At 44.8% G+C, this 72,089-nt stretch overlaps 1 protein-coding gene across 1 annotated transcript; it reads right to left on the reverse strand.

Annotated features, from left to right (window-relative positions):
* Positions 1–1,352: 1,352 nt before the first annotated feature.
* Positions 1,353–41,485, reverse strand: TNFAIP8L3 (TNF alpha induced protein 8 like 3). Its single transcript, XM_067746965.1, has 2 exons — positions 41,146–41,485; positions 1,353–2,536 (listed from the first exon to the last, which is right to left on the reverse strand). Exons 1-2 carry the CDS (start codon positions 41,195–41,197, stop codon positions 1,974–1,976), a joined length of 615 nt encoding a protein of 204 aa, XP_067603066.1. The 5' UTR covers positions 41,198–41,485; the 3' UTR covers positions 1,353–1,973.
* Between the last annotated feature and the right edge of the window lie 30,604 nt (positions 41,486–72,089).

Raw genomic sequence — 72,089 nt, forward strand, 5'->3', positions numbered from 1 at the left:
AACCTGCAGTCCTCTTTGGCTGGGGATCCTGCCTTCTTCCCTGCTGTGTCTCAGATGGACAGGAGACAGTTCCACCCATTCCTTTGGCAGGGCTGAGTTCTCTGGGTAGGTCCACCTACTTAGTGAAAAAAGAACCTGCTTCTAGAACCATCCATCATACTAGAAAGCGGTCCTTCATCAGACAAGTACACCAACACAGGCATCGAGGAGGACTCTGTATGTGAAAATTCGGCTACAGCTGGGCTGCTTGCTGCCTGGTGGCAGGTGGGCAGGGAGGAGCCTGTCGCCTGTACCTTCCACGGGCACTGCCTAAATGACCAGTGACCTCCCCAGCCCAGATGTGCACAGGGCATCACTGTTCTGTCCTCGGGACTGTGAGAAGGGGCTGGGCCATGTTTGTCAAACATGGAGACAGGGGCTGACGTAACTATTCCCTATTCCCCGCTGGACATCCTTCCTGTGAAGTAATTTTGAATACTGGTAGCTGAAGAACTTAACAGGATACTTTATACTGATGTTGACATGGGAGCCAGTTGGGGCTGAATGGCCACAGCAGGTTCAGTGACCACCTTTTCACACCCTCGCACCAACCATCTCTGCTAGAGAGAGGCCATGGGGTGGGATGAACCATGGGGCTGAGCTAATATAGTATTTTTGCATTATCATCAGATACAGGAGAAGCATAACAGGACAGGAGGTGATGATGGAAGGGCAAATCTCTTAAGGTGGTGTCCTCCAGACAACGTTATAAGGCATTAAATATTTTGTGTGAAAGCAAGGATTTGAGACATTCAGAGAAGGCGGTCACAGTGTCTATGAACTAGCTCCCCACTAACCAGGGGAACAGGCTCCACACTATACGTTCTACCCCAGGGGCTACTTTCCCTTAGGGTCTGAGTGCAAAGCTCTTACTCTTCATTGTCGTCTTCCTTTCAATCCCATTATTCCTAACACTGTATCTAACTCCAAGGAATTTGATTTTTGAATCACAACTCCAAAACTTCTTATTTGAAGGGTAATTTCAATTTATTAACAAACCAGAGAAAACAGCACAGAATGACTGTGAAAGACCAAGAAAGATGGGTAGGGCTTCATTCTGCCCAACTCTCCTGTGCATGCCAGCATAAACCTTCCCTGTGCCTCCCGGATGGTGCCCCTCAGATGGGGAGAGGCCAGTCCTGCAGGGGCAGGGGGAGCATAGTTCTTCTCTGCTTCTGCATGATGGGTGGGAAACTCTCTCTCCACTCTCCCCCTCCCCACCCCAGAAAGTTTCCCTCTGCAGGACCATAAACCTGCACATCTAAGACCTAAAAAACATAGCTCTTGAAAAATACTTTTCCAATTTGCAGCTATACTTTTTCACACCTTTGGATTCATTTTTATTTTGTTTGAAACAGCACATCTAGAGACAAATTGCAAACCCAGCCCATTAGAAACTATTGTTCTTTTCTCTGCTGCTTGATAGTCTAGATCCAGGTTGATCCCTGCCACATGCCAAAGAGAAACTAGTTAGACCTTTTATTAGTTTTTAAAAGCATGAACATAATCTCATTTGATCCTCACAGCAGCCCTGGGAGGTAGGCAGGTGGGCATGATGGTTCCAGGATCCAGAGGACAAAATTGTAACTGATGGAGCTGGGAACCAAACCCATGTCCTCTGACCCCTGGTCCAGGGCTCCTTCCATTCCACAAGATGAACTGGGCCCACCTAGATGAGTAGGGCAGCTTTTCTGCTTAGAATAGATGAGATGTCCTTTGGGCTTGCAAACAAAGGAGATTTTAAGTACAGACCTCAGCAGAGAGCTTAGGTGATAAACACACCTGAGCTCAATCTAGCATCAACATCAGAGGGATGAACAGGACAGAACACGGGCATCTTTGACAAGGGTTTCTTCTTGTTTTCCTGATTCTCACCTGGAACACGCTGGGTGCTGTAACATGAATGCAGCCAAGTCCAGGAGGAGGGAAGGCATTCAGAGGACTTTCTCGTCTAGCAATTTATTGATTCCTTCACAAATCCTCTTGAGGTTGGGCCTACAGTCTCCATCCAGGCTATAAAGGGTGGAGAGGAACTCCATATCAGCAAAGTGGTTGAAGACATGGTTGATGCGCCCGTGGCTCCGGGGTGTCAGGTGTCTCTGTACCAGTTCATGCACCAGGTCCTGGCACTCATGTAGGAGCTTGGAGAGCACATTTCTATCGAAGGTGTATTCTACCTCATAGAAGCTGACGATTGTCATGGCCGTCTGGTTCAGTTTCTTCCTGAGCTTCTCCACGATAACAACCTCCTCCTGGCTGAACTGGTTGTTCCGGTAGAGGATCCCAATTTTGATTGCCACCTTGATTAAGTCTTTCATGATCTTGTGGGCTTCCTTCTTGTTGTGTGTGTGCTCTTTGGTGACTTTATAGAGCTCATCAAAGATCTCGCTGCTGGTGTCATCAATCAGCATGTTGGCCACAGTTTTACTGGCTATTTTGCTCAGAATCTTCTTCTGGGCTTGAAGGGCAAGGTTCTTTGAACTAAAAACATCAGGACCTATGGTAAGAAAAGAAATAAAAGTTATAGAAATACTGGAACTGTTTATTATGTTTCTACAAGTGAAACATACTAACTTGAACTTACGTTCTTACAGCAAAAATTCATGCCTTCATACCCCACGACTCTTTTATGGAACCCCACCCCCAGCCCGGTTACTCGACTGTGCTTGCCACATGACATGCTTGTTTACCCTCTTGAACCTTTTAAATTGTGCTCTTTCCTCTCTAGACGTGGTCTCCTCATGTCCGGGCCAAATCTCATGCTTTTGACTTACTTCATGCAAAAAGCCTCCTTGACTCTATTTGCTCACGAAGAACTCCCTACAATGATTACTGCCCAGGAAACTATTCAGTTTTGCAAATTTACAGAAGGAAATTATTGCTTAATGATAAGAACGTAGCACCAATGCCAACCCCATTCTTAGGACAGACCTGGGTGGTTGATCATGGTAGTATTTTTTCTTTTCTTTTTTTTTTTTTTTTTTTTTTTGCGGTACGTGGGCCTCTCACTGTTGTGGCCTCTCCCGTTGTGGAGCACAGGCTCTGGACGCGCAGGCTCAGCGGCCGTGGCTCACGGGTCCAGCTGCTCCGCAGCATGTGGGATCTTCCTGGACCAGGGCACGAACCCGTGTCCCATGCATCGGCAGGCGGACTCTCAACCACTGTGCCACCAGGGAAGCCCCATGGTAGTGTTTTTTGACTGAGTCTCAGAATTCATATTTCATTGAGTCTAAGATGTATTTTTTTTCATGTTTGATGTCTTGGAAATTGGGATGTGTCTTATAGTCACTGTTGCGAGGTGGTAGTTGTGCTGTGGTTGCATTACCTGTGTGTGCATCAGTTTACACAATAGGAGACAGATTTGGAATAAGTCATGAGTACTCTTGTAAGAAATGTTGCTCACCAATGTTCTCGATGGCACACAGAACCACATTTTGTGGGAAACACAGACATCAACAGTTCCAAGCAAAGATGCTTCAGCTGAGTACAGAACTACCCTGAATGTGAGGAAGCTTAGAAAAACCAAAGCCACTTTATTTCCCCGTTACTTTCCACTTTATGAACGAATGAGAACAATATATGTTAAAAGAAATAACACTATGTACAAGTAAGTCTAAAAGGGATCTTTCAATAAGTATAAAATTAAAATTCTAAGCAATAAGAAAGCAACCATTTGCAGTTTAATTGGCAGCATTTTCTTCTTTCTTAAGAGCATAAAAGGCATCTTATAATCGATGGTGTCTTAGATTGGATCGAACACTCCATGAAGTCACCAGTTAGCTGGAACTGATATTTGACAGTCAGCAGTACGTGTGTGCATCGTTCTTATCTTCCCAAGGACATTCAAGTCGCTGGAGGACAGAGACAACATCTCCTACAGCACTTAGCTCAGTTCTGGGCACAGGGATGGAATGGTGTTTGTTAAGTTAAATGCCAGAATAATACTGCAGAAGAATAAATTTTCCTTTGAGAACTGACGGCTCTAGGATCTCTAGAGTTTTTGTCCAGTGCTCTGTGGCAACATGGAAGTGACAGGCAGCATGGACAGACAGGTGGCCACACATACTAGCTTTTGCAATCCTGTCTGGCCCCTCCCCAACTCATATCCCACCCCCTCTGCCCACCTCAGACCCATCCCCTCAGTGGAATGCTATTAATCCCTGGTGCTTAGGTCTTGCAGACACGGACTCAGTTAACACTTAAACACAATTCAGACATACACCGCAGCACTTCCTCCACCTGCATATCCCCTATGGACTGACTCCCTCCCTCCCAGCCCAGCCTTGCTCCCTCGGCCCTGGGTCTTTCCAGGACAGCTACTTCTGCTAACGGACCTCTTCCAGATGTAAGCTGCAGGGTCATGGCCTTGAGTGGGGTCACTAAAGTGGGATCAGCAGAACTAAAGCAGCAGGCACCACGGGTCTCCCACAGCCCCAGGAAGCTCTCTCCTAAAAGTCTGAGACCATAGACTCTTTAAGCAACTTTGGAGCAAGTGACCCTGATACAGCCAGGATTTTCCCTTCAGCTTCAGTGTGAAGGGAATAAACAGTAATTCTTGACTTTTCCTTATGGTGAGATTTATGCCCTTCCAGAGTTTGAGACAAATAATATTTTTGCCCGGTCTGATCACCTACCATGGTCACCCAGACCTTTGTGTAAATAACCTTTGTTCCAAAAACATCAAATTCCTCCTCCCCAAACAAATATTTACCAGCATTAAGGATGTTTAAAAGATTGTGCTGTATGCTTTGAAATCAGTTCCACAGGAGAAACTTAAAGACTTTGAGCTTTGGCCCTGTCACCAAAATAAGTATATGCCTCCTTAGGTGATTATTTTGATGGGAACAATGGAATCTAGATGGATCTGTTCTGGAATATCAAAAATTGAGTCATTTCTTTGTAGACACAACTCCTAAAAACTGCTTGAGAAGAAGGTATTTGAAGAGGTTCTCTGGAAATGCAGCACACACGCATTTACACAGAAGCAACAGATCAACTGTGTGTCCACTGGAATGTAAGCTCTGTGGGAGCAGGGATTTGTGACCAAGCCCCACTGGACGTCCCAAGCCCAGGGCATTGGTGGCCCACGGCAGCTGTTGTTGAATGAGGAAGCACTGGCTCTGTGCCAGGCACTTCATGGCTTTAACCCTAAGAGCTGGGTGAAGCTGGTGTTTTTAACCAAGGCTTCCCTGCTAGCCGGATTCCAAACCCTGCTCTTTCACCACCAGCATTCCCAGAAGTTTTCTCCAGAGCAGTGGTCATCACACCTTTTGCTGTTACAGCCCCATAAGAATTTTGAAAAGCTAGTACCTCCTTGCACATTTTTTAACTTGACAGCAAGTATTTTTCACCTTATGGTTAAATAGTTAGAATTTCTAAGTAGATTAAATGTCTAGATATTATAAATATTGATACTTTAAAATCAATGTGTTAAATTATTCTTTTAAAAGTGTCCAATGTACATACCACATACCGCAGTGATACAACATCCATTATTGTCCGTTTTAAAATGACAGGAGCAAGCTCTCCTTTAAAAATTAGAGCTGTTGCCATAAATAAGACAAAAAGACAACCCTCAGAATGGGAGAAAATATTTGCAAACGAAGCAACTGACAAAGGATTAATCTCCAAAATTTACAGCAGCTCATGCAGCTCAATGTCAAAAAAACAAACAACCCAATCCAATAATGGGCAGAAAACCTAAATAGACATTTCTCCAAAGAAGATATACAGATTGCCAGCAAACACATGAAAGGATGCTCAACATCACTAATCATTAGAAAAATGCAAATCAAAACTACAATGAGGTATCACCTCACACCGGTCAGAAAGGCCATCATCAAAAAATCTACAAACAATAAATGCTGGAGAGGGTGTGGAGAAAAGGAACCCTCTTGCACTGTTGGTGGGAATGTAAATTGATACAGCCACTATGGAGAACAGTATGGAGGTTCCTTAAAAAACTACAAATAGAACTACCATACGACCCAGCAATCCCACTATTGGGCATACACCCTGAAAAAACCATAATTCAAGAAGAGTCATGTACCACAAGGTTCACTGCAGCTCTATTTACAATAGCCAGGACATGGAAGCAACCTAAGTGTCCATCATCAGATGAATGGATAAAGAAGATGTGGCACATATATACAATGGAATATTACTCAGCCATAAAAGGAAACAAAATTGAGTTATTTGTGGTGAGGTGGATGGACCTAGAGACTCATACAGAGTGAAATTAAGTCAGAAAGAGAAAAACAAATACCATATGCTAACACATATATATGTCATCTAAAAAAAAAGGTTCTGAAGAACCTAGGGGCAGGACAGGAATAAAGACGCAGACGTAGAGAACGGACTTGAGGACATGGGAACGGGTAACGGTAAGCTGGGACGAAGTGAGAGAGTGGTATGGACATATATACACTACCAAATGTAAATAGATAGCTAGTGGGAAGCAGCCACATAGCACAGGGAGATCAGCTCGGCGCTTTGTGTCCATCTAGAGGGGTGGGATAGGGAGGGTGGGAGGGAGATGCAAGAGGGAGGGGATATGGGGATATATGTATATGTATAGCTGATTCACTTTGTTATAAAGCAGAAACTAACACACCATTGTAAAGCAATTATACTCCAATAAAGATGTTAAAAAAAAATTAGAGTTGCTACATTATTCTTTTTTCTCCTTGAAATTGTATCTCTATTCTATGACATTCAGAAACTTTAACTTGATATCTGTTTTTATGCTTGAAAATGTTTTATTTGATCAATCCGTCATAATTCTCTATAACCAAAGGATCCATACATATTGAAATTTAAATTAAAAGACAATTCCAGTGATCAAAATCTCCAGTCCTTAAAAAAATTCCTTCTGGAGTGAGTTATCATTCTGATTATTTTGGGTACAAGTATTAAACTTTTGATAAATACTAAACATAAAAAATAAAGTTTTAATGGAAATGCACCTCCAAATGAGATGGGTAGGGGCAGGTTATGGTGCTTTGATTAAGACAGGCATCACCAACACCAAAGCTTCACATCATCCCTTTGTTTGACCAGGTTTTCCAACCCAGGAAAATGTATTTGTTGCAATAAGATTCCTTATGGGTGGGAACCCCATGACTGAAACAGTGGAAAGAAGGAAAGTTCACCACCCTGTGACCTCAGATTTTTGCTCTGACAGATGAATTTAGAAGAGTATTGCGGCTTCCTTGGTGGCGCAGTGGTTAAGAATCCGCCTGCCAACACAGGGGACACAGCTTCAAGTCCTTGTCTGGGAAGATCCCACATGCCACGGAGCAACTAAGCCCGTGTGCCACAACTACTGAAGCCTGCACGCCTAGAGCGTGTGCCCCACAACAAGAGAAGCCACCGCAATGAGAAGCCCTCGCACCGCAACGAAGAGTAGCCCCTGCTCGCCGCAACTAGAGAAAGCCCACACGCAGCAACGAAGACCCAACGCAGCCAAAAAAAAAAAATTAAATACATTTATATAAGAAAAGAGTATTGAAGTGAGAAAGAGGAATTGGATTTATAAATCAGTTCCCCCAAAACTCTCCTCATCTGCTCATCGCATGGAAAGTCTCTGGTCTCTCCGTGGTGCGCACACCAGTTTGAGTCCTGCTCTTTTGTAAGAGCAGCAGCATTCCATGAGATGTTAAGTGGTGTTCTTTGGGGGATGGGGGTGGGGGAGGGGAGTAAAGAGGTTTTTTTTTTTTTTTAAAGGTTATACTCCATTTATAATTATAAAATATTGGCTATATTCCCCATGTTGTACAATATATCCTTGTAGCTTATTCTTTGCATAATAGTTTGTACCTCTGAATTCTCTACCCCTATCTTGCCCCTCTCTTCCCTCTCCCCACTGGTAACCATTAGTCTGTTTTCTGTATCTGTGAGTCTGCTTCTTTTTTGTTATATTCACTAGTTTGTTGCTGTATGTTTTAGATTCCACATGAGTGATGTCATACAGTATTTGCCTTTCCCTGACCGACTCATTTCACTTCTCATAGTACTCTCTGAATAAAGTTTCTTGATCAAATAAGTTTGGAAAACACTGGGTTAAGCAACATTAAACAGAATCTTGTAAGACTTTAAAAATATTTCTTTAATTGATTAGGGTGTTTTATCAACTGTCAGAGAGGCGTGGGTATGGTAGGCAGAATCATGGCCCCCAAAGATGTCCACATCCTAGTCCTGGAACCTGTGCGTGTGTTACCTCATCTGGTAAAAGAGACTTTGCAGACATGACTAAAGTTAAGGATTTGGGGATGGAGAAATCACCCTGGATTAGCCAGTGAGCCTGATGCAATCACAGGGGTCTTTATCAGTGAAAGAGGGAGAGAGAGTCAGAAAAGGAGATGTGGTGATGGGAGGAGAGGATCGAAGGGATGTAAAATGGCTGGCTTCAAAGATGGAGGAGGGAACCACCAGCCAAGGAACGTAGGCAGCCTCTAGAAGCTGAAAAAGGCAAGGGAACAGATTACCCCTAGAGCCTTCAGAAAAAATGCAGCCCTGCTGACACAATGAGTTTCAGACCTGTATAACTCATTTAGGATGTCTGACCTCCAAAGCTGTGAGATGATAAATTTATGTTGTTTTAAATCACTGAGTTTGTGGTAATTTGTTACAGTAGCTCTAGGAAACTACTTCAGGTGAGTAGAGTGTGGTAAAGCATTTCTCAGTTTTATCTGGTCAGGAAACTCTGGTTTATTCGTTGTTGTTTTTTTGTTTTTTGGCGCACTGCAAGGCGTGCGGGATCTTAGTTCCCCGACCAGGGATTGAACCTGTGCCCCCTGCAGTGGGAGCACTGGACCGTCAGGGAAGTCCCAGAAAACTGTGTTTTTTGAGTAGAGTTACCAACTGCCCTGATTTGCCAGGATTGAGGGGTTTCCTGCATGGTAGACTTTCAGGGCTAAAACTGGAAAAGTCCAGGCAACTTGGGACAAGTTGGTCACCCTATTCCTGAGCCACTAGTGATACATATTATCATTGACCTAAAAAATGAAGAACAGGGAAGTAACAAAGGAAAAATTCCAGAGGGAGGAAGACGATACATACCTAATATTGAAGATCCTATCATCTCAGCAGGGTAAGCTGTATACTCTTGTTGCCACACTTATTTTTTGCGGTACGTGGGCCTCTCACCGTTGTGGCTTCTCCTGTTGCAGAGCACAGGCTCCGGACGCGCAGGCTCAGCGGCCATGGCTCACGGGCCTAGCCACTCCGTGGCATGTGGGATCCTCCCGGACCAGGGCACGAACCCGCATCCCCTGCATCGGCAGGCGGACTCTCAACCACTGCGCCACCAGGGAAGCCCCCTTCTCTACTTTTAAATTCTAGAGTCAATCTGAACTTTTTTGGGGGAGGTCTCTTTTGGGCCAAGGTTTCTTTTGTCCCTTGGTTGCTCTGCAATTATTGAGCATTTACTATTTGTTCAACTCTGTAAGAAGTGCTATGGGGGACGTCCTCCCCACCCCCAATATTTAATTGGGTGCTACTCTGAATATTGTCCTGCAGGGAGGAGAGATATAGACAAATGAAACAAAATACTTAAATATGTGAAACAGCCCAAATTGGCATGAGTGAGAACAGCTGGGGGAAGCTCTATGGGCTCTGAAGGTAGACTTCAATGTGGATAGGTGGGGATGGCTACAATATCAGGAAGTGGTTTCTAAAGTTATCCAAACAGGCCAGCAATTTTCCCCCAATCACAAAGGCCTTGGGTGGTTTCCCTCATATGTTCTCAGCTATTTCTCTTGTAAAAGAACATGTTATTTACCTACAAAGGGACTTGAGGTACAAGCTTCTATGGTGTGGGCTCAGGAGGGTCACAGGTATCAAATCTCTGAAGCCCAACAATCAAGAGGCTAGAGCAGAGGAATTACAGATCATCAAATTATAAGGGAAGCTTTAACAAAAAACAACAAGCAAGTAGATTCCCACACTTACTCCAGACTGTCAGTATTAAAATCTTTAGGAGTAAGGCCAGTAATCACAAGCTCTCTAACATTCAGCATGATTCTGACATGCTGAAGGTAGGGCCCACTGATCACGGCATGCCCCAATGTGTATCTTACAGAATACTAGTCCCATCAGATGTTCCAGGGGAGAAAGTTTTGTGGTGAGCTAAATGAGTTTGTAGATGACTACCCATTGTGGCTGGCTTTTCATGGTGCGCCATACCAGGTAGCTTATTAAAGGCTCTGAGAGGTCCTGTAGTAAAGATACCTGTATAGTTTTGTTATTTATTTGATGAAATAACATCAAGACACCAATCTGGTCAACTCTGACAACTCCCAGGGGGAGGGCTGGAGAGCCAGTACTGTTTCCAACACGCACACACGATTTAAGGGAGAGTGTGTGCACTGAGGGAGAGCTGGGTGGGGCAGACTTTTTGTAGATGGAAATCTTGGGCTTGTTTCCTTCCATCCATCCTTCTGTCTCCACCTTTTGCAGTTTTGCAGAGGGACCATGTTGGTGACCCATCAGGGAGAAACACTAGGGGCTGAGAGGAAGAGTGTGAGCTTTGGAAGCCAAAGTCAGGAGTGCAGTTGGGATACCTGGGGAAACAGGCCTAACTGGCATGCACATGTTTGTTTGTGGGAAACACCGGGAAGATCTAGGATAGGTCGTGGCAAAAACTATTCTTTTTTTCTTGCATACAAGCCTTAAGAAGGCTCTTTTAGCCAGCAATGATTCTCTTAACCATTTTTGAACAAAAGTTCCCATTTCCCAGCCATGAAAAGTAAGGGATTGTTTACAGTAGCTTAGAATCTCTGAGAATGGAAATAAAAATGTGATTATGCAGCTATTATTATGCAGCTCACCTAACTAGCACAAGGAGAGGAGACTGAGGAAGCTGCAAAGTTCATCCTTGTAGGAAAAAACAGGGGCTTCCTTAAACCAAATCTGATGGAGGAGCTCAGATGAAAGGATTATGGAGTCAGTGCTCTGAGAATAAGCACCCTTGGAACATTACAAGGAAAGAAAAAGTACCAGAACTATGTTGGGAAAATGGCGTGACAATGGGAGTGAACTAGTTTGAAGAGAGAAAGCAAAAGATAATTTAAGTGGGCCCTTCACTGCATGGAAGAATGCTGGGGCTAGTCTGAGCTGAGCTTCTATAAATGATGTTCAGCTGTAGCACAGGTGATGTTTCCACGTTTCTAGAAAACACTAAGCTCTCCCGGATGGTGAAATGCCAAGCTGGTGGTGATAAACAGCAGGAAGATCTTATCAAGTCAAGGGTGAGTGGGCAGAAAAGAGGCAGATGAACTTCAGCATGGTAAGGGCAAAGTAATACATTCCAGGAAATATAAATGATAGTTATGAAAGATGACAGGCTCTCAGCTGTCAGTTACAGCCCAGAGAGGAGCTTTGAGCATCAAGCCAGGATGGATTGTGGCAGAGAGGGGCTAGGGGACAGACTCAGCTCTTCTCTCCTTACTCTCAGGACTTGGTAACTTCTCTACCTCTGGTTAAGGAGTGTGTGGAAAACTAGCATATGAGGATGGATAGCTGTTTCAAAATTATAAAGTTATCTGTAATAGCACTCACACAATATCACTTCACTTCTGTAAACGGCTTAGGATAATGGCAAGGAAGAGAGTTAGCTAAAAATGTTAAGTAGAAGTTAGGGGTGGAGATGGTACCCTGAGAAAAACAATCTGTGGTGCTTAATAAGCACCATCTGTCAAAGTCGAAGGTCCAGAGTACAAGGAAGGTGGGAGGGGAGTCTCCAGGGCATGGGGAGGGGAAGGCCTGGGCAAAGGGTGATTTGTGGTAGTCCAAGTTTCTGGCACTCAATCACTTACACTTAACTGTTGGAAATAAAGTTCAAGCAAGCTTCCTTGAGACGGAGCAGCCTTACAAACTACTTTGAATGTGAACTTTCACAATGAGCACCTATCCTTCTGCTCACCTGCACAGGCACCCAGAAAAGCTGATTGGGCCAGTCATGTCCCTTAAGCTCCATCCTTCACAGCCAATAAGGGGCCAGGAGCCGGGGGAGAGTAATACCCTCCCCCCTCCCTTCCTGCTTCATGGTGGGTTCTCTGGATGAATGATAAGGAAGAGGTTGGCTCTGGGGGTGAGGTGGTCTGCAGGATGGGATATCCATGACAAGGATACAACACCTTCTAGAGAAGACATTGCCTCTGCTTAAGTTCTAGGTCCCTATGTAGCTATGGGGACAAAACTATTAAGGAACCTTAAGTAGTTTTTTGAAATGTAAACCTAACACTGTTAACAGTTTCCAGAAAGACTAACTGAGGTGTTGCATCCCCAGTGGAGTCAAACTGGAGAACATTTTCCTTTGTATACTGCCGGAGTATTAAAGAAAAAAGATGGCACTGGAGGAGGTACAATGAAGTGAAACGGTCAAGGGATGGTAGGATCTTTGAGTTAGAGACAAGCAAAATCTTGATCCTTCCCTCCCCCCACAGAAAATGATCAATGCTTGGCAGCTCATGAAAAATGCCTTTTAGGTCTAATCCCTGTCATACTTGAATGAGATGGCATTTTCTAGGCTTAAGAAAGGTACTTTGGGATAATTTAAAAGGCATCACAGTAAAACTTAGATGACCTAGGAGGGATGGGAAATAGACTTTTCTGACTGGGGGTTAATCCAGCACACCCTTGAGGCTTTCTTAGGTTTGGTCTCTTCCCCACCCTCCAAGAGAGCCTTGAGGACATGTCCCTTGGGCTCACCCCTGATGCTGAGAAGATCTGAGGTCCCCAGATTTCCACTGCCTGCAATAAGAAGCAAGCAGCTTGTGGGTCCTGTGAGTGGGTCACCGTGACTTGAAGGGCAGCAGCTTCCACCAGGCACTCTGAGGGCGTGTGCAAAATGAAAACATTAGAACCTTTATTTCTGTTTCCTTGTTTTCTAATGAGATGGGTTAAGCTTTACTAATATTTAACATTCAGGCTAACCTTGGGACCCACTGGTGTGTGGCATTCTAAGGAAAGAGGGGAAGATCCCCGTTTCCCGGGGATGGGGGAGTATTTTAGTGTGTCTCTCTTGTTTGTTGCCTTTCAGCAGTTTTGATTTTTTTTGGCATCTGTTTGCGTGTGCTTGGTTAAACAGACTCACTGATTATATTATTTAGTTCTAACTAAACTAACCCTTATGAAATGGACCAATGATTTCAAAAGATTCCTGCAAGAAACAAAACTGAGGCCTGAAGACAATACACTAATCATGCCAGCACAAGTAAATGGCAAGAACATGGCAGAGCTGACGATTATCCTCCTCATCGTAAGAGCTTTTCTGCAGCTAAATTATAAGGTAAAAGTACTGATCTAGTCAGATCAAACAAGAAATGGGCTATAAAAATTTCAAAAATTCTAATAAGATGATTTGAAATATGGACTTTACACAATTTTACTTGCTTCGAGATATTCCCCAAGGCAGTAGGAAGCCACAGCAATTAGCAAGACAGACATATTGTGATTTTGATCTTAGCTTGTCCTGTGGGTGACGGGGAGAGGCAATAAGGAACAGACTGTGTGACTTTGGGGGAGAGGGATGCGTCAGGGGTGATGCTGAGTGCTTCTTCTAGCTTGGGAGATGTGGGGTGGGGAACATTAGGCAGCACCAACTGAAACAGGCATCTGGGAGCATGTGTGGGGAAGATGACTTCAGTCCTGAGTACGCTGAGTTCGAGGGGTTCCGGGGGGGCATCTAGGTAGAGATGGTCACATGAGCCTGTACAGTAGGCACCTCCAACTCAACGTGTTCTACCCCGAGCTCCCCATTTCCCCATTCAAACCATGTCCCTATCCATCAAGCAGTTGATGGTGAAAAGACCTAGTTTCCCTAAATAATTAGCCAATTAAAGACGCAGATGTAGAGGATGGACTTGAGGACACGGGGAGGGGGAAGGGTAAGCTGGGATGAAGTGAGAGAGTGGCATGGACATATATACACTACCAAATGTAAAATAGCTAGCTAGAGGGAAGCAGCTAGCTAGAGGGAGATCAGCTTGGTGATTTGTGACCACCTAGAGGGATGGAATAGGTAGGGTGGGAGGGAGACACAAGAGGGAGGCGATAGGGGGATATATGTATATGTATAGCTGATTCACTTTGTTATACAGCAGAAACAAACATACCATTGTAAAGCAATTATACTCCAATAAAGATGTTAAAAAATAAAAAGATCCCGAGGGATAAACAGGTTATTCCTTTAAAATGCAAATTCCTACTTCAGTGGTTAAAATGTACTCTCTGTTCAAAGCTTGCTGGGGATCAAGTTAGTCAATCACACGATAGCCCTCCTAGGGCTTCTCTCTCCCCTTCGTGGCCCACCACCAAATCGCCCCTCCTTCCCCACCAAGAAAATGGATTCTTTTAAAATGAGGATAGGAAGTGAGAGGCAGGCTTGGGTACAGTAGGATTGGGGTGGAGAGTGGAAGGAGGAAGGACTGAATTGCTAGAGACAGCCAAATGCAGGGGAGGGGTGTTGCATTAGCCAGTCTTCACCACTTTGCATTCCCCTTCATGTGGCCAGTCGTCCTGCCTCTAGCTCGGGCTTGGGTGCCCCTGAAATCTTGCCTTTGGGTCAGGCCTGGGAACAGGCACAGAGTTTTGCTTTGCCCTGGGTGGCTGCTCAGTCCTAGAGATTCATTCATCCAGCAGTCAGGAGTGAGGATTTGAGTGTTTTGGGGGGACCAGATATGATGAAATTTCCTAGCTAATACTGGATGTTTTAGGGTGCTGAGAAAGGACATGCAATAGTAGACAAAACAGGGTGTTTCTTTTTTTTTTTTTTTTTTGCGGTACGCGGGCCTCTCACTGTTGTGGCCTCTCCCGTTGCGGAGCATAGGCTCCGGACGCGCAGGCTCAGCGGCCATGGCTCACGGGCCCAGCCGCTCCGCGGCATGTGGGATTTTCCCGGACTGGGGCACGAACCCGCGTCCCCTGCATCGGCAGGCGGACTCTCAACCACTGCGCCACCACGTAAGCCCCAGGGTGTTTCTTATAGGAAAGCAGATTCAGATCATTGTGACACCTTACACTGAGTAATTACACTTTAAAACCAGCATTTGATGACATTCAAGATGAAGACTCTTTTTTTTCATTTCAAAAAAATTTCCTGGGCCTTGAAATAACATCGTTTCAGGTAAAGTGAAGAAATGTTGGCAGGGTCAGCTGTAAGACCTTCCAGCTCATTATCTCATTTTGTCGTAGATGCCCCCAATCCACCCATCCATTCGCACTGAGGGATTCATAGTTCAATTAATAATCATGTCAGAGATAATGTTAACTACTGAGCACAGATTATGTACCTGAGGTAGTATATACTATGTATTTGATCCTCACAAGAGGTCTGCAAAAGAAAGACTGTAATAAGTCCCATTTTATAGATAAGGAAACTGAGGAACAGCAGATTTAAGTAATTCATTCAAAGCTATGAGGCTAGTAAGAGAGCTGCAGTTGAGTCAAATCAAATCTAGACAAAGCCTGCAATCCTTGCCTTCCTGCATCTGCTTTTAGAAGATTTTCCCTGGCTCCCTAATGACTGTGATTTCTCACTTATTTGAGACATTAATTATGCCTCAATTAAAATTCCTATCTAGCAACAAGATTTACATTTCATAATTTTTTTCTTAAATACAAAAAAAGCCAGTCTTATGATGTGATAGAACAATACTACCTATTCATCAAAACGTGAAGGTAGATGTAGCTCTCATCTTTAGAGGGCATTCTATATATTTGAACAGAGTTGCGTGGTGGTTTTGTTTTTCATATTGATTTTACAGCTAGCTCTGAAAAGTGAATGAGTGATAATTTTACTTACCAGAGCTAACTGAAGCAGATACTTGAGAAGTCACTGGGGGGGGGGGGGGGGGCAGGGTGAATCATCTCCAACTCAACAGGTTAATTATGGAGATCTGAGAGATATTTTTGTCTCACTGCAGTAGAAGAGCAATCATCACTAAAAACAACATCTACTTACATGATTTCTTTAAACAAAGCTTATTCATCCCCTCCCCCACTCTCTTTTGCATCTAAAAAAAACTAGTGTCTCTCTGAATAGTAGGTCATACTCAGGCATAATAAAATAAAAATAGAGTCTATGTATATAGTGCATTATGCACAGTAACTCATTGTATCCTTGCAACAACTTAACATACATGTACTAATATCACTACCACCACCACCATCATCATCATCATCATCATCAATTTACATCCAAGGAAACCACGCAAAGGGAGATTAAGCAGCTTGTTTAAAACTACCATTTAGGAAGTGGCAGAGCTCGATTCAGACCCAGGCAGACTGCCCCAGAGTCCCGTGCTTCAAGCCGCCACACTAAACTGCCATTCCTGAGGTGATAAACATCAATTAGTTTAAATGTGTTTTTGAATTATTGCCCATTTTAAGATGGAGATTGAGCTGTTTTTTTCCTCCGAAGAATTGTTTTAAAAAACCATGGGGCTTCCCTGGTGGCACAGTGGTTGGGAGTCCACCTGCCCATGCAGGGGACGCGGGTTCGTGCCCCGGTCCGGGAAGATCCCACGTGCCGCAGAGTGGCTGGGCCCGTGAGCCATGGCTGCTGAGCCTGCGCGTCCGGAGCCTGTGCTCCGCAATGGGAGAGGCCACAAGAGTGAGAGGCCCGCGTACCGCAAAAAAATAAATAAATAAAAATAAATAAAAAATAAATAAATAAAATAAAAAACCATGAAGTATTTCAAATATACAGACAAAACAGAAGATAATATAACAAACTCTACTTGTATGGCCACCACCCAGATGGAACAAATCTTAATATTCTGCCCTCAAAGACAGAGGCGGGGGTGAAGCCCTCTTTGTTTTCAACTCCCTTTCTTTGGTTTTCAACTCCCTTTCTTTCCCTTCTATCTCCTCAGATCTAATTGCACTTCAGAAGTCGAGGTGTCTTTTTGTCTCATCCATGTTTTTCTACGTTTGCCTCATGAGTATGCATGCATCAGCATTATATTGTTCAGAGTGTTTGTAAACTTCAGTTAAAGGTGTCACATTGCACAGATCCTTCTGCATCTCTTCATTCAACATCTTTCTTGCAAGATTTATCTAATTAGTCATTTCATTGCTTATATGAATATATTCTTTATCCATGTTTCGTATTGATGGACATTTACATTATTTTCACTTTTGTAAGCAAATAAGTCCACAGTCGTGTCTCCTTGTGCACACACACAATAGCCTCCCACGTTCTATACCTAGAACACAACTTCCGAGTCCTGTAGCACAGCTGCCAATTGCTTCCAGCGAGATTGCACTAATTTTCACTCCCAGCAGCAGTGTGTGAGTTCCTGTGGATCTACTTCCTCATCAACACTTCAGATAGTCCACCTTTAAAATTTTTGCCAATTTGCTAAGTACAAAATGGTATCTTGTTTCAATATGCCTTTTCCTGATTGTTACTGAGATTCAATATATTTTTGTATATATTGAGTAGTCAGGTCTTTCTCATCTGTGAATTGCTTATTCATGTAGTCATTTCCCCCCTAATTGGATTGTATGTCTTTTTCTTGTTAATTTGTAGGAGGTTTTATGTATTACGGATTCTAATTCTTTGCTGATCACATGACTTGCAAAAATCTCCTCCCAGTCTGTAGCATTACCTTTTAACTTTATTTATCGTGTCTTTAACTGTATAGAAATTAAAATTTTTACTCTAGTTAAATTTAACTAATTTATCAGTCTTTCCCTTTATGGTTAGTGGTTTTTATATTTTGTGTTAAAAGAATCCTTTCCTGCCATGAGTTGATAAATGAGTCTTATATATTTTCCAAAAGTTTTAAGGTTTTGCTTTGCACATTTAGGTCTTTAATCTATCTGGAAATTATTTGGGGATGTTGTAGGAGGTACATTTTTCTCCTCATAATTTATTCAATGTATTGAATAGTTCATCCTTCTGCTACTGATCTGTTAGGCCACCTATTTCTTAACAAGTTCCCTTATTGCATGGGTCTGAGTTTTTTACTTTATTCTATTGATCAATTTGTCTATTTCAGTACCAACACCACACTCTCCTAATTACTGTAACTCATAATAAGTCTTGATTGGCCATAGGGAAGTTCCCCCCATTTTATTCTTCTTGGAAATTATTTTGATTCTTCTTTTTTTTTTTTTTTTTTTGCGGTACGCGGGCCTCTAACTGTTGTGGCCTCTCCCGTTGCAGAGCACAGGCTCCGGACGCGCAGGCTCAGTGGCCATGGCTCACGGGCCCAGCCGCTCTGCGGCATGTGGGATCTTCCCGGACCGGGGCACGAACCCGTGTCCCCTGCATCGGCAGGCGGACTCTCAACCACTGCGCCACCAGGGAAGCCCTGTTTTGATTATTCTTGCCTTTACTCCTTCAACTGAATTTTTGGGTCATTTGACCAAATTCCATGAACACCTTGTATTAATCTGAGGTGAGCTGGTATCTTTATGATAGTAAGCTTCCCATCCATTAACATGATATATCTCTCCATTTAGTCAGAACATCTTCTCTGTTCTTCAATAATGTTTTATAGTCATCCCCATAAAGCTCTTGCATACCTTTCATTATTGTTACTTCTAGGTACCGAATAGTTTTGGTTGCTACTCTAAGTGTAATTTTTTTATCTTATAGTTTCTAAATGGTTATTAATGATGTATAGGAACCCAACTGATTCCTGTATATTTATCTCCAATTGAAAAATTTTGCTAAGTTCTGTTATTAGTCCTAACTTGCTTGGGTTTTTTAATGTGGACAACTACACTGCCTGCACAAAATGATTGTTTCCTTCTACCTCCCATTTCTTTTTCTTCCCTTATTGCACTGGTGGGAAACTCTAGTACAATGCTGAATAGTAAGGGTGCTATTTAGGATCCCTGTCTTGTTCTTGACTTAAACAGGGTTGCTTCTAAAATTTCCCCACCATGTATAATGTCTGCTGTAGATTTTTGATGGATACTACTTATTAAGTTAAGAAATCTTCCTTATGTTCCTAGTTTGCTAAGGCTTTTGTTTGTTTTAAGGTAAAAATGTGTATCAAATACTTTCTTTGTACCTACTGAGATGATTATATGGTTTATCTCTCTTAATATGTGAATTTAACCAGTTATTAAGAGACTTTTCATTTAAATCATCATTGCATTCCAAGGATAAGCCCTACTTGATCATGTATTTAATATACTGAAGAGTTCTATATTCGTAAATATCATATTCAGCATTTTGCAACTATGCTCAAAGGTGAGATTGGTCTATAAGTTTCTCCTAGTATAGTCCTTGTCTGATTTTGATGTCAGAGTAAACTAGCTTCATAAAATGGATTGGGTTGCTTTTTCTTTTTCTATTCTCTGAGACTGTATGTGTTAGACAAGGATTAACGGCTTTATGAAAGTTTAGTAAAATGCGTCCACAAAGCCACTTGTGACACCAAGTAGCCACTCTTTAGAGCTTAAAATCTAAAATCTTAATCTAAAATCTTTAGATTTTTATTTCTTTCCCTAGAGCATCTACAAAGTAGGTAGTCACTCTGAATGGTATATCACTCTCAGGAACAGATAATTCCTGAGAATTGTCTCAGGAATTGAGATAATTCTGAGAATCTATGCCAGTAGATGCATATCTAGTAGATATGCATCTACTGGCATAATTTAAAAAAAAATTATTTTTGGCTGCGTTGGGTCTTCGTTGCTGTGTGTGGCCTTTCTCTAGTTGTGGCAAGCAGGGGCTACTCTTCATTGCGGTGCGCGGGCTTCTCATTGTGGTTGCTTCTCTTGTTGTGGAGCACAGGCTCTAGGCGCACGGGCTTCAGTAGTTGTGGAACGTGGGCTCAGCAGTTGTGGCTTGCGGGCTCTAGAGCGCAGGCTCAGTAGTTGTGGTGCACAGGCTTCGTTGCTCCACAGCATGTGGGATCTTCCCAGACCAGGGCTCAAACCCGTGTCCCCTGCACTGGCAGGCAGATTCTTAACCACTGTGCCACCAGGGAAGCCCTGCTGGCATAATTTTAAATACCATTCTCCTTGTTTTATTTTAAGAGGGGAAACTGAGGAGCTATTTCTCAAAATATTTTCTTTCTTTAATAAGTTTATTATAAAAACTGATACATGAGCACTGAGAACAGTCAGAAAACACAGATAAGCTAAAGGAAAAAAATGAATATGCCATGATCCCACCATGCACCATGGTTAGCATGTATATATTCTTCCAAATACTCTCCCAGGCATATGCACTTTAATATTCACAAACATGGGATCAATGAACACTATTTTCTAATCTGCATTTTCAGTCAACACTCTGTGGATATCTTTCTTTGTCAATAAATGGATTATATCATCATCTTGATGATATAATTTCCTCTCCCAATTCTCCCATTTCCTCTCCCAATCCTCTCCTGATAGAATTTAATTTGTTCCCAGGTTTTGCTATAAAGGGTCTGGGGACAGTAACGAATAACCCAGCACCAGTCTGCATGTAGGGGTAAAGGGTGTCCAAAGGTTTCTCTTGGCATATGGCAGTATTCCCTCCTAATGCTCCTTCCTGAGCCAGGAGGTGGCAGGTGATGCTGAGAGGGAGCCCCACAGACAGACCCCTTGGTTCCACCTACCCCCATCCCAGCCCTCCCACCAGAGGCCTGCTTGTCCATGTCAGTCAGAAGTCATATTGAAATCAGAAGCCAAAGGGCGGCTCACCCCTTCACAAGGATGGCTGTGCCCTAGCCCAACTCGCTAAAGATAGTCAGACAGATGAAAGCCAAATAGTACCAGCAGGGCCTCTCATGCCCACAGGTGAATCCAATGGACCCTTGCCTAGGTAGAAGGGGCATAGCCACAGCTTGTCTGTTCCAGCTGAAGGCCTCCTCCCACTGTGAGCCCATGGCCATCCCTCACATCCTTCTTCCCGGGGACAGTGGCCCTCGCACCCGACTCCAGCACAGTCCTTTCCCCATGCTGCTGCACTGTGACTGGTGCTGAGTTCTCACAGGACCAATGCTCGGGGGACTTGTGAACCCTCACAACTAGGGCCGTGTCCACCCAGTAGAAGTAGTCCAATAAATGTCTGTTAAATGAATGACTGAATGAATGATTTTCTCAGGCTTTGAGGCCCAGTCTGTCTGTTCAGGATACATACTGGAATGAGGTGTGTATTCACAAAATGTAGACTGAACCGAACACACTAAAAAAAAAAATGTACTGAACTCAGCATGAGGTCCGTCCCTTGCCTTTCACACAGAGCTGACTGTCTGTGCCCCACAAGCAGCAGCATCACCTGGGGGCCGAGATGCATCACCCCACCCCACCCTCAGTGCTCAATTCCATCAGGAACGCTCTCTCCATGGCAGCAGCATCCATCCCTCCTGCCACCCCCGGAGCCTCCCCATTCATGTCCCTTCATGCTTACAAGCTATTGCAAAACTCAGGGGCTGTTGGGGATCAGAATAGCACAGGCCATGTCTGTCTCTCTGGGTGATCCTCTCTCTCTGTTGGCAGATCTCAAACTGTTCACTATGGCAGGTGCTCAAAAACTCAAGCTCAGGCCACCAGACTGCTAACAAGGATGCCAGCAGGATGCTGAATTCAGAGCCGTGGGAGGATGCCAACTTGGTAATACGTGAAATTAGTAAATAGACTGATGCAATAAAAATGTCAGTCTTTGGAATTCTCCAATTTGGGGATAGATATAAAGCCTAAAAAGTTTTTTAAAAAATAGCAGGCAATAAAATGGAACAAACTCTAATCTATATTTGCAGAAAATATAGCCTGAGACAGTGGGTATTTAAGCCTAAAGAACTGAGGCTCTTGGAAGGTACTGTTATTAGATTAATACAGTAATATGTTAACCCTCAGTTTAGCTTTAAAAAAAAGATAAACAGTTAGCTGTACTAGGGAGGTTGAAACACATGAGGGAGAGGAAACCAGAAGGTACTTCTGGATGGGAGATGATTTGGCAGCCAGCAGTATGCCTTGCTCAATGTTCTACTTAATTTCTTTTTAGTGAAGTAAGAATTTTGTACAATGACATTTTTGGATTTCAGTCAGTATGAGAGTGAAAAAACAGGAAAGGGGCATATGTAATATATCACTTATAACACCCCTTACCTGTATTCTGTAGTAACTGTTTTTTGTTGTTCTTGTTGTTCATGCATCTGAGATCTGAGACGTGAGTAAGACACAGTTTGGATATCCACTGGTGCCACGGTCGTATCTGGCCCAGTTTGCAAATGGGAGGTGGGGTGGCGGATAGCTTGCTCTCCTGCAAGGTACCCTGAGGTTGGGCTCCTTAGTTCTGCTGGAAGCCTTCCTCTGATGGAACTACTCTGAATAGGGGAGTAGCTGTGGAAACTTGCCTCTCTGGAAGTTGCCCATAAATGTGTCTTTCTCTGAGGCTTCCTTTCTAAATTAAACTTTCCTCATACTTGTCTCAAAGGCAGTAAAAGCTTCCAAATAAAATTCTTTATACTTCATGGTAATATAAGACAATACCACCAAAAACTTTCACCGTTTCAAATCAAGTCACTGGGTGCAGTCACTCTAAGATGCTGATAATGGCTGTCCTGGGGAGTCAGGATGCCAGGGCTGTGGCCATGGAGTCGATCCCCAAGTATGGGGAAAAACCCCAATACAGGGAAAACCAGAGAGCCAACCCCTGGTCCTGACTCTCACCACTGAGCCCACAGCAGGGGGTGAAGGAGCCCAGCACCCAGGCCCGCCCCTGCTGCCCCCCAGGGCGCTCACTGTGTGTGCTGGGCCCAAGTCTTCACCTTCCTGGTATCTTCGTCTATTAGGGAGTTGGACTAGATGATTCCGCTAATTTGTTTTATATTCTCAATTTAATAATAACCTCTTCTGAATCAGAAACTGAGTTTTTAAGTCCATTAAAAAAAAACAAAACAAAAAAAACCCACACTGGGTATTCATGAGATGAGAGCCCATGTCAGTGGGACGGATTCTCAGCTTTCCTTCTCTCACACTGATTTCCCTCCAGCCACCAAACTCTCTCCCAGCTCTGCAAATGCCAGTGCTTCAGCAATGGAGTGCCTCCTGCTTTTCCCTCCTTCTGAAAGCCTGGGGCATTGACCTTGGAGCCTCCATCTTTCCTTTTCTTTGGCTTTCCTCCAAAATGCATCCCCCCCACCCCCTGGCTTCCTGGGGCCCTTGACTCCTCTGTCAGACGTCAGCCTGTGCTTGCCACAGAGCAGCGGTCAGCAGGCTCTCCCCAAGGCTTCTCCCTGTGCTGACCTCAGCACCCAAAGACCAAGTTGCAGATGGCCAGCCCCAGCAGGCTGCCCTGTGCTGACGCAGCTGCATACAGGAGTTGTATCCAAAACCCTAGGACCAGTTCTTCTCATCAGGACTCACATCCCTGTTATCCCACTTCTCTGCCCCCAAGAGAAAGTAGCTCATCCTTTTCCTGGTCTCACCCATTGCTTGGTGCATGTTCTCTCCAGATCCAAGCACCCCTTGCTGTCCTCTTTCCCACCCCTCCCCTGAGCCCTCCCTCTATCCAGAACAAATTCTCTACTTGGGGCCTGTTCAAGGACCTCCCACCTGGTGTCACCTCTTTGTTCACTGCAAGTTCCAGGAGCGGGGAACCTGGACTGCTGTGTCCACCATGGTGTCCCTGGCACATAGAAGGAGCTCAATAATATTTAGATTTAAACCTCAAAACCCAACACTGACTGGTCAGCCCAGGAAGTGATGTCATGGGGAAAAGAATGGGGATTGAGGAGAGGAGAGCCTGAGGGCCCAGGAAGAGGCCTGAGGAGGGACAGCCACAGTAGGACAGAGGAACTGTGGTCTTGTCCTTCCCTGGCTTTCACCCCAAACTCAATGGCAATGGCTCTCACAAGGTCACCGAGTGCCTTCTAATTGTCCATGAGGAGTGTTTGGAAACATGGGAAGACATTTTTGTTGTCACAGCACGTGAGTGGAGGGTTCTACAGGCATTAGTGGGCGGGGCCAGATATGCTAACTATCCTGTAATTTCTGGGACAGGGAATGCCAGCAGCACCCCGAGACACACACCTGGGTCCTTGGCTCACCTGACCTCTAGTGGCACTCGAACCTCCCTCATTCTCTGCTTTCCTGATCTCCCCTCTTGGTCCTTCTCAGCCTTTGCCAGGACTCCTCTTCCTCTGTCCATGCCTGAGGTCTAGGTGTTCTGAGTTTACTCAAGGCCCTCTTCTCTCTTGCCACGCACTGTCCCTGAGTGTGAGATGTCACCGCTTGCCCACCCCCACAGGTTACTGCTTGCCAGACCTCTCCACCTAGATTCCCACAGACCTCTCACCCTCCACATGCTCAAAACTTCCCTCATCCCCTTTCTCCCACTCCCCCTGCACCCTCCTCCTTGTATTATATGTGGCCCTGCCACCTGCCCAGTGTCTGGACAAGAACCTGGGGGCCATCTTTGCCTTCTTTCTCTCTCACCTCCCACATCTAATGGGGCATCAGACTGTCAATTCAGCCTCCTTCACATCTTCAATTGTATCCGCCTTTCTCTGTCTCACTGATACCACCTTAGTACTGACCCTCATCATTTCTCACCTGAATGATTGTCCATCTCCTCACTTACCTCTCTACTGCAGCTTCCATTCTAATTTCCACACTGGGATGAGAACTGGCTTTGATGATGCTACTCCACCAGAGAGAACACTGACTGGCTTCCCATGACCTTGAAGACAAAGTCCAGACACTTGAGCATGGCATGCTGGTTGCTGAGCTGATAATCTATCTTCTGTTCATCTCTCCAGCTTCATCCTCTACAAACTCTGAGCTTCTGACTTCAGGCCACACATAGGTGTCACCTGTCCTGCTCTGTTATGCCTGGGTCCCCTCTGCACCTGTGCATATTCTGTTCCCCTGTGCTTGGACATCGGCTCCCCCCTCACCCTCCAGGGCTCCCTTGAAGGACTTCTGACCTCTGAGGGACTTTTCTCTGCAACCACCTTTCCCTCTGGTATATTCTTATCACCATGGAGAGCAATCATCCATTGGCTGGATGAGTGACTTTATATCTCACCAGTCTGTGAACTCCTTGAGGGCAGGAATCATGATTTGTTCATTGCTGCAACTTTAGCCAGGTATTGAAACATAGAGACTGTTGCATGAACGAATGGCTAACAGTCTTGACATTTTATTGAAATGCACTCACACTCATGTCAGGAAAAATAATGATAACTGGAGCTGGCGGGGCCTCGGGACACTGACGCCTACTTCCTCCACTCAGGGGCCTGAGGTTGCCCCACTGTGCCCCTTCCCCACCTGGGCATGGTCGCCCTGGGCTGACCAGTCACTTTTCTTTTTCATTTTATTTTTAAAAACTTATTTTCAAAGTAATATTACATTATTTAAAAAGGTACATTATTTAAAAAGTCAAACCATTCTATAAGGCTTATAACAAAATGCAGCATCCTCTGGCCCACTTCTGATGCTGGCTCTTTGGAGGCAAAACACTTTAAATTATTTTAGCTGTTGCAACTAATAATTACCTCTACATATTTAAATTACATGCTTATACTGTTAGTTCTTGATTTTATTTGCTTTTAACTTCCTATTAAGGAAGGTGAGAATTTAGCTCTCTTCTCCATTCATTTCTCCTTCCACCTTCCGATTTGATTCTATTTCAATATTTGGTTAAATCAAACTTCAGTGATTACATTACTGGGATTGAGATGCCATTCATAGCTGAGTCATGTATGTTCTATAACTTCCATGACTGCATTTCCTTTCTTATTCATCTTGTTCTCCCAGGCGTTAAGCACTGCCTTGTTTTTCTTTTGATTAGTTTTCTATCTAATTCACTCTCAAAATTCTTAGCAGAATATAAGGTTCTTCTCAAAAGGTTCAAACACATCAACTAATCTACCACTTCAGTCTTCTTTTTTGGAGACTCTTCTGGGAGCGCTTTGTGCTCTGGCGCAAACCTGGGTGCATTTCCCTCTAAGCCTGCTCCAGGCTCTCAGCCTGGTTCTCCCTTCCTCCTTCATCCCTTCTCTCCTGTTTCCATCTCCTGCTTCTTGGGTCTTACGGCTTCCTCTTTCTTAACTTGCTCTCCATTTCAGTGGAACACTTTGTCCAGCACAGGCATCAGCAAACTACCTTAAAGGGCTAGAGAATAAAGGGCCCAAAGTATCAAAAGGTACCTATAAAACCATTTATAATGTAACCATTAAAAAAAGTAAAAATGCTTTTAGCTTGTTGGACATACAAAAGCAGGGAACAGGCTTGACTGGGCCTGGGAGCCTCAGTTGGCTGACTCCTGACCTGGCAGCTCCCTGAGGAAGGGAACACGGTAAGGTAATTTTTTTGAGATCTAACTTATCATACAATGACTTTAGTCCAGGGGTCCCTAATCCCCTGGTACCAGTCCATGGTCTGTTAGGAACCAGGCCGCACACCAGGAAGTGAGCGGCAGGCGAGTGAGCGAAGCTTCATCTGTATTTACAGCCGCTCCCCATCGCTCGCATTATCGCCTGAGCTCCGCCTTCTGTCAGATCAGCGGTGGCATTAGATTCTCATAGGACCGTGAACCCTACTGTGAACTATGGGTGTGAAGGATCTAGGTTGTGTGCTCCTTAGGAGAATCTAATGCCTGATGATCTGAGGTGGAGCTGAGGCAGTGATGCTAGGGCTGGGGAGCAGCTGCAAATACAGATTATCATTAGCAGAGAGGTCTGACTGCACAGAGACCATAATAAATCAATTGCTTGCAGGCTCACAGCAAAACCCTATCAGTGAGCTAGTGGGAAGTAGCTGCATGGCACAGGGAGATCAGCTCAGTGCTCTGAGACCACCTAGAGGGGTGGGATAAGGAGGGTGGGAGGGAGATGCAAGGGGGAGGCGATATGGGGATGTACATATGCATATAGCTGATTCATTTTGTTATACAGCAGAAACTAACACAACATTGTAAAGCAATTATACTCCAATAAAGATGTTTAAAAAAAACCCCAAAACCCTATCAGTGAGTGGCAAGTGAAAACAAGCTCAGGGCTCCCACTGATTCTGCATTATGGCGAGTTGTATAATTATTTCATTATATATTACAAGGTAATAATAATAGAAATAAAGTGCACAATAAATGTAATGCGCTTGAATCATCCCGAAACCATCCTCCCCCCGACCCCCACCAGGTCCGTGGAAAAATTGTCTTCCACAAAACCGGTCCCTGATGCCAAAATGTTGGGGACTGCTGCTGTAGTCTAGCCGCACACTTGACTGATGGTTTGACTGGGTTCAGGACTCTACATCACCAGTCATTCACCTTGAGAATTCAAAGACACTGCACCATTGTTGTTTAGCCCTCGGTGTTGCTATTTGGAAAACTAGTGCGTTAAGGGCCTGGTTTTTCTCTCTGGAAGCTTAAAGATCTTCGCTTCATGACAAGTCTCCACTCACAAGCCATACTTCTCCATCTCCAAGTTTCCACTGCCTTAGTCCCTCTAGCACCCAGGAGGGCTCGTGCGATGGGTGGGGGGACCAAGGCAGAGGAAATGGAGAGGAGCACCTGGGTGCGAGGGGCTGCAGGGAAGGGAGGCACCAAGGATGAGGCAGGGAGATCTGGGGCCAGGGAGACGGGCTGGAAGGGAAGTCAGGAGAAGGACTTGCTCCTGGGGTGGAGGTCAGAGGTCAGAGGGCCCCTGCTGGAAGCCAGCTTTTCTCAAAGTTTTGTACTCTTTAATATTAAAAGGGGCTACTATCCGGGTGGAGAGGCCCAAGAAGGCCGGGGCAGCTGTGACTGGCAGACCTGCTGCAGGCCAAGTGACCCTCAAGAGCATGGGCCTGGCCTACAGCCCCTTGCCCCTCTGGCTTCCCTGCCACATGACCCAACCCCCTGACCAGCTGCATTTAGTCCTTGCCTGGCCTGCATCCTGCCTGTATGACAGTCTCGGCCCCTAATGATCACCAACCTTCACCCCTCTTCAGGCTTGGCTCAGACCTCAGCCACTCTCTTGGGTTACAACAATATGGCAGAGCTATATTTATGTGGAGAGGTTTTTTTTTTTTTAAATAACAAAAATGAAACAAAGAAAACCAAGGATGGTTGGAACTAGACTTTTTCATGCATCAGCATCAGCCCATCACTGACTTGCCTCCTGGGGTGAAGGGAAAGCTGGGTGACAACTCTCTAGAGATAATGCCTGGGTGCTTACTACACCTGCTGGTCTTAGGATGTACCATCCATCATTCTCGACATAAACACCTGCTTTCTGTAAGAATTTACTCCTATCTCAATTATTCTGCCTCTCACATCCTCTTATCTCTCCCTTAAAAATCACAGTGGTCATATTCACCCACTTGCCATTAATAAGACAATATGGCTGCTTAATAAGGAAACTCATACTGCTTTCCTCTTGAAGATTAAGAAAGTGATTTTTTTTTTTTAATGGAAGGAAGAACTTTTCTGGAAGGGTTGAAAATGCATAGTTAATATATATTATGTTTTTAAATCTGAAAAGGGGTAAAATAATTATATTTTATAATATAAATCAAGAAAGTAAAGATAGGGCTTCCCTGGTGGCGCAGTGGTTGAGAGTCCGCCTGCCGATGCAGGGGACACGGGTTCGTGCCCCAGTCCGGGAAGATCCCACATGCCTTGGATTGGCTGGGCCCGTGAGCCATGGCCGCTGAGCCTGCGCGTCCGGAGCCTGTGCTCCGCAATGGAGAGGCCACAGCAGTGAGAGGCCCACGTACCGCAAAAAAAAAAAAAGTAAAGATAGACAAAATCCTGGCTGATGGGGAAAATCAATCATTAAGGGTGCTTGGGGCTAATTTAAAACTAGGTTAGAAACTCTGATAAATGTGAGTCTAAAGGGTGAGCACTTCTGTTTTCTACAAGCTTCCTGACTGGGCTACCCCTATTTGATGGACTAGAGTAAAATAAGGTGGAGACAGGGAGGCAGTGAGGAATACCGGGACCATGATATCTCTTATCTTCAGCTCCAAGATGCACAAGAAATCCTCAATACATTTTCTTTTTTTAAAATTGAAGTATAGTTAATTTACCATGTTGTGTTAGTTTCAGGTGTACAGCAAAGTGATTCAGTTACAGATATTCTTTTTCAGATTCTTTTCCATTATAGGTTATTACAAGACCTCAATACATTTCTGTCTAATTCCTTCAGAAATAGATACATATAATATTATCATATAGCTTTTTTTTTTTAAAGGAATTTTATTTATTTATTTATGGCTGCATCAGGTCTTAGTTGTGGCATGCAGGATCTTCATTGAGGCCCGTGGGATCTTTCGTTGCAATGTGCGGGCTCTTTGTTACGGTGTGCGGGTTCTTCGTTAAGGTGCACGGGCTCCTCTCTGGTTGTGGCGTGCGGGTTTTTTCTTTTCTCTAGTTGTAGCACATGGGCTCTGTAGTTGTGGCGCATGGGCTCCAGAGCGCATGGGCTCTGTAGTTTGCAGCATGTGGGCTCTCTAGTTGAGGGGTGTGAGCTCCGTAGTTGTGGCATGTGGGCTTAGGTGCCCCGCGGCATGTGGGATCTTAGTTCCCTGACCAGGGATTGAAACCCCATCCCCTGCATTGGAAGGCGATTCTTTACCACTGGACCACCAGGGAAGTCCCTCATATAACTTTTCAATAATGAGTTTTTTGGGAAAGACCAAACTTGGGGGTGGCAGACCAATACCTACTAAAAGCAAATAATCCTGTTATAACAGAATTTTAAATGCCCCCCTCTTTTTTTTTTAATTGTAAAAGTAATAAAGACACAAAATCAATGTGTAGATGAACAAGTGGAAAGTGAAAGTCATTCATGTTTGGGATGGGGGTCAGGGAGGGAGTGAGCGTCAGGGATGCCAGCTACACACACTGCTGGTCAGTGAGCAACAGTAAGGCCACAGTCTAGAGCCAAAATGGCGGCGTCAGCAAGCTCACCCAGCAGGTCTGTTTGGCCGGTGAGGCTCTGGTGCCCTTGGCTTCAAACCTATGAGCTCATCATCCACCTTGACTATTCATACTTCCTCTACCTGGTGTGAGGGCCCAGGCCAGGTGGGCTCAGAGGGGAGGGTGTGATGAGGGGGAGAGAGGCTGCAGAGCTGAAGCCAGGGCAATGGGTGGGTAGGAAGAAGGCTGAAGAGAGAAGCCTGGAATCACACCCCCACCAGTGGGCAGGCAGGAAGGACCCACTGAGGCCTGACCTTATGGGAAAGTGGATCACAGAGGACAGATAAGTCCACTGAATCTCATTCGGTGGTTGTTTTTAAAATAATAACCTGCTGAAAGTTATACATACTCATTGAGAAAAAATCTGGAAGGAAAGCACAAAGAAGGAAATTAAAATTGCCTATAAACTCATCATATAGAATGGTTAATTCTGTTCCAGCATTAAAAAAAAATGCATGTATGTGAATGTGAGGGAGAGATTTTCCTCCCCTTCTCTCTATAAAAAAGGGGTGTCTGATCTATGAAACAAAAACAGACTCACAAACATAGAGAACAGACGTGTGGTTGCTGGGGGAGTGGGGAGAGGGATGGATTGGGAGTTTGGGATTAGCAGATGTAAACTATTATATATAGGATGGATAAACAACAAGGTCCTACTGTATAGCACACGGAACTATGTTCAATATCCTGTGATAAACCATAATGGAAAAGGATGAAAAAGAATATATATATGTTTAACTGAGTCACTTAGCTGTACAGCAGAAATTAAACACAACACTGTAAATCAATTATACTTCAATAAAATCTTTAAAAAAGGGGTGTATGTATATATAGGTATGTGGGCATATATGCATGAATAAATAAATATACATGTATATATATTTTATCAAGCTTTCTTCATACATTATAATGCAAACACCTATAACATGTTTTTCAAATTAAGTTTTCTTAGCAGCTGAGTAATATTCCTCTGTGTGGAAATGTCATTATGTATTTAGTAATTCAATAACTATTTAATTGAATATTTACCTATATGTTTAGGTTGGATATTTAGATTTGTTTCTGCTCCCCCTTTGGGGGGAGCAGCTTTAAATAATGAAAATCTACCACTTACTTTGTGATTTGGGGTAATCTCTGTGCATCTGTTTCTTTATCTGTAAACTGTAAATAATACCTGCTTTCTCCATGTCCTGGTTTTGCTATGAAATCATGTGTGTAGGATATTTCATTGTTCTTATGACTTCACAATTTAACTCTGAATGACTTGGCAGCTGGTGAGGCCACCAGAGTTGTTGAGAGAAAGTGATGGAAAGTTAACAGTCCGGGTGTAGCTGTGCTGAGTTGACGTGTCTCTTGGACAGTGAGAAGATGAGGTCCAGACGACTTTGAAAGGCAGGATTCTTGCTCTGGAGAGAGGAACGGGTTAGACCACAGCTTTGGGAATCTTTAGCTTCACGCTGGAAAAACGGGTGGTCTTTTCCAAATGAAAGTGTATTGTTAGAAAAGAACAAGGCCGAGAGCTCAGCCTTAGGAGACACAGGTAGGAAAAAGATATTAATGAGGGATGCAGAAGGAGCAATTGAGGAGGCGTGCAGGGAAACCAGGATTATACAAAGTCAGAGAAATCAAAAGGAAAAAAAAAGTCAAGAAAATTCAGGTTTAATTCCCATCAGATACTGTTCTGGGCTCGCTAAAAGTTGACTCTGTATTAACTTAGCTCTGCCTGCTTCATGTGACTGAGATTGAATCACTGAATTAAACATTAAGGGTGAGAGAGGCTAACACAGATGAACAAATTTCCCTCTTTCCTTACAAAATGAAAAATCAATTTAAACAAAGATTAAAAACATAATTGGAGAACTAGAGGCCAATAAATCTATTTCTGAAGCTGGAAGCTATTAAAGTAAACTAACCTTTGCAATTGTCACTGTGCATCTGTAAAACCTACCAAATTCCTCTTGGGTATTAAAAAAATGTAAGAATCTTCTGAGGGCTCCGTGTAGGGCTCTCCTGACCTGGAAAGTGGGCTGGGTACCCGGGAAGGGCCTGGTGTGGGCCTGTAGTGTCTGACCTCTGGGCAGCTGTGCTGGGAGGGAGAAAGCTCAGGAGAGGAAAAGGGGGGAGGGGTGTCAAGAACACAGTGGAAGGTGTCAGAAGGAAACATAGCAGGGGTCCCTTAGATATCCCAACACCCAGAATAACTCCGATCCTTTTAAAAAATTATATATGTTTTGGGGGAACGATAGAGGAGCCAGAGTGTGTGGGCTCCAATTCTGGTTCTGATGCTGCCTGGCAGTGTAGCCAATGTTCTTAGTGTCCCCAAGTAAATATTTCAGAAGGGGGACTCTTGTTTTCTTACAAAACCCCTTCTTCCCCAAATAAAGGTCTCTTGCATCTTTTCAGGATTGCTTTTGGACGACATTCTTCTGGAAAAGCACATCTATTCTTAGGGCTCAATCTGATTTTCCTCTTTGTACTATTTTCACATATTCTACCATGAGCTTGCATTCCTTTTGTGGAAAATAAATGTTACTAAAAAACAATACGTAAGAGACACCACTAAAAACTCAAACCCCAGTTGTCCAGCTCAGAATCTCAAGTTCTCTTCATTGCACTACAGTCTCATCTTCGAGTTTTCTCTTGCCCTTGAATCCAACTGGTCACCCTGTCCTAGGGATTCTGTATCTGGAATGATTCTAAATGCTGGAGTGGAAAAAGTACTTTAGGACTCAACCCAAGTACACTCTGATAGAGGGAACATTTGTTTGTCTTTGCACCTCTCTTGACTCTGCTTCTCAACCCTTCTCTCCTCTTGTGGTTTGCCACATTCACCACCCATCAGGTTCCCAGGACCCCAGACATGAACGTGGCTGCAGGGTCCTCCCAGGACCTTCTCTCTCTGACAGCTGCTTTGTGCTGCTCCCCTCATCTTCCCTCCCAAACCAACCCTCACCAGCCCCTGTTCTGGAGCCTGTGACAGCCCATCCTTGCCCATGTGTTATTGGGCCACTGCAGGCAACGTCTGCAGCTTAAAGCAGGGCTTTCTGGAGATCTAATGTCCTAACCTACCAGAAGGAGGCTAATGAAGGAACTTAACGGTCTGAGGGCCCTGTGGGAGCTGGTGGGGGATGTAAAGGAACCTGGTGGCATCCATCGATCTAACTACATAGTCTACCTGGTAAAGAGCACTGTTTTTGGAGTTAGTTAGACTGGCTTCATATCCACTGAGAAGCTGCACATCCCTGAGCAAATTACTTAATCTCTCTGTGCCTCAGTTTCCTGGTCTATAAAATGGGGTTATTTATAGTACCTAGCCCAGAAGGTCTATAGAAGGCTTAAATACCATATAAACAGTTAACCCAGTCTGAAATACATTGTATGTGCTTAATTAATAGAAAATTAAATAAAAATTCAAAACATCATTATTATTTTACATTCAGTACTAGCCCTCTGGGGCTGGACTCTGGCTGGTAAAGACTATCCTCACAATTTCTCATCTTGTTTGATATGTGCACAACTTCTTAAACCTAGTTTCTCTACCTTGTAACCTGAACCCCAGCCTTCTCTCCCTGACTTTCTTAACGTTACTCCAAGGAATCAGACTCAAACGTGGTAGGAAAGCTGCTGCAGAGGCCAGCAGACAGCCCCCATCACTTCCTTCCCATATTATTCACTGAAAATCTGTTTACCTTCCCAGCATAACTCCCAGGCCCCAAATCAGGGATGCAGGACATGTGTGCTCACCAGAACAACCTTTTACAGAATTTCCTCCTGCACATGAAACTGGATGCCTCTACCATACAGATAACAACTGGGAGTCTCCATGAAGCTACGCATCACCAAAATGCTTCCTTTCGGGGCTAGAATAGTTTCCCGGAAAGCGTATTTTACTTTCCAGAAGACAACCTAGAAGCTAGTGGCTGCTGCTGTGGTTTTTCAACTGTTTAAACCAGTATTTGGATACCACCAAAGTGTCTCCTTTTTTTTCCTGGAGAACTGAATTACAAAATACTGGTTTCTATTAGGGTGTGTCTAGCACTTTCTGTGCTGCCAAGCCTTCCATGTTTATAGTCTGCACACTAGATTTTCCATGAACAGGCTCAAATTTATTCCCAGGCAATGATGTTTAGGAAACCCAATATGAACGTGAAGATTGTTCTAAAGCAGTTTCAGAATTTGTGTTATGCAGTTGCCTAAAAAGAGCATGTCTGATGTATAAAAAAATAATATATTTTGGAGGCATGTCTTAATATATGTTGGGGAAAAGGTACTCACTCTCATATGTTTTCTTGGATTGAGGTATCACAGGAAACTTATTTTTTATATTCTTCTTCTCTATCCTTTATTTCTATACTTGTACAGAATACAGCCCAAACACCCACCTACACAGGCATTTTACAGAAAGAGTTGGAAGCCAAGTGACTGAAAAACAAAACAAAATTATGTATATAGGGTCTTTAAAGAGATTTACATGTGAATTCAAACGGGAGCCAATGGTAACTCTGTAGGACAATGAACCAGTTAGAGAAAAGTGCTAATGGGAAGTGTGACTATGATTTGGTTTTGATGAGAAATAAAACGGCAGGCGCCGTGTTTTTAGAGAAAAATAAAGTAGGAAATAGAGCTTTACATTTACACACACATTCTGTCTCCAGCTCCCAGAAACTTACATGCTGGCCACAATCACTGCAACATCCAGTGTTATGTTTTGAGCAGGTCCGCCCTCTCCTCTCTTTTAGCCCTCTAAGGGGGCCCCACTGCTCCAGGCCATGCTTCTCACAGGCTCCTGTCCTTGCCACCTCCTCTGTTTCCCCTGACTTGCTCTTCTCCCCCATCTAAATCCTTCACTCCTTCCAGGCTATCCTCAAGGCCCATCTCCTCCATGAAGCCTCCCCACCAGAACCCCAAGCCACGATGCCCTGTGCTCCAAAACCGACACTGTTTATTGCTGATGCCGCCCAGTCTTGCAGATTCCTTTTGGGTGGGTGTTTTCTCTCCCTTTGGCTGCAAGCCTCTTGAGGGCGGGGCCACATCTAATTCCATTTCGGTGTACTACCATAGCACCTCCACACACTGAACACAAAACAGAGGATCAGCCAATATCTGTTGGATCTGTGAGGTCTAAAATGGCTAATTCCATCTGGCTATCTAAATTGCCCTAATGAGGTCTAGATAATGTTTATAGCTCAACAACTATCCCCTGAACTCTGCCCGTATGCAGGGCTGCCATCCATCATGAAACATCCCTGAGGAACTTTGGAGGCCATCTGTGGTGAATGCACGATGTACGATGTACGTACGGCCCAGGTTCCCTTCCGGAATGAAGGACTAAGCACTTCACAAGCTGCTGGTAGTGATGTCTGCAGACAGCCCTCAGCTGAAGGGAACAGCTTCGCCCAAGATGCAGGGATGGCATGAATCTAATTAATGACTAATCATTATGTCAGGGGATATAAAGCCCTGGCCCCTCACCCCAATTCAGTTCTTTTTTCTTTTTATTTTAATATTTATTTATTTGGCTACACTGGGTCTTAGTTTCGGCACATGGGATCTTTAGTTGCAGCATGTGGGATCTAGTTCCCTGACCAGGGATCAAACCTGGGCCCCCTGCATTGGGAGTGTGGAGTGTTAACCACTGTACCACCAGGGAAGTCCCCCAACTCAGTTCTGAAGGGTTTTCCAGCTCCAGAGCTCGAGGCTATTATTGGGTCTGCATTGCAGCTCAGCTTCTCACTCTGCCCAGTCTGGCATCCCTCCCCTCCCTTTCTCTTTCCCAGGTATTGATCCCAAGAGCATCCCCAAATAAACACACTGCATGCTAACCTCCATCTCAGAGTCTGCTTCCTGGGGAACCAACCTACAACATCATCTATACATCCGTCCATCTATCTAGCCAGCCAGCCAGCCAGCAACCTACCACTGTGTTTAGGGCACGCAGGTGGTGTTTGTGGGTGCTGATACAGGTGAAAAAGACCCAGTCTTTACCCAGTCTTTACCTCCTTAGGGAGCGAAGGCCAGTACAAGAGATGAGACATGTACAGGAATAACTGTGAAGCACACAGTGGAAAGTGGATGGTGTCAAGAGAGAACATATAAACAGAGACACAGCCAGGGTATAATCCCAGGGCAAGGGGGTGAGAGTCTTCTGGCACTGGCTTAAGATGTGGCCATTGGTATATGCTTCCTATCTCCCTATCTGATCCCAAGCCCTGGAGACAGGATGGACTATGTCCTTATCTCTCTTTGCACTTCCCATACTTCCCAACACACAGTCCCAGACAGTGCAAGAAATCTTAAAACACTGAAGCAAAACACTGAAGGACAGCGTTGGCAGTTCTACTTTATAGGACAGGTTTCTGGCTGCCTGTCTGGCCTTTTAGTGCAGAGTTCTCAGGAGGCTCCTCAAGATGCTCATTCATTTATTATGTCCATAAAACCTTGGGAACATGAAAGCACAAGACAAGGCCCTGACCCTCAAAGCAGCCCACTATGTGGATGAGGCAGAGGCCCCTGAAAATGTCCACAGATAAGAACAAGACCTGGAACTATGACTAATAGCCAAGTAGTACATCATCCCCAGGTGGTCCCTGCCCTTGGTCGGCCAGTCCATCAATCGTCAAAGGTTACTCTGTCAGTTGACAAAGGTTACTGAATAGCCTCCATGAATAACCCAACAATGAGAATCAACAAACTCCAGAACCTCATGATCCTCCAAAACCAATGCCCCAGCATAATTTACTGTCTACAGGGGAAAAGCACCTTTAAGAAAATTTAAGTAACCACTATTAAGTGTCTGATGGAAAGAAAAGAAGCACTGGCAGGGTGGGGAAGCCAGTCTCCTGCATTTCCCTGCTTCAGCCCAACTCAACATGCCAGTCCCCTTCCACTGTCCCTCTCCTTTTACTGCTTTTGTACAATCTGTCACCAACTTCTGTTGTTTGTTTCTCTGAAATGGCATTTGCATCCTTCCTCTTCTGCCTCGCTTAGTGCTACCATCGCCTCCGATTGTGTGGCCACGAAGCTCCAAGCCTAGGCCATCCCTGCACTTCATGTCTGTCTGATGTGGCTTCTGAAAACCCAGATCTCAGTCGGTCATGTCTCTGCTCTACTATCAGCTCAACGGGGGCTCCTTCGGCACCATCAGGTACTAGTTATTAAGACCCCCTGTTGTCAGTGGCTCTCCCTACACTCACCTAACTTTACTTCCCAGTACTCCTTAGTATATGTCCTCCACTCCAGTCACCTCCCTGTTTATCTGTGCCTTTGCTCAATGGTGTCTGACTTCTGAAACGCCTTGTCTCCTCTTGGCCAACTATTGAATCCTACCCACTCCTTGCCACTGTGTTCACAAGGACCAAGCTTAGGACCGAGGCGATGGGAAAGACAGGAAGGACAAAGTCAGCAGCCTGCTGTTTTCCTACTTCTTTTATTATTTTGAAGTTTCCCTACCACATCCTGATTCCATCACACAGAAATGCTTTTCTGTAGCACCTACCCAGCCACAGGGATGCTCCATCAGCTTGACTGCCCCAGACCACCTAGCTCTGGGTGGAAGGAGCTTGTCATCTTGAGCTGGGTAGACTATCTCTGTCTTATAAGTCAGAAAGGGAAAAAGCTGACACTGGTAATGTTTACTTGCTTGTTATTTCCTAGGAAAGACTCAAATCATTGCTGAGTTAATACACCAAGCTCTAGGATTTCTGAGAGATGGATGGTGGGTTTGTCAAAGGAGAGACTGCCAAGTTGGGTCTCTGGAAAGAATCCAGTGTTCCATAAACCCTGTCTCTTTCCTTATCATAGAAAGAACCATAAAATGACAGAAAGGCAGAGGAGAGCTGCAGGCAGCAGAATGACTTAGAAGCACCATCCTGTGCTTCCTGAAAAACAGAAAATGCAGATTAAGACAAATCTCATCCATACACACCCCCTTTACTTCCTATGCAGGGTATTGCTTGATGAGAGAGCTGCACAGCAGATACTGGGGAGCTCTTTGGAAAAGTCTCTTGAAAGGGGTACAGTAAAGAGTAGGTGGTGCTCAGAGATTTCCTCACTCTGCCAATTTTTGACTGGGAAGGCTACGACATGGGCAAAAATGGAGAGGAGAATGGTGAGTACCTCCTGTTTCTCCTGTTACCTTGAAGGGAAAAGGTGCACCAGTGTGTGTGGGGCAATTAACGCCTCTTCTTCTATTGGAAGTGGCATGAAAGTGGCTAATCTCCAGGTTATCAGGTGGACTGGGTAAGGCCACCTTCTCTACTTTGTGCAAGTTTCTCTAGAGCTGAAAGAAAAGGATGGTGAAAGCAGTAGTTTTGAATGTTCCCATCTTTATGACTTCAGCTGGAAGATGATGTGCATGAGAAGACATACCTTAAAAATAACTTCCCCCAAACAAAGGGGGGGGGCGGGTGGGGAATGAGAGAGTGAAAAGGATAAAATTCAAAACAAATCTCCTTAGGCAGTTACATTAATGTGATAATAACGACAATAATACTAATTTTTTCACACATGCCTAGTGATTTACATTTTACAAAGCTCTGGGGTATATTATTTAGCAGTATTCTTACAACATAATCCAATCAGGTGATAAAAATAGCAGCTGCCATTTACTGAATGATTACCAGGAGGAACACTTTTCATGTGTTATTTAATCCTCACATCCCCCCCCCTGCTTGTACTATTGTTTCCCCATTTTACAGAGGGGGAAACTGAGGTTTAGAGATGTTAAGTAACTTGCCCGTCAGGTAGAGATTGAGACCTGAGTCTTTCTGATTCCAGAGTCCAGGCTCAGGACCTTAATAAGGTCTGTCTTATGGCAGGGCTTTTTCATAAGTTCAGGAAGGGGAGGGCACTGAGGAGGAAGCAGCCCTTCATCTTCTCTCCCTGTGAGGTAGGTACACACAGACACACACATTAATACTCCGAGAGATCCCACTTCCTCTGCTGTGCTTCTCAGTTATAAACCCATCCAGCTTGCACAGATACAGGTCCACAGATGAATGTCATGTTACTTACAGGGACAATGGTCAACTCCTATGGATAATTTAACCAGTATCTGAAGCTGCAACAGGAGTTTCCATTTGATAGGATGCAGCCATAGCAAGGCGATGAATTAGCAACTAGTTTTGAAGCTTTGTCACGAAGAATACTTTAAGACTGAAAATAATGAGGGAGACTGAATGCCATTTAGCAGAATGGCTTGTGACATTCAAATAAATGTTCAACTTGAGATTCAAGCACAGAGAGGAAGAAGAAATGACTGTAGAAAACAGTAAGGCACAAACAAATGGTGACAGCTCAGAGAGCTGGCTGCCCTATTCTTCATCAGACCCATCTGACCTCAGTAGTCACAACTGCTGTTAGTTGTGCAGAGGTCTTCTGACACAAACACACATGAACACCCTGGGATACTCCTTGCTGGGCAGGCTGTGGGGAGAAGCAACTGGACTGTTAAGAACTCCTTCCCTCCCCTTTCATCCAAGTACCAACTCTTCTGAGTGTCTCCTGCCCCCCCCCTTCCCCTCCTCTCCTCTTTCTCAAAGCCTCCTCCTCCCCTTCTCCATCAACTGGCATGAAAGATCTGAGGGTGAGAGTAGGGAGAACATGTTAGTTCCTCCGATTTTGAGAGAGTAAAGTGTCAGTGTTAATGTACTCACTCCCCCTCCTTTTGAGCTCTAGAGATATACTTAGATAGACACAAAACACCCACTGGAACTTTTAAATGATGTGAAGAGATCCACAAGCCACCTGTGAAACAAGATCTTGGTGCTTCACAGTCACAGGAACATACAGGTTCAAGAAGGGCTCATGTTTATTACTTATGTCCACACATACCTACACAAAGCAGGTGGCCCTTGCACACACACAGGCATCCTCACACACGGGCATCTTGACGATGCCATCTTTCTTTTTCTCCATCCTCATCTCTTCCCACCCAACTGTAGGTGTTGACCACAGCCACCCTGTGAGAGGCTGAGGGGTATGATGCAGTATAAAGGGAGTCACTCCGCCCTTGGCTACTCCCTGGCTCTGATTCGTGGGTAAGCCACTTAGCCTTTCTGAATCTTTGTAAAATGGAGATAACAACCACCTGGCTAGGTGCTGTGAAGATAAAGGAGAATAGTATACGTAGGGCCCTTGGTACAGCTCCTGGCGCTGTCCCACCTGGTTCCTGAGCCTGCCTTCCTACACCCACACCTGGGCTGACGGTGCCTCCGGTCACCCGGTCCCCACCCTCAGGACACTGGCCTGACACTGGGAAGACTGGGGACTAGTCCGGGCCCTCAGGCCTGTACCAGGAGGGTTCCAGCTCTCAGGTCACAGGTCTGCTGGCCAGGGCTAGCCTGCAGGGCCACGAGGGCGTGGGGAGCCACGGTCACGTGGGAGGGCCATAGGTCTCCCGCCCGTGGACCTGCAGGAGGCGGGCAGAGCGGGCTGGTGGAGGGGGGCAGAGCCCGCGGTTAAGTCGACCCAAGGCTGTGGGTGGCTTCCTCCTGTTGCTCAGTATCAGGGAGAGGAGGGGGAGGACATTCATTATTTCCTAAGTAAGCGTCCACCCGTCGCTTCGATAACTATCGATTGTGAAAAGCTGGCGGCGTCCCTTAAAGGCGAAGCCGGGACCCCGCGCGCCGCCGCCGCGTCTGTCTTCCCGGACCCTTCGTGGGGACCTCCTCCGCGCATGCAGGGCAGCGATGGGCCAACGCTTCTGCATCGGCTCATCTAGCAGCTTCGGGAACCGCAACCACGAGCTGTGGTTTGACTCCTGCCCGCCCACCCGCGGGGGCCTTTCCTTCCCAGAGCGTCGTGTCACGCCCTCGGAGCGGGTCACCTGTTCCGCAGCGTCCCTGGCGCCCGGGGTTCGAGGAGCCGGCCGGCGCTCGGAAAGTTATTTCCAAAAGCAGATATGCAGCAACCCTCGCTGCAGCAAACTACAGGACGCGGAATACCCGAACCCTGCCCCACCGCCAGCAGCCCGGCGACCGGAGCCCGCTGCCGGAGTCCCGCAGCGCCGAGAGCCACCCGCAAATGCACCTACTCTCCCTCCAGCGCCCGAGTGCAATGGGGAGAAAGCCCCAAAGCAAACTCACAGCGCAGAGCCATCCCAGTCCCGGCCCGGAAAGGATCGGGCTGCTGGGGATCGGCCTCCCGCCTGGCCGCTCCGAGAAATACTCGCGATTTCCCGCCCCGGCCTCCCCTCCTGTCTGCCCCAGCCTTCCCGGCTGGGCTGCTGCGACCCCTCGTACCTGCGGCGGTCCCGGGCTCGCCCTCGCTCTGCTCGCCGGAATCCGAATCCATGCTGCCGGCCGGGCGTCCACAGACCCCCGCCCGTCCGCGGAGCGCACGGGACCGGCCGGCGTCCGGACTCGGGCTGCCGCGTCGCACTCCGGCCGGGCAGTGCGCTGCGGCCGCGGCCGGGGGGCCGCTCGGCAGAGGCTAGCGCCGCCCGCGCCCCGTTCCCCGCTCCCCGAGCCCGCCGGCCGGTGCCTGCTTGCCAGGCGAGCGCGGGGCGGAGGGTGGGGTGCGCCGGGAGAGCGCGGGGAGGAGGGCGGGGAGGCGCTAGTGGGGAGGAGCAGGAGCGTCCGGCGCCCCGCGCGCTCCAGCCTGGGGTTAAATACCCGGGGGGCGGTGCCGCTCCTCCACCCGCGCCCCCATCGGGCGCCCGGAGTCCTGAACTTGTGGAGCCGGGCGAGGTCGTGCGAGCCGGCGAGGCTGAGCCCCTTCTCTTGGAAGTGGCCAAGTTTGGAGAAGTTTTAGGTGAAAAAGCGCCTCTACCCAAGTAGGAAAAGGGGAGGTTTAGAGTGGGCGTGCTGGGGCTGCCCGGGTTCGAGTCTAACTCCACAGTTCGGAGACCTTGGCCGAGTGACTTAAGTTCTCTGTGCCCGTTTCCTCACCTGGAAAATGGAGACAATCAGAGTTCCCTTTTGTCCGGGAGGTTGTGAGGGGAGTATATAAATTATGCGTTTGAGGGGCCGAGAGCAGGGCCTGGCACTTAGCGAGGAAGTAAACGACGCGCGGAGGCAATGCTGACGCTGGTGGTTCTTCTCCCGGCGCGGGCGGGGGCGGGCAGGTTGGGCAAGCCGCTGTGGGGCGGGTTCCAGGACGGGGAGCCCTCGCGGGCGTCCCAGGCAGGACCGCCCTGCTGCCGGTCAAGGAGCCAGGCCACTTCCCGGCCCCGACTCAGGGGCAAGAACGGATTTTAAAACCTTTAGTTTGTCTTTAACACAGAGTGCTAATCTTTCTCAATATCCCCTCCTTCCACTTTCTAAAAAAAGAGAGAGAGAGAAGCGGCTGTATATTTATTTAGTAATTAAGAGACTAAACTAGGGGGGAAATGCACGGAGCAGTAAGGCCTGAGGGGATCCTTTGTTGTTAATTCGTGATTATCCACGCAGTCTTATTTTCTCCCTGAATTATCAGCTGCAACACTTACATAACCTTAGCCTGGCTTCTCAACATACAAATTGTGGGCAGAGAATACAAACACACTTTGTTGACCTGCGCAAAATGAAATTGGGAAGAGAAAAGTCTACCAAAAAGCGCCGTTTATTGTTTCCTGTGTGCACCCATTTAATCTCTAGAACGACCTAGTGAGGAATTTACGTCGAATGATTTGAAAATGCTTTTTTGGAGGTCAAAAATGGTTGAAAGTTGGCAGTTTCGTAGAATTTAACCTATATTGTTATCTCCATTTTGAGATGTGGAAGCTGAGTCTCAGGGTAGATAACTTTCCTGTGGTCTCAGGTCCAGTATGTGGGTGAGTTGGGCCTTGAAATCTGGTCTGATGTGCGGACCTGCTACTGACCGCTACAGTATAGTGTCACAAGTGTGTTTGGCCTCTTGGCTCCCTGAAGTCTACCTCCTTTGGTGAAGGTATGGGTTTCTCAGAGTGCACATACAGCTCTCCTTTGTGTTCTCAGAAAACGTTTTTTGGATGGCCAAACTCATGGACTTTAGCTGGTAAAAGTTGGATGGATTGGAAGGGTCAGAAGAACCCCACGCTAGAAGTGTGATCTTGGACAAATGGCTTGACCTCCCTCAGTTTCCTCAGGTGATGGCATCTCCTTCATAGGGTGGTTGTAAGGAAGTGAATGAAATAATGAGTGTGGAATTTAGTACCCAATGCCTGGCACACAGTTGATGTTTGATAAATGGAAAGAATGTTCTTAGAGCTAATGGGTCCCATTTAGAAAAACAAAATATTTTAAAAGCACATATTTAAGTGAAAAGAAAAAAGTAGCAGCAACATTTGGATAAAAGTTGACACTCAAAAAACAAATAGCTGGGATCATTTTAAAAGTTTGGCATCATAGCTTTGTAGTCTTGAGGAAAAACAACGATGATAGCGTCAGAGAACAGAGCGTATTGGATTGAAAAGTCATCCAGCTTCCTCTAAGAAGTTGTTGCCTAGGTTCAACAACAGGAAATGTGAAACTTTCTCTGTTCGCTTAGACCTCCTTTCCTGGCACTTGATGGAAGCGTTTTTGTTTTTGTTTGTTTGTGTGTTTGTTTTAATGGACAAGTGGTCTGGGTTGAAGACAGAAATACCACTGAGACATCTGTGTATCCCAGAGAAAACAGGGAAGCTCACTACTGGAACTTGATCAACAGTAAACGAAGTACTGGGAGTGCAGTTCACAATACAGATATGTCCATCAGTCATCAGATCTTTACTGAGTACGAAGTACACTTTAGACCAGAGATAAAATTCTGTGGGCAGAGGGAGGGGGAGGGCTAGTCACAGTGCTCCTGAAAAGTCTATGAGGTGAGTCTTTAATAAACAACACCTATTCATTTATCTGTCCCTGTGTTCAGTCATAGAATATTTCTGCAAAAGGAGGCAGACGTAGAATGAAAAATTGAATGTGGAATTAAACAATGGAGAAGAGACATCCAAACTAAATAAGATCTCCATTCCAATTTCCTATGATATTCAATCTGTTGTCATGGGATAGCAAGACAAAGGGAAATGACTGCTGGCACGCATGTGTGTTTAATGAAGAACATTAGTGGAACATACCTTATCTGTCCTCCCAGTGTGGAAAAATCTGTATAAGAGAAGGAAGTCCTTAAAATAGTATCCCACGGCCGTCACCCCCATGAAAACAGTGAAATCTGAGGTGGTGAATCTCCTTTACAAACCAATCCTAGTATATTTCTTTAAAAGAAAGAAAGAAAGAGAAAGCTCTTAGAAAAGAGGAAAGGACTTCTGTAGTTCCTCTGTGTATTTTTAGAAGAATGGCATTGCTTTGCAGACTTGAATCTAGGGTCTGAGGGTTATAAACTGCTTTCCTCAGTGTTTCCACTACGTCTTTTCAGATTGGCTACTCTTCAGACACAAAAATTTCTAACTCTTATTGGTCATTTCTTAGCTTCAGCTAATGAAATCGGTAGCTTTTTAAGGAACTTGTCTGTCTGGTGGGAAAAGCATGTTTATTTGTAAGGCGTCAAGAAACAGATCATAAAATAGATCCATTTCTGCTAACACAATAATACTCCTTTGATCCAAGCCAGTGCTATGACTCATCTGCCTGTCTTCTCTTGTGGGATGGAAAGGGAGCTGTCTGCAACCTTCGGCAGACAGCCGGGAGAAGGGAGGGAGGGAGGTTCCTCTCACAAACCAGGGCTGTGGTTCTACTTTGAAAACCCACAGGGTCCTGGAACTGCTGTTTTTCTGGGCTGAAGTGGCCCTTGGTACTTTGGAATGAGATCTTGGCCAGGATAGCCCCATTTTTAATAACTTGTTTCAAGGTGGATATTGGCACCAAGGAAGCTTGTGCCCAGAGCCAAGGTGACCTCCACGGGGCTCTAGGCAAGCTGGACAGCGGGGTCTGAGCTGGCTTCGTATCCATCTGGCAGAACAAGATGCTGGGAGACAGCCTTGAAAGAGGGGGATTTTCCTATTTTTTTTCTCCTGGCTAGCAAAAATAAGTTTTATTGCCCCCCCAACCTTATTTCAAAAGCAATGCACATCACTGTAGAAAAAAATGGAAAAAACTTATAAGCAAAGAAAGAAGAAAATTTAAAAATCCATTCATAATTCTACCAGTTGCAATAACTATTAACATCTTTTGAAAAATTTCCTTGTTTGTGTGTACAGTATTCTGCTTTTGTAAATTGTTTTTCCTTTTAACGATGGTGAACATCATTCCATCTACTCTCTGACAATAGGATTTTTAATAGGTGCACAGTATTCTATTGTATGGGTGGGTGTACCATAAGGTATTTCAGCAATCCTCTATCGTTGGGCATACAGGTTGTTTCCAATTTTCTGCTAAAATAGATAGCATCAGTGAACATCCTCATGTCCAAATCTCTGCACACATTTTTAAAATTTATTTATTTATTTTATTTATTTATTTTTGGCTGCGTTGGGTCTTCATTGCTGTGGGCTCTCTCTAATTGTGGTGAGTGGGGGGGCTACTCTTCATTGTGGTGCACGGGCTTCTAATTGCAGTGGCTTCTCTTGTTCTGGAGCACAGGCTCTAGAGCGCAGGCTCAGTAGTTGTGGCACGTGGGCTCAGTAGTTATGGTGCACGGGCTCAGTAGTTGTGGCTCGCAGGCTCTAGGGCGCAGGCTCAGTAGTTGTGGCGCATGGGCTTAGTTGCTCCGTGGCATGTAGGATCTTCCCGGACCAGGGCTTGAACCTGTGTCCCTTGCATTGGCAGGCAGATTCTTAACCACTGTGCCACCAGGGAAGCCCTGCACACATCTTTAATCAATGTCTGTGAACCTTCAGCAGTCTCCTTCGTTCTTGGGAGAAAGAAACAAGACAGAAGATTATAGCTAACAAAATAATTGCTATATCTATGCTGAGACATTAAGGTTATCAAGAATTTTAATGAGCATGATCCCTCTCGGCAGAGGGTGGGTTAGTTGAATTCATGCTTGAATTTATCAAGCATTGCTTGAGCCCAGGGGGCGTTCCTATAGGTTGAGGAGAGAAATGGAAAACATCCTTCTGCATTTCTTTGTGGGCAGTATGTCCTCTACAGAGGCCCATCCACATCTAGACACCTGTGGGAGGTAGGGGTGGGAGAGGCTGGCAATTTGGGCATCAGGCTGTTCTCCCAAGCTTTTAGCTTCTGCCCTCATGGGCTGCCTACAGGACAGCTTCCTGAGCAGTGAATGCAGTGATAGTGACTGTAAAGCACTGATTCAGAGGGAGAGGGAAATTGAGAAAGAAGGAAGAGGAAGAGAAAGAGGGAGAAAGAGGAAAACTCTATGGGCCCAGTCTCTGTTGTGCTTTGGCTCAGATTCCTATGGGGTTGCTTGTAAGCCTTTCAAATTGTCTTACAAACAGGATGAGGATCATAGGTTCAGCACCGCGAGGAGTCTCCCCGATTGCCACATATGGTGTCTTGGGCCCCCTGTGGCATTCACTCTGGGGGCTGCAGGACGTGACTCTGCTGTATTGGAGCTGTTCTTACAACCATCCACTGGGCTCATACATGGGCACCCTAAGTGACTGTTTTAGCTGTGCTCTGTGTCTTCCCATCTTCCTGGATCCTTACACAGCTCTGTGGCGTGGAAACCGTCTATTTATTCCTACTGGGGAGAAGAGGGACTCAAGACCCATGAGGCTCAAGCAGCAACTAGAGTCCTGACAGTTTAGGAAGATGAGAGCGTACGCAAAGGCTGGATAGGGGCAATTATTGTTCCAGTTTTCAAAAGTAAGAAAGGAGGGGATTTCAGGAATAACAGATTGATGGCCTTTTTGCCACTCTCTAGCAAAAGTCTGGAACAAACACGTTTATAGACGTTTAAAGAAGAAAGCGGTGATCACTAGCAGCCAACATGGGTTCATTATCATGTCCCATTAAAATGACCATGTTAACTTTCTTTAAACAGGGTCATTAGGTGTATAAATCAAGATAATTTTATTTAACTTCGAGGCAGCAAGTATTAGTTAAGCACCCTCTGTGCTTCAGGTGCAAAGTGAAGGGAACTGACTGCCACAGATATTACATGTTGTGATTTAAGTAAAGATTTTGATGAAGTCTTATGTAGAGAATGGACTTGAGGACACGGGGAGGGGGAAGGGTAAGCTGGGACAAAGTGAGAGAGTAGCATTGACATATATACACTACCAAATGTGAAATGGATAGCTAGAGGGAAGCAGCTGCATAGCACAGGGAGATCAGCTCAGTGCTGAGATAGGGAGGGTGGGAGGGAGGGAGAAGCAAGAGGGAAGAGATGTGGGAACATATGTATATGTATAGCTGATTCACTTTGTTATACAGCAGAAACTAACACACCACTGTAAAGCAGTTATACTCCAATAAAGATGTTAAAAAAAGAATTTGATGAAGTCTTAACATAATTCCCTTGCTGTTAGGTAGATCTAGAACTGGTTGAACAGCCCTACCCAGTGAGCCTTGATTCATGGTTCTGAGTTAACTTGGAGGGAGTTCTCCAATGGAGTGACACAGAGCTCTGTCTTGGCTCTGGTCTATTCTGTTTTTTTTTTTTTAACTCTTTTTAAATCAGTGCTTTAGAGGTTGAATTTGGTTGTGCTTATCAAATGTGTAGCTGCCTTGCTAGGACAGGTCAGGGAAGACTTGAAATCACATGGAAAAGGTATATGGGTCTTGACTGTCCATGAATTCCACGAGTCCACAGTGGGATAGCAGCTGCATTGCTACAAGAAGGGCAGGAATAGTCCTCTGTATTTGATCTGGTATTATGGACACCAGGGGTCTTGTGAACATCTGGTGCCACATTTTAAGGAGACATACCAGGGAGCTCCCAGAGGAGGGGAACCAGAGCAGTGAAGGAGGTTTGGAAAATATTCTGTATGAGGAGGTTTGAGTGTCGGGCTTGGGAAAGAAAGAAAACAAGACATGACCAGATGGATGTCCTCAAATGTGTGAAGACCTAGACTCAAGGCTGATACAGAACTGATAGATAGATGTTATAAGAAAGCAGAATTTGGATCTAGGGCCAGTCTCGGCCTGCTGGCCTTCAGATCCATCTGTGTCCTTTCTCTGCTCTGTATGGAGGAAGGGCTGACCCTTGCAGGCTGCGTTTGCCATCCTGTAAACTAGGTGCCAGCTGGATCCAGCCAATGTGAGGCACTGGCAGAAGATTGGAGGGCAGGGCAAGGGAGAGCCAGGATATTCTCTTCAACCCTCTATCCCTCAGTTCTATGATAGTGGCTGCATCTCCTCTGTGGCTCCAACTCCTTCCAGATGGACCCACTGTAGTTCCAGCTTCCATCGGGTGACCACGGCTTCTGGGTTCCAGTAACAGCACCTCCTCCCTTGTGTCCCTCCAGCCCAGGGTGGCAGTGGCTTCCTGCTGTTGCTAATATCTAGGTTGCATTACTGTCCTCTGGGTTCTCAGCTTTTCTGTCACCACTGTAGTTGGTTCCCTGTGTTACTCTTTTGAAAATTATATATTTTCAGAGTTGGGATTAGAACTCAAGGCTCCTGACCCAAGATCAGCGCTCTTTTCCTTTTATGTTGGCTCTCCTTCTGCATATATCTTTATTAACTATCCACTCGTGGATTATATTAATCACTCTTTTGATCTATAGGAGGGAAAACTGAGTCTCCTAAATCCTTTTTTAAAAAAAATTCTCTTATGATTATGTGACAACCTAGTTCAATAATGCTTACTTGCTAGTCATTTTACAGGACAAATACTGCTCGTCAAGTGTTACCGAAACCTTTTTTTCCTCCCTTCAAAGCATTTTTTACTTAGAAAAGCTAAATACATGCTCCAATCTGGAATATTCCATTTATGTAAGTCTCTGATTTCATAATGTCTATGCTGAATCAAGGGCTGTAGAAAAGGGAAGGAATGTTTGAGGTCACTAATCCCATCACCTTAGATATAAAGAAACAGGTTCAGAAAGATGGAGTGGCTTGCCCAACTTTAGGGGCAGAAGTGGGGCTAGAACCCAGGTCTCAGGCCTGAGTTCAGGATACTCATCATACTGCCATGCTCCCATAAGGGAGCTCCCGTGATCCTTTATAGGAGCATGGCAGTATGAGCTTACTGTTTACTCTCCTTCACTACATCCAGTTTTCCATCTGCTTCTGCCTTCGGTTCCCAAATCTCTTCCCCAATGCTGATCTTTCCCCTCTTTTCAACTCCTGCTTACCAGGAGTTTTAGTAGCCCATCTCCACTTGGAATGGAATTCTCAAAAGCAGGACTTGACCAACCCCTCTTTTTAATTTCTTTATCTCATCAACATCTTCCTTCAGTTCCCTATCTTTCCTACCTTTCTCCTCCCCTCCCCTTCTTTTCTGGATTTTCAGACTTTCCATTCTTCTCTCTTCTCAAGCCAACATTTTCCTTCCCACCAAGTCTTCTCTTGGTATTGTCCTTTAATCGATCCCTCTCTTTTGTGTTCAAAGCCAATCTGCCCAATTGAAGCCATCAGCACTTCTAAGGGAGGAATCTTTCAAACACTGGATCTGATTCCTGGTTGCCATAAACCTTTGATCATTCTCTGAGGAAAGCCATAAATTAATGTCATCTTTTGGCAGGACTCCTGGGACTATCCAGATTACTTCCTTGGCCTCTTGATTGTGGATGTGATCATCTTAACACCTCAAACACTACGGCATAGATGGGAAATCCTCCCATAGCCAAGAATAAAGCATTTATTTTAGGTCAAACCATTAACACGTATCATCCCATGGGAATTTCCAGTGTTTCAACAACTTTCTCTTTTGGCTGTCAGTATCAGTCTTAGCTGGTTTTTAAATCTTTCCAAATTTGTGTTATCTAGACATTCATGAGTGGTTAGATTTATTGAAGCTCTTTCAGGATAACATCATTACAATATAATATTTGAGTCACTGTGACCTTGTTCAAATGAACTAATCCTACCCCCAGACAGACACATTGACACCATATTTCCAGTTGGCTTAATTATATTCTTCTATCCTTCCAAATTTTTGTTACTTTCTTCCAATGTGGATTTTGTCAAGTCACATACTTAAGAATCCAAGAACTCAGTTCACCCTTCACATTCCTGTAGCTCACACTTTCATTTCTCTTGATGAAGTTGATAAGTCCAAGGATCAAGTATTGGATTTCTGTCCCAGAAAATAAGTGTGGGGGACACCTGCCTCCTTCCTTAGTCCAGGTGATAGTGCTGCAAGAGCTAGCAGGAATGGGGAGTGGCCCAGAGGAAAGAGGGCAGGCTTGGACACCAGGATCTGAACTGCATCATGTTCTCCTCTCCTAGATAGAGTGGAGGGTGGGTCATAGCAATGCTAACTCTCAGTTCCAAATAATCACATCTTTCCGAAATCTCCATAGTTACCCAAGGTGCCAATAGCCTCCCAGTTCCCCAGACTTGTAATCTTCATATTAGTTCTGTGATTTTTTGGGGTCTTACTTCCACTTTGGCGTTCACCGTTCTATCAAATTCTAATGCTATTTCTTATACAAGTTTCTTGATTTTACCCTTTCCTTTCCAAATCCACAGTCTCCCTCCTCCCAGCTCTTCACTCGTATCTTGATTGCTGCAGCAACACTTCCCCAGCGTTGCCCAAATCTCCCTACACCCAAGCCAGAGCTCAGGCTCCCTCAACCGTCACTATTTTTCACTCGAGAGCTTGTGTCTTTACCATCATTCTCTGTTCCCTGTGCACAGGAGAGCCTTGACTATGTTCCAGAATAATGATGGGTTTATCCCAGTCCATCCTCTCCCTGCTTCCTGCCTTAATTTCTCTGGCTCTCTGTTTGCTGCAGCTCCATCCCTGATATGTGGGCTCCTCCCACTGCCTTCCCCTAGCACAAGGCCTGTCTCCTTCCTGCCAGCCTGGATGCTGTGCTGTGATAGTTGGAGGTTTTGGCTCTCTCTGGCTTGGCCTCAGGCCCTTGTCCCCAGAATTATCTTTTAGGGAACTTTAGGCCAGCATGCCCTGGTGTTCCTGGAACCCACATCTTCTTCTTGGCTTTGCTTCTGGACCACTAAGTGTTGGGTAATTTCTGGCATGTTGGAGTGAAGACACCTGGATTTTTGTCCTGGCTGTTCATGAACTCAATGTGTGAGTTTAAATACATCAGGGCTGCGTGCCCCAGCCCTCTTCAGATGCCAGTTCTGAGGACCTTCAGCTTGCCATCTTGCATGCCTTGAACATATCCCGCACTTCCCTGCTAATGCCTGAGCCTGTCCTGACCAATTCCCTTTCCCCCGACAAGATGAGGAGGGGATGAGTCTTGTTTGTAACCCGGCATTCAGCATACCCTGGGTCCCTGCTTATTCACTGACCCACAGTTTCTCCCTTGGATCTGTCCCACAGACTGTGTAAACCAATGTGCTTTGGTCTTGCCTCAGTTTCCCCATTTGCGCTCACGTGTTCTTCTTGGGGTGGTGGCCCCACCTTCGACACCGACTCTGAGGTCTGGCCATTTCCTATTACTTGAGGTAGCAAGAGCAAGGCAGTTTTCATCTCTAGAGAGTTTGCCCAGTACAAGCTACTCTTTGTAGACTCTTACTTTGCTTCAAAAATTAATTTGATTGGATATTTTTGAATGGCCAAAAATTTTTTTGGTTATCAGTTGTCTTACAGCACCTTTTAAGAACATAACCAAGAACCAGGAGAAGTCAGATAGTAAAAACCCTTGAGCTATCAGAAAAGTAAAAGCTATCTTTTAGTCAGAGGAGAGTCCCTTAGACTCTCACTCATAGTCTAGCTTTTCAAGTTCTGTCAGGTGTGAGGACAAGAGGGAGGGGTGGAGCAGCCACTCCAGGCAGCACTGGAGCCAGAGTGGAGGAGCTTCTGTCCTTGCCCACATCCCCGGGGTGCTCACCTTCCCCTATGTCCTGGTGGCTTCCCACTGCAAACGCCTGCAGGCTTCTGGGAGTGCTGGGGAGCTAATGGCAGCAGCCTTCAAAGGATGGTGGACAGAATTTGGGAATAAGATCTAGGTTTCCACCCCTTGTGTGGGACAGCTCTACACAGTCTTGTAGAGGCCCCAGCTGCCCACAAGGGTAAGTTCCACCTGTAATCTATGCACCTGTGTGGGCTGCTTTCCCTTTCCTGTCACTCTCCCAGCCCCCTGCTGGAGCTTCCTGGAATTACCACCCTAACAAAAAACTTGTTAAATCCTTAAATCCTTATCTCAGGGTCCATGTCACAGGAAGCTATCCTAAATCACATGTCAAGCAAAAAGGCCGAGACATGATGGAAAGAGAAAATAGAAGAACGTTGAAAAGGCAGAGACAAGAACTAAAGTATCAGGGCCCTGGGCTCATCTAGCAGGGACCATTGGGATGAGGGTATGTGACATAATTATTGCCACACTGAGGGCTATAGTGGTGATCTGTGGATAGTGTATTCTCTCCTGGAGGCCTGGGAAATAACTACAACATTTTAGAAAGGTTTCTGCCTGAAGGAGTAAAAATAGGTTGGGATGCTGAAAGGAATAATTCATTGGCTCTCTAGAAGCTTGCGTTTCTTGGATGCCCCTTTCCCTGATAGCTAGGATTTAACTGGGTTTTCAGTTGAGCTAAAATTATTGCTTTCATGCTTCAAAGCTCCTGGTTCCCACAGTTTGATTCTTTGAGATTTGTATTCTTCATGTTTTTCATACTGTTCGGTTTTATCCCTTCTCATCTCCTGTTTGCATAATGGAGTTCTCTTTTTAAAGTCTGCCTTCCCACAGAAGCCCCTTTCCCTCCTTGGTCATTCCAGCGGCCCTTCTTGTGTACCATTATCTCATTCTTGGGGTATGGGGATCGTCTCTGTGTTCAGTATTCCAAGGGCCAGTGTACTGAGATTTGTACTTCTGTTTTGTTTCCAATCCAAATTGATTATTTTTTTGCAGTTTTCATCCAGATGTTTGATATCATGTAAACACAGCTTGAAAGTGTTCCTGAACTGCTTACAGATGTACACCAGTGAAATCCTTTCCAAATTATATATAATGATGCTCTATTTATATCTGTGTCATAGTCTCTGGCTTGAGTTTTAGCTATAAGACTAAATTGGAAAGAAAGTGAAAAATTCACATGTGTGGGTGATTTGCCTACTTGATTAAAGATTTCGGATATTTGGAAATATTCAGGAATTGACATCATTTAACACTGAATTCTGGCATATCTGTAGCCATGGTGTTCTGAACTGAATGTTTGTGCCCCCATTCGTATGTTGAAGCCCTAAGCCCCAGTGTGATGGTGTTTGGAGATGAGTTCTTTGCGAGGTGATTAGGGTTAGATGAGGTCATAAAGGTGGGGCCCTTATAATGGGATGAGAGCCCTTATAGGAAGAGATATCAGAGACCTTTCCCTTTCTCTCTGTTTCTCTCTCCCCACCACCTCTTTCTCTCCCTGTGCTCACATAAAGAAGGGGTCACGTGGGCTTCCCTGGTGGCACAGTGGTTGAGAGTCTGCCTGCTGATGCAGGGAACACGGGTTCATGCCCCGGTCCGGGAAGATCCCACATGCTGCGGAGCGGCTGGGCCCGTGAGCCATGGCTGCCGAGCCTGCGTGTCTGGAGCCTGTGCTCCACAACGGGAGAGGCCACAACAGTGAGAGGCACGCGTACTGCAAAAAAAAAAACGAAGGGGTCATGTGAACACATAGTGAGAAGGTGGCCATCTGCAACTCAAGAAGAGAACTCTCACCAGAACCTGACCATGCTGGCACTTTGATCATAGACTTCTGGCCTCCAGACCTGTGAGTAAATAGAATTTCTGTTGTTTAAGCACCCAGTCTATGGTATTTTGTTATGGAGCCTGAGCAGAATAATACACATGGGGACCCAGATCTGTTGATCCCTTTAGTGTATGGTCACTGTGCCTCTCAAACCTGCTCTATACAATTTAGACCAAGCCGAGACCTCCTTGCTTGGTGTTTGGCATCAGAAAGATACCTCTAAGCCCTTAATCCTGGATCTACTTAATTCTTATCAAAGGCTTGGTTGCAGATACAGTATTTATGGGTGATTGCATAAAGGATATTATAGCATATTGTATTTTTTAAAGATGGCAGCAACAATATCTCCCATCCACATACTTTTCTGCCATGTGACCTTGACAGGTCTGCTACCAAGAAGTGGGGTCTTTGTCCTCTCCCCACAATCTGGGTGGGCTTGTGACTTGTTTGTAACCAACTGAATGCAGTGAAAGGGACTTTGTATACTTCTGAGGTAGGCAAGAAGTATGCAAAGTATATAGCTTCTGTCTGGCTCTCTGGGACACTCACCTTCAGAGCCCTGAACTGGCATGTAAGAATTCCAACTACGTTGAGGACTCCATGCAAGGAAGCGTTGGCCATGTGAAGAGGCCATGTGTGAGCCCTCCTGTTCCAGCCAACAGCCAATCAACCACCAGACATGTAAGTGAAGATGCCTCCATCTGCCACCTTTTGAGTTGCCACTAGATGAGTCCCCAACATTGTGGAGCAGAAACAAGCTATCTGTGTTGTAGCCTGCCCAAATTTCTGGCCCACAAAATTGTAAGCAAAATAAAATATTTTTAAGTCATCTTAAAAATTTAAGTCATAATTTTGTTATGCATCTACAGTAACTGAAAGAGATATGCATTTCATTTGATTCCTGTGAGTAAAATCCCATCTGTGGATCAAGCCAGACCAACAGAAACCTACCTTGTTTGGATCATTGAGTAGCCCTCAGGTGTGGTGCCCTGGTTTGTACCATCAGGCAGGATCAGAGGCAGCTGTTCTGTAGAGATACTGTTGAGGATGGGACAGAGTTCACTTAGAGCTTAGTGCAGGAAAAATTGTGTTTCCTGGAAGCAATTGGTATCTTGCAAACACTATGCATCTTATTATTGCTCAGCTTTCCCTCTTTGCTTTGGCTTCTAGGAAGCTCAGGACTAACTGTGACCAACCTGTAACAACTAATCTTATTTTTGTATCCTGCTGTATCTATTTTTTTTAGCCCCTCAAAATACTTTTGGAATAAGGTGGGGTATAAATGGATTAACGTGGGAATGAATGTCCCTCAAATCACTCTAGTATTTGAGAGTGTTATTAGATTGAGCTAGTGTTATTAGATTGAGCTAGTTCCAACATATAGCTTTATTAAAAACCAAACATATCTTACATATCAAACATATCTAAAACAAAAATACAAGAAACTAAAAGGGGCCATCTAGACCAGAAGTTAAAAGAAATAATAATCCACTACAGAGTAATATAACATCATTTAGTAAGCTAAACAATGAGGTGTTTCAACAGGGAAAGTATATTTATTGGGCATCCACTAGCTCTCAGGCATTTTCTAGATCCTTTATTTACGTAAGTGCATTTAATCATGTTTAATCCTGATAGCACCATGGACATAAGGTTATCTTATGTTGCAAATGAAAAAACTGAGGCTCAGAGAGGTTAATAAGCCTGTCCCAGTCACACAGCTAAGTGAGAGAGCTAAGGTTCAGACTCCATGCCCTTTCCAGCTATGGTGGGATTGATGACAGCTTTGATGTGCACATAAGTTAGAATACTTCTCCGGGCATAAATCAAACACTGTTCAAGTGCAGATGAATCTGTTTCGTGGGGATGGGGCTTTGTTGCAACTTGTCATGGTGGAGGAGGGATCCAGGGCCCTGGGGTGCAGCTGGCAGGGAAGGCTGAGCCGCTGCAGGAGAGGAAGCAGTGACATGCCCCCAAGGGACAGCCTTTTACACAGTCCCCACTTTCTGAGCCCACACTTTCAGAATGGGTGTTTTCTTTTCTTTTTCCCCTGCCATGTTATCACCACCACACCCCACCCTCCACAGGAGAATATCATTACTTCTTCAAGGAGGCTCCCTGGAAAACCTCTCGGATGTTGGCCACACCTGTGGGTGAGGTTTCTGTCACACGCACCAGTGTGAGAGCCTGCTTGTTTCTGGGCACTGTCACATAGAGAGGCGTTTGCCATTTCTCCTCACATATGGATGGACCCTGAAGAAATGTGTTCTTGGTACTGAAATAATTCCTCTCAATGGATTCAGCCACGAGATCAGGCAAGCGTCGTGACCATGGGCTTCTGGGTGGGGCCTGGACCTTCTTGCATTTTGCGTCAAGAATTGTTCAGTAATGATACCCTGCTTGCTGCGTCCTTTGCCAGCCAGTGATTTTAACCACCAGAGAAAAGAAAGCCCGACCTGTGGGCAAGAACTTCATCCAAGCCCTAGCCACATGCCGTCATTTATCTGAGTAATGCCATGGAAACTATGACTTAAATTCTCTCATCTCTTTAATGGCGTGTCTGCATAAATGACCCTTTGGTTGCTATTGGAGTTAGCCTTTAAGGCATGAGGTGACATGCAATTTGGGGCAGCCAAGTAGCTAGACACCTTCTCCCCTGCTGGCCATGGTGCCTGAAGTCCCACCATCAGGGATTCAGGCCACTGAATCAAGAGGAAGCTTTCAGTGTACAAGAGCCTCCCAATAAAAATGTCCCTGGATGGTTACTTGAAGCAGGTATAGGGAAGCCCCAAGCTGAGCTGCTGCCTTCGTTATGCTCAGCCCCTCCTCCCTGTTCCCAAGGCACCAGTAACTGGTACATACGACATTCATTAGGCCATATGTACTCAATCCTGGTCAGTTCTGGAGCCAATTCAGTATGTTAGTGACCTTTACCTACCAGCAGATGGGGTTTGGCAGTTCGCCCACTCATTCATTCATTCATCCAGTTTTTATTGAGCAGCTACATGCTCAGGTGTTAGACATTTGGCTGGACTCTGGGGATACTGGAGTGAGCACCGGTCCCTGCTATCATGGGGCATTCATTATAGTATAGGAAGTAGACAAGGTCACCAATAAATGTGTCATGGGTCGGATGGCAATTAGCGCTGTGAAGAAAATAAGGGGCCAGAGAGTGATAGGAATGGGGAAAGATGTGTGTGATATTTCACATGGGCAGACAGCAAAGTTCTCTTGGATGAAGTGACAATTGGACAGAAGCTGTATACAGTGAACCAGCTAGTGAGCTAGCGACATGGGGAAGGGCATCCCAGGCAGAGGGGCACAGGGTGTGCTGGAGGACCATCAAGGAGCCTGGGGGCTGGGGGAGGCATGGGGAGGTGGTCAGTGAGGAGGACAGAGAGGGAGGTGGGCAGGAGCATTTACTCCTCATTCCTTGTCCGAGTGCCTAGAAGGCTTGGGGTAAACCCTGGTAGACAGCACTCGCCAAGCTGCAGTCTCTCTCCCAGAGAGCCAGAGAGCTTCATCCAGAGCTCCAGTTTACCTGGAGGAGGGCTTAGAAACTGCCTGCCAATTCCCCTGGGAATTGGGGAATTCAATTCCCCAGTTGAATTGGGGAACTGTAACCCCACCCCTCCCCTCTGCATTGGCAAGTACCATCCCTCTGCAGGCTCCTGTACCCTACCCCCACCATGGTCCCTACAACCTTCACTTGGCCACCCCCCATGCCCCCACCCATGAAACCAGGGTGGGAGCAGGCCACCTTGCAGGTTGGTTCTTCTTAACCCCAGCCCTGCCTCGTATAGGCTTCTGTGCCACCCACTGTGTTCCTAGACAGTCCTCCCACCCCATTTCTGAGGCTGGCCTGTTTGCACAGAATCACTGCTGGGGAAAAGAGCTATGAGAGGGCTTGCGGACAAACACCCTCCACATTGCGATTTTGTCCAAGGCTCACCCTGGGTAAGCCTCTCCTACCGTTGGGAAATTCACTGAGTGCTTGGTGTGTGCTAGGCACTGTGCTTTACATGTGTCAAGATTTCCCAGTGAGATAGGTATTACTAAATTTTATCCCCATTTTACAGATGAGAAAATGGAGGCTCAGAAAGGCTAAATCATTTGCTGAAGGTCACACAGCCGGTAAGTGGTGAAGTTTTGGTTGAAACCCAAATCAACCATAAAAACAATAAGAGTTGAATGTATTCAGAAAGAGCTTTTGAATTGAGGATTGTAGCAGGGACAGCTCTGCAGCTCCAGGCATGGAGGAGCTGATCCATATATCTTGCCCGCACTGTTTGCCCACCAAGAATGAAGATCTTGGAAACTCTCCTGCCATTCCTCACCAGTGATGGCTCTGCTATGCCAGTATCCAAAATGATGCTGCCCCTCTGGCCTGGAGTTCCCTGATTGCAAAGAGAAAAATGTCTGCATTTGTAGTACTTCCCCTGATGCATAAATGTTCTTTTTCCTGGCCCTAATGCCTGGCCTCTTACATCAAACATTAGCCTTCTGGGTACCAAGGATTGGGAACACAAAGCTAATTATGGCTCGGTCCCTGCTGTCACGGGCACCCCAAAGAGAGGACCTTTTGAGATGGCTGCCTCCTGTCCCTGTTTTCCTGAGGAAAAGCCCACGCTGCTGCCTTTCCCCACAATTCCATTCAGATCTGTATGTTCTTATTGAGCACCTATTACCTGTGAGGTTTGGTCTTGTGCCTGCTTAGTGAGAAATGAGACCCTCTCAATCTTAAGTAATCAATAAGCTAGATTGAGGGTGGGGGGGAGAAGCAGGGTACATGGAAGACAATTACCCAAAAAACTCTACTAGTAGGCAGAACAGAGCCTTCTTCTTGCTTGGCTGTATGCTTAAAAACAAAACAAAATAAAAATTAAAGACAATGTTATTTCAAAAAAATGAGCCTGAGATGAAAATGTACATGATATGAAAATTTTTTCATAGAACATTCAAACTGCAAGTTATTTTTCAGTAAACTGTTTTTTTTTTTTTTTGAAAACTTCCACATTTACCTCACACTGTTTTTTGAGAGATTTTCAGGAGATTCTGAAGCTTCTGTGCAATTGTTTAAGTCTGTTTACATTCAGTCTCCAGATGTAAAAATCATAGGGAAAGTCGACCCCCTATTTCTAGGAATAATGGCAAAAACATAGAATTGTACACAATTTCCCTTGGTTCATTTAGAGACATCTCAGTATAATTTGTTTTCTGTTGCTGTTTCATTAGGGTCTCCCCACTTCCACAGGGATTGCTGGTGAGGCTCCTGACCAGCCGGAGAGGGTCTGGTCGTCCCCAGGGGTGCTTCGGGGAGATAATTTCTTCAGGTGGCACCTTGGGGCACAAGGGAGGAGTAAGCTGCTGGCAGGGAGTGTGATTTGGAAGGTGCCAAAATCCTCCCTGCCACCAAGTGTGGCCCCAATAACCTGCCGCAGTACCCAAAATTCCACTAATAAGGGTTTATTCCCGCTGGTGATATTTGCAAACATTTTTTGAGGGGATGATGGTAATACACTGGAGCTCTTTCTGCAAATGAACCCTTGTACCAAGGGCTTGGATGTACAGAACTCAGATGTGAATTAGGGAGCTCCTTCTTTTTGCATTCTAGACATCACTAGGCATCCTCCCCCACCATCATCCTACCTATTTCCACAGCTTGATGAAGCCCTGGGTGTGACAGTCTTGTGGTCCCCTCAGCTTCTGGCTCCTGCATCCTGTTTTCTCTTGCATCTACCCTGATGTGGCAATCAGGCACACTCTAGTTTCCGTGGGACATCTATCATGGCAAGCATTTTGTGAGGTTTGCAGACGTCCCTGAAGATTTTGAGATCAAAGGAGAGTTCAGTCTTCTGTCAGGCTCACCTCTTTGTCCTCTGTCTTCTCTCACACCTTGATTCTTCTCTCACCTCTCCCAAGTCCTTGCTCTTCATTCTAGCCTCACACACCTGTTTTCAGTGCACTGCGTGCACTCATGGTATTCGCATAGGCTACTCCATCTGCCTGTAACACTCTCCATCCCCATCACCTGATGAAGCCCTCTGTGTCTCAGCTTAACCTCCCAGTTCGACATCACTACATCTGGGATGAGTCACTCAAGTCATAGGCTACCTTATAGGGTGCCAGCCTAGGGATTATTTTTGGCTGCAGATAATAATAATATAGTCACCTAGATTGAGAGCTTCCCTTGCTGACAGAATGTGGCAGTCCTGCTGTCCTGAAAAGCCAACCTGCTCAAGGTTGTACCCCCAGTATCTGGTACAAACTTGCCACATAGTAGGTGCCTGGTAAATATGTGCTGAATGAATGAATGAATGAACAGAGTGCCAAAGGGATGTTTCCATATGAAAATAGATCTCATGATGTTTCTACAGGAACAGAGACAACAGGCAGGGGTGGGAGGCTGTGCATGGGCATTAACCTGAGGTTGCTGTGAGACATTGTTGGAGGATTAGAAATAATGTGTGTAAAGCACAGAGCACAGCACCTGGGACTCAGTAAACTTTCACTGAAGGACAATTTCCATCCCCTTTTGTCCCCTTGTATCCATTCCTGCAAACCCAACCTCCAACAACAGATTGAATTAGAGGCAACAAGCAGAGTTCAGAGAAGCAGGTTTCTGTGCCTGGGAAGGAGAACTTTCTAACAGAGAATTCTGGAAATGGAATGGGATCCTGGTGACATCCCCTCCTCGTAACCATATAATATTGAAACAGAGGCATCATACACCAGATATGTGGGTAGGGGGTGGGCCAGATGTCTTTTAGGTTTCCCTCCCTCCCCAAGAAGCTCTGATTCTATTATGTCATTACAAAAATTCTTTTGTTGCCTTGATTTAAAATAGGTATGGAGATGCTGCAAATTCAAATATAAGAGAAATCTCAGGAAAATTATGTTACTAGGAAACCAAAAAGGTTTGGCATTCTTTCAAGAGAATTTCTATTCTGCCACCATATATTGTTCCTGAGGTCTTGCCAAGCCAAATTCTTTCTCTGTGGCTAGTCTTCTTTGGGCTGGACTCTCTCCCACAATGAGTCTTGGCCACTGAGCACCAAAAGCCACTTGTTGGCTACTGCCTTTCCTGCTTTTACGTATTAAGGCAGAAAGCAGAGTTTTCAAGCATACTTCTTATGCCAAGCATGAATGTGGATTTATTCTGGACATTTTGGGCTCTGTTAATAAAAGATACAAGATGTCTAGGTCAGGGTTTCTCAACCTTGGCACTATGATATTTTAGGCCAGATAGTTCTTTGTTGCGGAGGACTACCCTGTGCATTATACAATGTTTTAGCAACATCCTTGTTTTCTACCAACTAGATTCCAGTAGTGCCTCCCTAGCTGTGACAGCCCCAAATTTCTCCAGATATTGTCAAATGTCCCCTGGGGGAGCAAAATCTCCAGTGGTTGAGAACCACTGGTCTTAATAAAGACTGGAAGTAAGTCAGTCATCTAGATGTTTTGTTGATCTAGGTAACACACTGAACCTGAAATCTAGTTTTTCTGACCTCAAAACCTGGGCTTAGGAGGCAGGACCTCAGTGTGATTAAGATCCAGGATCCATTAGACAAAAGACCTGGATTCAAATCCTGACCTTCTTACCTCCAAGTTGTTAACCTCTTTAAGCTTTAGTTTCTTCATCTGTGAAATGAGGCAATGATAGTAAAATATTTACCCTGCTGGGTGGTCAAGAGGATTGAATGAGGTAATGTTTGCAAAGTGCTTATCACCTTATCTGACACTTAATAAGGCTGCAATCCCTGTAGCCTATTATTGTGACAAAACTCCCCAGGCTGAAAAAGATTATCTCTTCTTTGGCAGATATCTTAAAAACCTGTATGCATTCTGCATTAGGCAGCAAAGGCTAAGTGCAATAACAAATGAACCTGAAGTTTAAGTGGCTAAACACAATAAAAACGTATTTCTCACCCACCCAGTAGTCCATCACTGACGTTTCTCGTAGGGCTGCTCTCCTGGGCAGCTGCAAGCAGACTCTGGGACGTAGGTTCCTTCTATCTTGTGGCCCCTCTTACAAGGATCCTTCCTGAGCGTGAATATTCTGTGAAAAAAAAACAAAACCAAAAGACTTCTGGGGTCAAATAAATTTGAGAAATAATGCACTTATAACTTCTTTCTTAGAGATTCAAAGTTTTCATTAGCATATGAAGAACTGTGATGAGTTCTACAGTGAAGAAACCTGTTGAACTTTGTTTAACCCAATGCTTCTCATTAAGTCAAACTTATTTGGTCATTGCCCTCCCCCTTTTTTACTTTGCTCTATCTGCTATTAACAACCAATGGAACAAGTGTTCTGTGGAATGGCCTGTGGGAAATCTGAATTTTGGTTTTGAGCAGAGAAATGACATCGTCAGGCTGTGTTTCAGGAAGGGAATACTGGTCTGAGCTTGAGGGATGGTGTGTAAAGGTGAGTGACTCAGGGAAGAGGGTTTTGTCACAATCCACGCAATGACAGGGACCTAAACCAGGGCAGTGGCAGTGGGGTGGGAGAAGAGGGACTAGAGATTTAACACGTGTCTTAGTCTGATGGAGCTGCCATAACAAAATAACACAGACTGGGTGGCTTAAACAACAGACATTTATTTTTCACAATTTGGGAGGCTGGGAAGTCCAAGATCAATATTCTGGCAGGTTTGGTTCTGGGGGACTCTCTTTCGGGCTTGCAGATGGCTGCCTTCTGGGTGTGTCCTTACATGGTGGAAAGAGAGCTCTAGTGTCTCTTCCTCTTCATATAAGGACACTAATCCCATCAGAGGGACCCCATCCTCATGACCTTATCTAAACCTAATCACCTCCCGAAGGTCCACCTTCTACTACCATCACAGTGGGGGTTAGGGCTTCAGTGTATGAATTTGGGGGGGAACAAACATTCAGTTCATAACAAGACATTTCAGCAGTAGAATTACTTGGACTTAGCAGGTAATTGACGGTGGATATGAAAATATCAGCACTATCTATCCCACGTGACAGAAAAGACTAGATGCTAAGAGCTGAAACAGAGAACTCGGAGGTTTGGAGGAAAGATGATGAGTCTCTGTTGTAGGTAAGATTACCCAGGAGAAGAGTGTCAAAAAGCAGAGCAGAAGGTTCAGGGCAGAGTCTTGGGGAAATACCCATCTAGGAGGGTTTGGAAATGAGCAGTCAAAGAGGAGGGAGAAGGGCTGGGGCTGCAGCTTGTCCTAGAAGCCATGGAAAAGGGTGTTTCAAGAAGGCCAATGCAGGTATTAAAAGCTGCAGAGGAGTCTTCTAGGAAAGGAAAAGAAAAGCCACCATTGGATTTGATCTGCATTTAAGAGCACAACGTTTTAGAGGGGGGAGGTGGAAGCTGACTTCAAGACTTAAAGAGGCAATATAGCTAGCAAGGGTAGACACCTCTCTGGGGAGTTTGGCTGGATGGGAGGGAATGGGGGAAGGGTTTTAGGGGAGATTTCTGAATCTCTGTGTTGGGAAGGAAGCCAGGAATAAGGGGGAGACAAGACACCAGAGAAAAGGGGCCTGGGAGAGGGGAGAGGAAGGGGCTTCCTCTGAGAGGAGGGCAGCAGGCAATATGGGGAGTAATGCAGAGAAACTGCTAGGTGCAAGGCAGGAAAATGGAGGGGGTTCCCTTTCTTTTTAGGGCTGTAGACTGTGAGGGCTTCTGTTAGGAGACAGAAAAGGAAGAAGGGATGTGTAAGAGTGGTGCTTCTGAGGAGACGTCACCAAGCTCCCAGGACTTGTTTTACATCAGATTTTTTTTCCAAAATGGAAGCATCTTTATTGCATGTATTGATCATGAGTAATAATATTTATAAAATTCTAATTATTCAAAAATATAGACAGATGACAGTGGAAATCAAAATTTGCCTATGATCTCACATCCCAGAAATAACCAGGTATGGATCTTTCCACATTCCTCTCTCTCTAACTCTGTTTCTCTCTCTTTCTCTCCATCTCCATTTCTCTCTCTTCCGGTTTTGTTACAAAAATGGGATTATGCCTACTGCTTTGTACCCTGCTTTAAAAAGCCAATTCTGGGCATCTTTTCATGTCTATTCATGTGATTCCTACCTTTTCATCATCTTAATGGCTGCATAGCATTCCATTTTGTGGCTATATCATAAAGACTTCTGTTCCTTAAATTACATGATTTAAAAAGTTTTAAAGGCCACCTGGGGTTACATGGACTCAGGATGAGACACCCAGAAAAATTTCTGAAAACAGAAAGAAAACAACCACAGGCTCTGGTGTCATCTTGGAAAACAACTCCGTTGTCTACAGTTGTTCCTACTATGGTTCCTTTAGGAGCTGTTTGTTCTCATTTTTATAGCTAAACATAGTTTTGCCATAATCATTCTCAGAAACATCACTCCTTATAATATGTTATATTTTTTTTTTAAATGAAAACATACTGCCTCCTCATACGAGACATTTAGTAGAACTCAGTATTACTTATGTGGCATTCCTACCAAAAGGGCATAATCTGAATTTAATGATGACAAAACATCAGACAAACCCAACTGAGGACATTCTACAGAATAACTAGCTACTCTTGCAACTTTTCTGTGAGTCTGAAATGATGTCTATAAAAAATAAAACAAAATAAATTTGAATGAAATTATAAATGTAACTCTCTCATTTTTATTACTGCCAAAAGACCTAGATATGCAGCTTGAAATGTTTACTTGCAAGTGGTTGACTCATGACTCATTAACCTTCAGAAAAATCACAAAAATTTAGCTTTCTTTGTCAGTGTTGCTGATCACTTACTATCTTTTGTGCCCAGTTCCGGTGACACACAGTCAATCAGCTCACCACTCTCCCATGCTTACTCTCCTCTCTTTGAATATGTCCATCCATCCACTGACTTCCCAAACATAAAAAAGCTGTGTGTATCCAATCTATCTGTAACATTTCAGGGTCAGATCAATAATTATAGACATTTTTCTAAAACTCCATATTTCATCTTCACTACAGTGATGGTATAAAATATATGTAGACTTGAATATTCCCTTCTCTCCTCTTGATTTGGAGAATGCTGCCTTTACGCCTCAACTTTGTTCCTTGTATTACATCCTCACTCTTTCCCTCCCCACTCCCATGCTTAAGAGTGTTTCCATTTGTCAGAAGTGCTCCAAGACTTTTGCAATATAGAAAGATTGGAGCAGAGAGGTTGGAGGGAAAGGGGAAGAACTTAGCTAGAAAGTTGAACTCTGGAGTAGTATGTATGGAGGAAGAGAGGGAACAAAAAAAGTATTCAAGAGACGTTGCTGGGAGTTATGAATGGGAGAGATGGAAGTAAAAGACTGGAATTCTTTTTGTTGTTAACTGATGGGACTGTTCCTTTTTTTTTTTTTTTTTGCGGTACACAGGCCTCTCACTGTTGTGGCCTCTCCCGTTGCGGAGCACAGGCTCTGGACACGCAGACTCAGCGGCCATGGCTCATGGGCCCAGCCACTCTGCGGCATGTGGGATCTTCCTGGACCGGGGCACGAACCCCTGTCCCCTGCATCGGCAGGCGGACTCTCAACCACTGGGCCACCAGGGAAGCCTGGGACTGTGCTTTTTTATTGTAACTCCATATAGAGATTGGACATATGGATCTGGGATTTATAAGGGTTATGCTATTCCTAACCTTTCATTAGCTCCCTATTGCCTATAAGATAACTTCTAAACTCTTTAATCTTGTCATTCGAGCCCCCTACTCCATCCCTGGTCTGGCCCTTTGCAATCTTACATCCCTTGTAGGAACCCTCCTCTCCAACTAAACTGACTGACTCACTGATCCCCAACTATGCCGTGTGGTGTGCACACTCTGTGCCTTTTCTCACCATTCCCCATTTGGAGTCTGACTTACAAGTCTCTCATTTTGAAAACTGGCTCCGCTGGAAGCCCTAGGCTGAGAGGGTATCTCACACCTCTGTATCCCCACAGCACTTTCTGGCTCATCTTGCTCTGTAGTTCTCATTCTACCATCTCTTCTTGTTAGTTACCTTTTCCTGTGCGTGACTGGCCTCCTACGGCAGAAGTGCCTCCCCCACAGTGTCTACCTCAGTGGCTGACACTAGTAGGTTACAAACCTTTCCATGATCTTAGTGGCTGCCCCATTCGACTCAACTACTCCGCAGCCTGACTTTTGCAGCCAGAGGCTCTCTGAGCTCTCTTTCTCCCTGTCCAGAGAGCTGGATGTTACTTACTGCAGCCCCTTCCATCCTTTGATTTACTTAAAAAATGTTTAACAGATATTTGAAAGCACTTTCTACCCCCTCTCCCACATGGCTATGCCTCTGGCTAGGACTTTGATCATTTTATATTTGCAGATTTCACCTTTAAGAAGGTTATCATCTTCTCTCCCCAAATATTGCGTGTGCTGACCCCTGGCAATGGGAACTCAAACACATGATCTGTCCTACAAGGCAAAGTCTGCTTGAGATCTACCTCCAGTCATGGCATCTTCAGTCCTTTTTTTATAACAATTTTTCTTTATTAAGACATTTAAGATATATTAAATAATCCGTATACTTAAAGATCATATTTTATAGCAACTTTTAAAGAAATCAATATGCCAGAATATTGTTTTATTATAAATTCTTCCTTAACATGCAGGAGTCAAAAGCTATTCCTGGCTGTTTTGTTCTCTAGGCCACTTAACTTTAAGATCTTTCTGGCTACTTATTTTTCTACACCAGAAACTTCAAGTGTTTACGTATCTTCCTCTGGCTTCCATGTTGGTCAAAGGAGAGACCTTACTCTGTCTTCCCACGTCATCCCTCCCTTTACTCCCCACCCACTTCCTCTTTACAATATTAATCTAAAGATAGTTTTGTATGGTGTGTGCCTGTGCTGAAAGCGTTACTGACCCCCTCGAGTCAGTCCCCAACAAGGGTCCCCCTGCCCCCTGTGTCACTCGTGCCAACCTAACGAGACCGCTGTCGACTCAGAAGCAAGGGAAAGCTCTTTCTTTCATCAAATAATGGAACTCTCGCCCTAGAGCAAACGCTCTCCCAAAAAGCCCTCGGCAACGGCTAACAGCAGCGCTGCTTTGTAGGTTTCTTGTCAGTGGGGAGGGGGCGGAGTTCTTCCCGGTTGCGCACAGCTGTGCAGCTCAAAGGTGCTCCAGCTTGAACTGCCAGGCTCAGCGTCTCTGCACACAGCACGCTGCCGTCGCCATCTTGAATTGAAGTGTCATGTGCGGAGCTTCTGCACACGGCCCGCCGAGCTGAGGTGCCAGGTGCAGCATCTCTACACACGGCACACTGCTGCCGCCATCTTGAATCACAGAGTCATCTGCAGCGTCTAAGCTGAGGTGCCGGCGCAGTCGTTTCGCACTAGAACTCTCCTCTGAAGTGCCCGGTGCAGTACCTCCACGTGTGATACCTTACGAGCGAGTGAAACTAAGCACAAAGGACGAAAAAAGGTTAGACTTTATTCTATTTTTCTTTCCTGGGAATTGTTAATGGGCTTTGCCAGTGACAAATGCATAATAGGGCCTCTCAACTAGGATCTTTCCAATCCTGGGACACTTTCTCAGTTTGAATTTATCCCTCTCTCCCTCCCTTCCTAACTTTTTGTGAAGAAGCCCTCCAATTCAGACAGATCCCTTACTTACTGCTCTGTGACTGAAAGTCTCTGAGTCTCCTTTTCTTCATCTGTAGGATGGGGGAGTACCACCTTACTTATATATATATAATCAAACTGCCCTAGCATTTTGGCATATAGGAGGAGTTTGAGATGTGAAGTCCTTTCCACCCTCTTTCTACCTAAACAGTACCTTAGAACAGGGGCCCTCAAACTAATTCATATAAGAAACACCTGGGGTCCTTGGGAAAAAACCCAGATTCCAGTGCCCCATCCCCAGAGTGTGTGACTCATTAGGTCTGGATGGGGCCAAGGAATCTGCCTTTTCGACAACCAGTGATTCTAACATAGGTGGTTGACAGACTACCTTCTGAGAGATCCTGCTTTAGAATCATAAGATTATATGAAGGTAGAGCTGGAAGGGCCTCTTGATTACCTCATTCAACACTCACTCCCCATTTGGGTGATAGAGACACTGAGTTTAGGTGACTCACCCAAGGTCATGTAGGGAGGCAGTGGCTGAGCTAAAGCGGGAACTTACGTTCCCAGACTCACAGTGTGAGTGGCTATGCCAGGCGGCCACCTCCTCTTTATTAGGAAACAGAGCCTTTCCTGGCTCGAGTTGAGGTTGCCCTGAGCAACTCCTTGGCAATGAATTAAGGGCTCAGACTTCTTAGTCAAAAGGTCTTATAGAAATTGTTCTCTGTAAGGAATACTCTTGTATAGCAGCTTGTACATCCTTTCCATTGCCTTGTTGAGAGCATCTTCAGCTTAGGAAAAATTTATTCAGTTATTTCTTTGATTATAGTGGGTATCTTGCTGCCCTTTTAAATTTTGTTGTGGCATCCTTTTTTTAAAAAATTAATTATTTAAAATTTTTTGGCTGTGTTGGGTCTTTGCTGCTGTGCACGGGCTTTCTCTAGTTACAGTGAGTGGGGGCTACTCTTCGTTGCGGTGTGTGAGCTTCTCATTGTCGTGGCTTCTCTTGTTGCGGAGCACGGGCTCTAGGTGTGCAGGCTTCAGTAGTTGTGGCTCGCAGGCTCTAGAGTGCAGGCTCAGTAGTTGTAGCGCACGGGCTTAGTTGCTTCGCGGCATGTGGGATCTTCTCGGATCAGGGCTTGAACCCGTGTCCCCTGCATTGGCAGGCAGATTCTTAACCACTGTGCCACCAGGGAAGCTCCTGGCATCCTTCTTTTTTTTGTTTTCGGTACGCGGGCCTCTCACTGTTGTGGCCTCTCCCATTGTGGAGCACAGGCTCCGTTGCGCAGGCCCAGCGGCCATGGCTTCTGGGCCCAGCCGCTCCGCGGCATGTGGGATCCTCCTGGACCAGGGCACGAACCCGCGTCCCCTGCATGGGCAGGTGGACTCTCAACCACTGCGCCACCAGGGAAGCCCTGATCATAACTTTTATGATAATCACTTCCTTGCATATCTTCACAGTTTGATTACCCCCATCATGCATCTCTAGACAACAGAGTTTACTTTGCTCTTTAACAACACTGATCTGTCTCTTAAATCTCTTAAACTGCACCTTCCTGTCCATCCCTTTCTTCTTCTTACAGTTTATCTTTTGAAGAACCTGATCTATTTGACCTATAGAGTTTCTCACAGTTTTAGTTTTGCTGATTACCAGAGGTTTGATCAAACTCATAACTGATCGTTTTAACTGGATTGTTAGTGTTATGTGTTCTTTCATCAGGAGGCATGTAATGTCTGCTTTTCAGTCTTTTTCTCTTATATTAGCAGTCGTTGATGCTCAATGCTTTTATCCATTAATTTGTTGGAGGATGCAAGATGGTGATATTCTATAATTTCATTTTCATTTATTTATTGGAATAATATTATAAGAGGCCATTCCTCATCTACTACTCTTCAGTTGGCCACATTTTCACCTGGGTGAAAGATACATTTCCCTGCGTTCCTTGTAGCTAGGTATGACCATATGACTATGTTCTGGCCAATGAGCTATAAATGGAAATGTCCTGTGTTTAGAAAGTCTTTTTTTTAATTTTTAAAATTTTATTGGAGTTTAGTTGATTTACAATGTTGTGTTAGTTTCAGGTGTACAGCAAAGTGATTCAGTTATACATATATTCATTCTTTTTCAGATTCTTTTCCCATATAGGTTATTACAGAAAATTGAGTAGAGTTCCCTGTGCTATACAGTAGGTCCTTGTTGGTTACCTATCTTATATATAGTAGTGTGTGTATATTAATCCCAGGCTCCTAATTTATCCCTCCCCGCAACATTTCTCCTTTGGTAACCATAAGTTTGTTTTTGAAGTCTGTGAGTATGTTTCTGTTTTGTATACAAGTTCATTTGTATCATTTTTTAAAATTAGATTCCAAATATGAGTGATATTCTATGCTATTTGGCTTTCTCTGACTTACTTCACTTAGTGTGATAATCTCTAGCTTCATCCATGTTGCTACAAATGGCATTGTTTTGTTCTTTTTTTTTAGCCTAAAATGAAAGTTTATTGTCTTGGGTAGTATTAATTTCAAAGGTAAGTAGTTTTTACAAAATTGGTTCAGTGGTGCAATGATTTTAAAACCCTGAGTTACCTTCTCAGTGATTCTTTTGAGTTTTACGATCACATGGATAACTATAGTAATTCCTCTAACAATTGCAATCCAAAGCAGGAACAAGGGGAAAGGTGCAAGTCTGAAATTCTTTATGCCCATCTCTTTGTTTTTATTAAGGAGGAAAATCTTTCTCAGAAAATTCCCCTCAGGTCTCATTAGTCCTAACAGGTTATTTGCCCACCTTTAGAAACCAGGGGAGAAATGGATTGTCTAAGGGCTGACATACCCTGAAAATAGTGCCACTCATATCCCAAAAAATTGGGTTTTGAAAAAAAAAAAAATTGTAGGTAACCAGAAGTGATTGTCACTTATGTTCATTATAATCTTTTATTTTTAATATGCTTCTCCCTCCTGCCATTGATGATTCTGTCCTTAAAAGTAAATGATATATGAATATGTAAAGATGTGGTTTTATGAATAAGAGATATTGAAGCTATTTTGTCACTACAAAAAATCTGAAAATGCTGATTATTATCTAAACTTTTTGCCGAATAATGCAGACTCCTTTCTTAATTTTAGGCAAGTTTATTAGGGTTGAATTAATAATAACTTCTCTAATCTGTTTTCATCTGTAACACTCTTGTCCTCTTTCTATTGTTAAAAACAAGACAGTAGGCCTCAAATGGAGTCACTTATGCTAAGCCTCATGTCACGAAACTGAGAGGAGACTTAATTACAGTTTCTGCTCTCCCAAAAATGGAATCTTAAACCAGTCCGTCAGGAATCACCTAATCAGCAGGTTAGGTAATCTGCCGTCCCCTAAAGGAAAGTGACCTTGCCATAACCATTCTGCTTTTTGCCTAGTGTAACTCCCTTGTTCCCATTCCCTTCTGCATATTAAGTCTTTTGCATTTTGTACAGCTCCTCAGAGCTCTCTGTCTGCTAGATTGGATGCTGTTCGATTCATGAATCATTGAATAAAGCTATTAAGATCTTTAAAATATGCTCACTTGAATTTTTTTAACATTATCCTTCTCTCCCTAGTATTCTGCATCCTTCTAATACTTTTATTTTAGTCTCCTTTCCAAATTTTTTTGGTCTTTTATTTGTCATTTTTCAATTTTGCCTACTTTCCTTCTTTTTTTTCCCTCTTTCCAGACTTTCACTTTCTCTTTCCTTTTTTTATTTGTTTATAATCAGTAGAAATCTACGCAAGCACATGGAAGACTGAAAGATAAAGGAGTATATGGTAACAGTAGAAGTTTGACTAATGTTTATCCCCCATTATACCCAATTAAATAAGATTTGAATGATATCAAATCTTGTGATTCAACTGAATTTTCAGAACACCTTCTCAGTATCTCTTGTAACACTTATAATTCTACCATGTGTCATGAAAATATAGCAAGTAGCATATAGTGAATTTTGAGTTATTACAAGTAATTTGTACATATTTTCTTGTCTGATGGCTACAGTGACCACATGAGAAGCTATTCAAGTAAGATCTTATGGCTTGTTCAATGATTCAGTGTATACGTGGCAGATCTCAGGTCATCCAGTTGGTTGATAGAAAAGTAAGAAATATTTAAAATCAGTTTTTCTGATTCCTAGTCAGAATTCTCCAAAAGTTGCAGATAAGAGCATCAACTTCCTTCTCTCTGCACTTGTTAAATTCACCAAAATCCAGGTTCTAATTGTCATTCTTGGATATCTTTCCCTTGGACTCTGGCTTTGAGAGGGACTCTACGTAGATAGTAATTCAGGAAAGAGAGCAATACAGGGAAGCCCTTCAGTCTTTCCACTTCCCCCGTAGATGTCACACAGCTCACCCACTAACTCTTCATTCAGGAAACCTGCTGGTCTTGGAGAGTCTCCTAAAGAGGCAGAGGGCAGCTTCAGCTCATGCTGGGGCAGAAATATTTAGGCGCTCGTTCTATCGCGACAAGCCAGTGCCAGCGGGCGCCACTGTGGGGGTTCCTCCCTCTCGCTTGTTTGCGCTAGACCTCTCGTTCTTTTTTATGGCTGAGTAATATTCCATTGTATATATGTACCACATCTTCTTTATCCGTCCCTCTGTCAGTGGACACTTAGGTTGCTTCCATGTCTTGGCTATTGTAAATAGTGCTGCAATGAACTATGGGGTGCATGTATCTTTTTGAATTATGGGTTTTTTCCAGATATATGCCCAGGAGTGGGATTGCTGGAACATATGGTAGTTCTGTTTTTAGTTTTTTAAGGAACCTCCATACTGTTTTCCACAGTGGTTGTACCAATTTACATTTCAGCCAACAGTGTAGAAGGGTTCCCTTTTCTCCACACCCTCTCTAGCATTTATTGTTTGTAGACCTTTTGATGATGGCCATTCTGACTCTTGTGAGGTGATATCTCATTGTAGTTTTTATTTGCCTTTCTCTGATAATTAGCGATGTTGAGCATCTTTTCATGTGTTTTTTTGCCATCTGTATGTC

Source organism: Pseudorca crassidens, chromosome 1, assembly GCF_039906515.1.
Source record: "Pseudorca crassidens isolate mPseCra1 chromosome 1, mPseCra1.hap1, whole genome shotgun sequence".
Classification (NCBI taxonomy): domain Eukaryota; kingdom Metazoa; phylum Chordata; class Mammalia; order Artiodactyla; family Delphinidae; genus Pseudorca; species Pseudorca crassidens.

Bases quoted from the DNA above. Each gene is read 5' to 3' on its own strand.
- TNFAIP8L3 (XM_067746965.1), bottom strand. From the start codon at position 41,197: ATGGATTCGGATTCCGGCGAGCAGAGCGAGGGCGAGCCCGGGACCGCC. The intron at 2,537-41,145 runs GTACGAGGGGTC...TTCTTACCATAG, and splicing joins CGAGCCCGGGACCGCCGCAG to GTCCTGATGTTTTTAGTTCA.